Source organism: Colossoma macropomum, unplaced genomic scaffold, assembly GCF_904425465.1.
Source record: "Colossoma macropomum unplaced genomic scaffold, Colossoma_macropomum, whole genome shotgun sequence".
In the NCBI taxonomy this organism is placed as follows: domain Eukaryota; kingdom Metazoa; phylum Chordata; class Actinopteri; order Characiformes; family Serrasalmidae; genus Colossoma; species Colossoma macropomum.
In genome coordinates this window covers 20628601-20682465 of record NW_023494809.1, presented here as the reverse complement: position 1 = coordinate 20682465, position 53865 = coordinate 20628601, and the positions used below count along the sequence as shown (strand labels likewise).

Genomic DNA, 53865 nt, shown 5'->3' with positions numbered 1-53865 from the left:
GTGTCTCAGTAACATCAGGCAGCACATTCATAACCATTTCATGTAATAGCTTCTTTTTTAATTATGCAGAAAATTTTCACGTATTGGAAAAAAATCATAATACAGAATGTGCGACCCAGAAGGATAGGCAGCTTAGACAATGTGTGCGTGTGTGCATTGAAATGTGCAGAAGTATGTTCTCTGTAGAGGATGTATTAACATAATTTTACTTAGAAAATCACCAAAACATGGAAGTTGACAGGGCAACCTAAACTTTTGCATATGACTGTAAGTCTATGGTTACTACGAGAAGTGGATAAAGTAGCTAAAAGCATTTTTTAATAAATATTGTGTTTAGTAAAAGCAACTTTGCAAAAAAACAAAAACACATGAGCAGGACTAATTTCATTGATTTCATTTAATGTATTTCATTATAAACACAAGTATATATCCACATTTTGCGTATGTCATATATGTCCTTTAACACGTATTTGTGGTTAAGCTGTATCTGTGAAAGTCTGTAGAGTATTTATGTAATAGCATGAAAACATGGGCTGACATTTTGATCAGCTTTTTGTTAGTTCAGAAGTCTTTGTTCAAAAGTCTCAGCTCACTTTTTGTCCATTTGTGAAAACAGGGTCCCTCTTTGGCACAGCCTGTGTTAATATGTTAGTGTGGTTTGTTAAGGGAAAATTGAGTTCAGAAGTATTCAATAGGGTCATGGTGGGCTTTAGGCGTCTGCAGGCCGTGCAACTCCAGTTTTTCACCAGCGTGAGGCAGCATCTTATAAACACGCAGGTGCACGAACTCATCACCACCTACATGGACCTGAAACAGGAGAACACATTTGTGAAAACATGCAATGACAACGGTCATAGATACTTTTCAGAAGACTCTGCATTATTTAAAGATTACAGACGCGTGTTCATGTCGTACCTTGATGAAATAGTTCCTCCCTGCTACAACTTGTGACCTGTAAGATTTTGCTACGAAAACGTCAAACGTTTTACCCGCCTTCTCCTCCACATGAGGTTTCATCTTTAAAAAAGAAAGATAATTACTTTTTGAAGCACAATATTCTTGGAGAGCATGGTTTTCTCATTTAACTCATCTGTACACAATTAAAACATAACTCTACAAATTCATATTATATAGAATTACACTAACAACTAAATATATCACAATTTTCTGGTTCCATTATTGTCAGTTTTTCTCCACACTTCCAAAGTTCAGTCTTAGAAGTTGTTGGCATTTTCCACTTGTTACAATCCAAATAATCCCAAACACATTCAGTGATGTTGGAGTCTGGACTCTGGGGTGGTCAGTACATTGTTCTGAGAACACCAGCAGTTTCTTTGTCTGATTTGCAAATGTTCTTCTTTTGTGTCTGTTTCTCAGTAAGGGCTTCTACACATCCTTTCAGACTCACAGTGTTGAGTTGTCTACAGTGGAAGGATGGCTGTGGATTATTTCAGATCTGAGGAAAGAGTGGAGCTTGATTTTCTCCTCTCTCTCAAAGATTTGAGTGCTGTTTATCTGAAGATAAAACTGGGACAGTTTTGGTGGTGTACCACATCTTACACATCTTTTATTTAATGGCCTTTTTCACTGGATACTAAATAAATGAAAGGTGGTCTAACAAGTACTGAACATATTATCATATTAAATTACATTATATTATACTGTAACTTGAGCTTTTATTAGTACAGTGTCAATTAAATGAATAAAATGTTATCAATACAACACAATAATGTCTTTTTGTCAATAATTGTGTAGATGTTGACTTCAGAAAGCTCCACTGCTGTTCTGTAAGGATATTTATTAGCTATTTCATTCTTGCTCTCAGTAGTTTTCATGAATCAGCGTTTTCCTCCTCTTTGCAGGCCCTCATCCAAAACTGACCTCATCACAGATCTTCTGAACGGCATCATCCGCTTCCTTCTCCTCAGAGGTTCCTCCGCGCAGAGGCATAATAACCACCGTGATCAGACTGTACAACTGTAATTTAGTCTCTCTCTCTCTCTCTCTCTCTCTCTCTCTCTCTCTCTCTCTCTCTCTCTCTCTCCGATTCTAGCCACGCTTAAGCACAACAGCCGCGGATTTCTGTCAAAATAAAAGTCCCTTCTAAACGTACAAAACCTTTCAGAATTTTACTTTGTGCCTTCTGAACGGCATCATCCGCTTCCTTCTCCTCAGAGGTTCCTCCGCGCAGAGGCATAATAACCACCGTGATCAGACTGTACAACTGTAATTTAGTCTCTCTCTCTCTCTCTCTCTCTTTCTCTCTCTCTCTCTCTCTCTCTTTCTCTCTCTCTCTCTCTCTCTCCGATTCTAGCCACGCTTAAGCACAACAGCCGCGGATTTCTGTCAAAATAAAAGTCCCTTCTAAACGTACAAAACCTTTCAGAATTTTACTTTGTGCCTTGACACTGTACCTAAAAAATCCACTCTCTATGTTGCAGTAATAGACTTACACTATGGATTCTAGCTAATGTGTCTAATGTGTAAGGAATCATACTGTTTATTAATCGTTATTGTGATATTTGGGTTTTGTGATATCGATATTACAGCTGCTTTATGAGCATAACAGAAATGACTCAATTATGTATCTGCTCAGCCTTAGATTCTTCTGTGAGTGTATTAATGAATCAAGGTGTTCATGTGATCCGATAAACACAAACATAACTAAACACAGTTTTTTTATAAAAAAAAAACGTGATATAATGATAAGTATAAGTGTTTCAACTTCGCTTTAAAAGACTTAAAAAGTTAATAATATATGTAAATAAAAATGTTAATAAAATATTATATTATATAAAAATGATATAAAACGAACTCATTTGGTAGAATGGTCCATATAATGATATGCATGGCCGTTTATGAAATGAGTGGGTCAAATGTACAGATTTCCCAGGCACATCACTGTTATTCATCCCATTTAACAAACCCTACTTGCTGTGGATTTCAGAGCGCTTACAGTTTTCCCTCACCTGACCTATGAATAAATAAATAAATGTCATATTTATTGTTCATTTGCTTAGTGTCATTTTCACTGTGTGGGTGAACTCTTAGTCCATTCATGCAAAATACAGACCTTTACGTTACCAATACATCACGTTTTGTGCAGAAAACTGAATGACTTTAAAAAGAAATTTCCTTTTTTTGGAAATTACTCCTCAGCCAGCTGCAGTTTTTCGAGGTTTTTTTCTATTTGAGCTCATATCACCTTTATTACATGAACTTCAGTCACGTTTGCACTACAGTGGTACCTGACACCCTGCAAACTCTACACTCTTGTTCCCTCGAACCCTGGGGGCCTTCCGTGTATTGCACTCTTCAAATGTTTGGTAATGTGTTTGGTAACGTGTGTTGCGCTTATCTTCAGTCATGTGTGGTAATTATCTGTTATGAGAGCGGCTGTGAATGAGGATGTTATGTGAACACCTGTACACCTGTATTCATCTGTAGCTCCAGTGAAAGGAGGTGAGTAGAAAAAGACTAATGCATTTTCTGTTTTCTGCTCTTTCTACCTTCTAGATTTTCTCCCTTGCCATGTGTGTCATCTGTAGGTTTAAAGGATGGTCACTTTTGTAGCATTTTCTCTCATAAATGTTAAGCTGTAGAAGTGGAACTTAAATTGCTGCAGGCCATGTAACATTAACTCCACTCCTTTTTAAAGTCTTAAATTTCTTCTAAGTATAATTATCCAACAGAAAGGAGCTATAAACTGAATGGAAACTGAGTGTTTTTAGGCATCTGTCCTTTACCTTGAATGCAGTGACGTAATGAGGAGCCATGTGCTTCTTATGGTGTTTGGTAACATGTAAAAAAAAGTGTTTAGTAACACGTGCTGCGCTTATCTTCAGTTATATATGGTAATAAGCTGTATTGCCGTTGGAGTGGAGGTGAACTGGGATGATACGAGTTACCAAAGATGTACACACATATTAGAGTCTAGGTTGACCAGGAATGTGTAAAGTAGATACAACCATCCTCGAGTAAATATCTTGCTCATAGGTGGTTAGAATAGCCTAATCTTGTGATTAATCAAAAGTACCCCCCACCCCCACAAAAAAGCAAACAAAAGTAGAAGATCAAAACCTTCTGCAGTATCGAGTAACTCTTAAAACTGAAGGGGAACTTCTTAGCACCTAGCATTTATCAGTGTAATAACTTAAGTTTATTAGGCTCCTCTCTTCTCCTTTTAATGGTCAAAAATAAAACTGTAAAGCTAGAAAGGCAGAGGCTGTGTAGTCGTGGTCACATGCTGTAAAATGCAGCAGAGTAAAAAGCTGGATACTTTTATTTGTATAAATGTATTATCATTTGAAAGTACAAATCCAATAAATATGTACTTGAGTACAAGTAACTGAGTAAATTTAACTACTTTGGCCAACTACCCACCTCTAATCTTCTTACTTCTCTGAAATAATGACTCAAGTAGCAGTAAAATTAACTTAAAGGTGCAGTGTGTAAGATTTAGGGGAATCTATTAACAGATATGGAATATATTATACCAAACCATGTTTTAATTAGTGTATAATCACCTGTAACTACAAATTGTTGTGTTTAATTAGCTTTGAATGAACGCTTCCTATCTACATAGGGAGCGGTTCCTCTTCAAACAGAAGCCGCAATGTTTCTATAATAGCCCAGAACGGACAAACCACACGCTGGCTTTAGAGAGCGCCTTCCACATTTTTACTCTGAAGCGGCTGCCGGTGCTGGCTAACCATTTTGTGTTGTGAGAAGTTTGAGAATCCAAATTTTGACAAATCGAAGTTATTTAGCACAAGAAAAAGCAAGGGAAGGCGAATCCTCGTCAACAAAGAAATTAAAACATGAATGAGCAAATCAAAATTGGGACAGGCAACAGCAGAAAACCTTACAGCCACTGTAGGTTCTGTTGAAAAGGTAGGGGTGAGGGAGGGGTAATGAGTTTGTTGCAATCTGCAACCTCACCACTAGATGTCACTAAATATTACAAACTGCACCTTTAAGTATAATAAATAAATGTATAAATAAATAAATAAACATATAAAACTCCTAAAGCACTGACTTCATGGTACTGGAAGGGGACATGATAGTATGTCCAGCATCTATCAGCATAGGAAGTGAAATTTGTTTAGGGCTGTAAGTCTCTTCTTTGGACCCAAAAAAGATGAAACAACACAACAGAATGACATTAAACCCAAAAAAACAGGAATTAGGAACTTAATGAACTACAGTGGAACTGGGAAAAAGGTAGATGATATTCTTCACAAATACACCTAAAAAAAAGGTGTAAAAATGTCATTTGAAAGTAGCCATAAAAACACAAATACCTCAAAATTGCACAATTGAAGTACAGTCAGCATTCCACTATTATGTTTTCAAGTAGTCACTGTAACAAAGGTATTTGATCGTGTGGATGCTGATGTATGTCTTATAATACATGTTTTATACAACACTTTTACTTTCAAATGTACAACCACATTTGAAAAACGAGTCCCAGCAGAGTTATCAATATTATTTATTGCACACTCAGAAGTTGTGGTGTTTGTTTATTTCCATAGTCATTTCACTGCAAGTACTGTAATTCTTCTGATTACAAAAATATTTCTACATATTGCAGGTGTCACATTTCCCTATTAACATATTTTAGCATTTTGCGAGTATTTGTTAATAAGAAAGTGTGTTAAGTCTGGTAGAATATTTATGTGGAAAAAAAAAATTATAAGACCAAAAACAGCATGAAAATTTGGACTGTTGTTTATACAGCTCTTTCTGTTGGTTCAAAAGCTGCTGTTCAAATTTCTTTTCCGTTCATAAAACTTGTACAAACACAAAATAAACAACAGCCATTTTGTGATTATATGTGCGGTGGTTACAGTATCACACAGGGCCCCTCTTTGGCACAGCCTGTGTTAATATGTTACTGCGGTTTGTTAAGGGGAAATGAATTCAGAAGTATTCAATAGGGTCATGGTGGGCTTTAGACGTCTGCAGGCCGTGCAACTCCAGTTTTTCACCAGCGTGAGGCAGCATCTTATAAACACGCAGGTGCACGAACTCATCCCCGCCTACATGGACCTGAAACAGAAGAACACATTTGTGACACATGGTTATTTAAAGATTTTTAAATTCCAAGCATATTTTACTAGGATGGAGTTTGTGTTCATGTCATACCTTGATGAAATAGTTCTTCCCTGCTACAAGTTGTGACTTGTAAGATTTGGCAGTGAAAACTTCAAACGTTTTACCTGCCTTCTCCTCCGCGTGAGGCTTCATCTGTAAGTAAAAAAGATTTCTGTTAAAGTTGTGTCTCTTTGTGGATAAAGCACAATATAAATGGAGAACCCAATTAAATCATTTTGAACAGATTTGTATTTAAGAGTTCAGTTCTATTTTACTCCATTTAGTTACCAATTTATTCTGCTTTGCTGTAGCTCACACCTCTTTAAAACAAATGACTGAACAATCCATTTTGTCTCTTCCAAACTAACCATGACTTTACTGAAACTTTATCAAATGTTTCAGTAGTGATGATTTTAGCTGATTTTGAGCAAAACTAGCCAGTGCATGACTAGACTGCACAGCTTTAAACAGCTGTACTCATATAAAATCTAAAGATATTTTTATAAAATGTATTTCAGTAGTGACAATTATTGTTACACACTGATTTTCAGATTTTGGGACACATTTACTTTAAAACAATGGGATCTAACTGCACTCCATGTGACCATGACCATGACAGGGATGCAGTCTGACTTCCTGCAAAAGTACTGTGAAATATTGTGCTTCAATTGATCACAATATGATAAAATACTACACTAATGAATGTAGCATAGCATGTACAGTAAGTGTAGTATAATCGTGGTGTACTATTTTGTACAAAGGGGTCCAGGTGTGTTTCTTTTTGCTAAATGTATTATTATTTGTTCATTTTTTAGGGGGTAAATACTGCTTCAGTAGAGGGTAATAACTGGTGCCAATGTACCATTTAAAATAATTTTGAATGGAGACCTGCCCCGCCCTGCCGCCCCCAGATCTCCAAATAATCAGTTATGGAAAAATAACAGCACATCACACATACAGATCAGATATATGTCACATTTTAAACGTCTCGTGATTTTCTACTCATACTCTTAGTACTTTTAAGATGCATAATTATTTGCACTACTACTACTACTACTAATAATAATAATAACAGTGATCATATGACTTATGCTCTTTATTATTATTATTATTATTATTATTAGTAGTAGTAGTAGTGGTAGTAGTAGTAGTAGTAGTAGTAGTAGTAGTTCCCCTTTAAGAAGTGCCATATTATTTTAATGAACAAGGTACTTGGATATCAATATAAGAATGGGGTAAATATTCAATGTATGTTGTTATAATTCTGATTAGCATGTTATTTAAGGAGAACAAGTCATTACATACGCATTGAACAAGGCCTGTTTTCATTAATGAAGCATAATAATAATAATAACAACAATCATTTGATTAGTTTGTCATTAAATAGAAAGATCTAATCTGTTTCATGGTGGTTGTGCCAATTTTGCCTCTCTGTTTCTTGATGCACAGAAAAAAAATCCCCGCACTGCACATTTCACAGAGCAGTTGTCAACAAGTTCTAACACCATGATGGCTTGGTAAGGAGTTCAGGGGAGTTAAAGTGAGTTACTACAGCTGAGTCACAACAATGTACAGGCAGTAACTTTTTCAGTTCCATTTCAGTCCTTCACATTTAGTTACTAATTCATTTTCTGGGATTAATTTCAGTCTTTTGTGCCGATGCAGTTCACAGACTGCTCACACCTATCAGGAATTTTGAGACCTAAACTTTCCTGTGTTCTGCTGCTGACAGATACTAGATGCACTAACAAGTTCCACTAAAGTTCTATAGAGAACTGTGTACTTTAAAGAGTTTTTGACCTGATAATCTTTCCTTTGTATTCACTGGACTGGGCTGCGGTAGCTCACATCTAGTCTGTGCTTCATTGTTTCATTCGCAGAATCAGCAGCTCTTCTCCAGAGACTACAAGGCTGCACTGTACACACCCTGATCCAAATCTCACCTCATCACAGATTCTCTGAACTTCATCGTTTGCCTCCTGCACCTCCGAGGTCCCTCCGCACAAAGGCCCGCTCATTATTGTGATATATTATTTAACAGAAAAAGTAAGTTAAACTTCTTCTCTTCTGCTGCTTCTCTGTAGTCAGTCCCGCTGAGTGTGCATGCCAGAAAACGGGCTCTGGCATTCACTCTATTTTATTTCATGTCATGTCACATGACTCTGGGAGAGACCAATGCTTGGACAAGTGAGCCTGTGATCTGTGGACAAAGAACAGCAAACTATGTACTGTTTCTGTCTCAAATATGAACACTACTTAGTGTTGTTTTTATGTATACATATGTTAATAAGTTGTTATAGACCTCTGAATTAGTTTAGTCGTGTCTCGATATTTGTAACCTCTCTCTATTAGATGGTTTAATCCTTGCGCGATTTCAGGGAGGCAGATTCGCAGATCTCCAAATAATGACGAAAATGATGAAAAATTAGCTGTACAGCACATTTACAGATCAGATATACACCAGTGTTCAGAAGTTTGTGATGTTTTCAGTAATATGAAACCAATCTCGTGGCAGATTATTTATATATATAGTATATATTAGTCCTGTATAAATTGATTTATATTAGTCCAATGCTGTAGAAAACCTGTAAAATGCTGTAAAAAACTGTAAAAAGTGTTAGTTTTGTCTAGAATGATGAACAAAGTCGTATGAGATTCTAAAATGACCGTATAACGTCATTAAGTAAGTTATAATAAAATCAATATTCAGATTTCATCATATTTCAAAAGAGGTGATCAAATCTCATGGCGGATAACTTGACGAAAAACTTATGTAAATACATATTTACAGGGTACTATTTATTATTTCATTCAGCTCAGAACTACCTATACCTTGTATACCTGGTGAACAGTTTGTAATATTTAGATAACAAACAAAACAAAAAGTGTTAATGAATATTAGTGTATATTAATGTGTACCTTCTGAAGTACTGAGTAACTTATACAACTGCAGGGGAAGTTCTTAGCGTCTAGCATTTATCAGTGTAATAACTTAAGTTTATTAGGCTCTGCTTTTCTCCTTTTAATGGTTTCAAATAAAATTGTAAAGCTAGAACGGCCGAGGCTGTGTAGATGTGGTCACCTGCCATCAACAAAAATGTAACCAAGTAAAAAGCTGTACATTTTCATTTTAATAAATGAAATATCATTTGAAAGTACAAATCCAATAAATATGTGCTTCAGCACAAGTAACTGCAATTTAACTAGTTCGGCCTACTACCCACCTCTTATCTTCTTACTTCTCTGAAATAATGACTCAAGTAGCAGAAAAATTAGCTTCCAAAGGCTAACTTAAAGGTGCAGTGTGTAAGATTTAGGGGGATCTATTAGCAGAGATGGAATATAGTATACCAAACCATTTGTTCATTAGTGCATAATCACCTGTAATTACAAATCACTGTGTTTTTGTTAGCTCTGAATGAACCCTTCATATCTACATAGGAAGCGGTTCCTCATCCAACAGAGGCTGCCATGTTGCACGATCATGTTTCTATCGTAGCCCAGAATGGACAAACCAAACACAGCTCAAGAAAATGCAAGGGAGGGTGAATCCTTGTCACAAAGCAACGAAAACATGAAGAAGCAAATCGAAATTCGGAACAGGTGACAGCAGAAAACCTGACAGCCACCGCAGGTTCTACTGCATGCTTGAAAAGGTAGAGGTGAAGAAGGGGTATTGAGTTGGCTGCAATCTGCAACCTCACCACTAGATGTCACTAAATGCTACACATTGCACCCTTAAATTAATAAATAAATACACTGATCAAGCATAACATTATGACCACCTCCTTGTTTCTACGCTCATTGTCCATTTTATCAGCTCCACTTACCATATAGGTGCACTTTGTAGTTCTACAATCACAGACACCAACCAAAAATATCCAGCCAACAGCGTCCTGTGGGCAGCATCCTGTGACCACTGATTAAGGACTAGAGGATGACTAACACAAACTGTGCAGCAGCAGATGAGCTACTGTCTCTGATTTTACATCTACAAGGTGGACTGACAAGGTAGGAGTGTCTAATAGAGTGGACAGTGAGTGGACACAGTGTTTAAAAACTCCAGCAGCACTAACACACCACCACCAGTGGTGGCTCCTGCCAAGTATCTCAGGGGGGACAATTGTTGTGATGATAGCCAAGGTGACCTGTTCAACGAGTAAATAAAAAAACAGCTAGCTAACCAATCGAAATATAAATATATATAAATATTTCTCTGTACATTATATACTGTGCAGTATTTGTGCACTGATATATCCTGGAGTTCACTGTAAATATCATATTGAATAAAACAGGCTCTACAATGACTGAACAATCAACTGTGGTCATCTCTCAGTTTGCCCTCACAAACAACTTTGAACATGGAGAGAAACCAGATTTACAATTAATCAAATAAATTGAATCTTTCACACTCTTTAATTCAGTCTTCATCAGAGAGCATTTTATTTTAGGTGCTGCAGTTCTAGAATAAAGACTGGCAGTGGCACTAGGGCTGATGTGCAATGAATAAAAACACTAACAATTAAACAACTGGGGAGATACAATAAGTGCAATCACCAATTACATTTGTCACGTGTACTGAAATCTTCCTCATCTCTCTTTAAAAGCAGCAAAGTGATCAACTACCATCTGAAGTCAGGCATGTTCCTGACCAGTTCTCTCTCCATTGAAAGCATGGCCAGTGCATTCAGACGTTCCTGTCCCATTGCATTTCACAGGAATGTCTTTATTCTTTTTAAGGTTGAGAAACACCTTTTAGCTTCAGCCGTTGTCATGGGAGTGGTTATGAGGATGTTCAACAGAGCCACGGTCTCAGAAAAAGTCTCCTGGAAGTTGTACCTCAGTAGAACCTGGTATAGTGCCAGTGCACCACAGCAGCCTTTGAATTCAGGACTCTCACAGATGAGCGACAGCTCTGTCTTGAGCTTTGCCTTATTCAGCATGGGGTATTCCATGACGGTGGTGGTCAGAGCCTCAGCAGGGAATGTATGCCAATGCTGTTCAAACATCTCTCCTTCTAGCAGTGCGGCACTGACAAGGTGGTCAGTGAAGGAGAACCTTTCTTTAGCATGAACCAGGATTGTGTCACAGACCTGTCAAAAAACAACAAAAAACAAAAAAAAAAACACGGTCTCAGTTTGTGATTTACTTTGACAGATTTTCTTCCTCTATCATTGAGAGAATGATGGATCCAGATAGATGTAGTGGAAAACTACCAAATTACTACTACTACCATCCATTCCTGAATGTCACTATGTAAGAACAGGGTGATTTTACAACAGTGGGTTTTGACAGGTAGTACTTGAGTAGGTCTTCTTAAATAGTCAGTAATACATGCCTATACCTCTTTAGTCAGCCTCAGTTTCTCTTCTTCTCCCAAGGACCGCCTTGATCTTGTGGTCCCTTTTGCAACTTGCTGCTTCTCATGAGATGGGTCTTGGTCCCTGAAGGAAGACAGACCAATAGTGTTAATGTAATTGACAACAGCTACAATTCCTATCTGTATTTTGTTTTTGTGCATTTGAAGTGCAAGTGTGTGTGCTGTGAGGACGTGAGAATTAAAAATAGAAGTGCAAAAATACAAAATGAATATGTTTTATGATGTACACGTGCATCTAACTAAGCAAGACAAATATTACACAAAGGTTAATTACACACAAAAGTATGAGATCAAAAATGGTGGCTAGAAAAATAAGTGGCTAGTATAATTTAGAATTTAGGAGAAAAAGTTCATTTCACTGATACATGTAGCCACCCAGCCAGAAAGTAGTAAAGCCGACTGATGGTTTATGAAGATTTTAATACCGTGTGATATCATAAACACACCGTAAGAGCTATATAAAACCTAAAACAGAAAAACATTTTCATTTTCATGAAATACATGAAATACAGTTCAATTTCTCCAGTAAAAATGAGAATATGAACATTTGATACCGTAACAAAGAAACAAGACTATATTTTAGCTTGCTCACGCAGTCTCTTAGCTCATATGCAATAAATGAGTTAAGAACTATACATATAGAAGCGCATTTTACTTATCCATACACAAACTTATGCTTAACCTGCATAATATGCCACAAAACAAAATCAACAATACAGCATTTCACACATATGAGTGATTCTAGACAATCATAACCGAACAGTTTCAGCTTCTACAGCAGTATAAAGCCTAATTCACGTTAGCTAGCACTACTATGGAGCGGAATAGACCAGTTTCAACTAGCTAATTAGCTTTGATCGTAGCTTTGAATGTGAATTAGAATGTATATAGAAAAACACATGCATTATAAAGAAAGAAAAAGAGTTACAAAACCAAACTCGAAACACAAAATACCTTGTTCCCGCTCTAGCTAGGGGCTCAATCTGTCGTTTTTCTCTTCCATTTCACGTCTCCCAAGTTACCTGTGTTGTCCATCAATCGCGCCAGCGCCCGTGACCCGGCCGCGAGTTTCACATCCTTGACAAGACGCACGATACCAAAGTAAGAGTACCCGTTCGTACATTTCACAAAAAGAAAACTAGTGCGGGACAGAAATATTCTGAAGATGACAGAAATATTCTTCTTCTGCAGCTGCTGGTAACCAACACGTCAACATGAGGCATGATTTGATGAAACAGCTGAAGGAAAAATTGGAAGTCATCATTCCTGTAGCATCCTCAAAAAGCCTCCCTCACTGTAGTGCTATCAAATGAGCTGGTTGTCCTGATTGATTCAACACACTGTATGAGGTCATCTGGGTTCTCATAGACAGCGTTCACAATTCTGCTGTTTTAGTTCCACCTTGTGGAAGATGCTCTCGCCAGCTTTCGCTCAACAATCTGGTCAAGAACGCTAGCGCGTTTGGGCGACCGGCTAAAAAGTTTTCCTTCGTCATTTTCAGAAAAAAAGACTGCTTAGTCTTTCTAAAATCGCACTGGCAATCGAACTGGACGTTGGACCCAAGACAGGGATGGATTCAAAGAAACGTTCTTGCACAGCGTGGTTGCCGTGTGGAAACGTCTGCGGTCTCATCTGCTTGGATTGCTACGAATCGAGGTGACTTCACCTCCTCCAGGATGCGTTCCCTGATGACTGATAGCATGAAATCCTACAGCTCATTCTGCACAGTTGTTTTGACGTGGCTTGAAGACTGTGGCAGTTTTCAAGTGCTCCTCAAACACCTCGTCTAGCTGCGCCACTAAATCCACCAGTCCACGAAAAATCCCAGGGTTGCTAGGGGCTTCATCTTCGCCTCGCAGTGCGAACTCCAACACTCCGCAAAACTTCACAGTCAATAAGACGAGCCAGAATGTGGCGGTTCTTGCTCACCTCATCGTTGTGCCGACGAACAGCTATCCGGTAGCTGTCCATATGCATATTCACCTCTCCGAGAGATGATGCATGTCGGTGACACCTGCAGTAGTCCATGCGGTGTCTGTGCCAGTGCCACTATCAGGATGGAACAGAATGCAGGGATAGCAGAACAGGGCGCTAACTACTTCACATCCTGCTAGCCCTGTTTTCCGTTCATACCAACTTCGCGAAAGTCCCCGGTTATATGATTTTGCTCCCGTTGTAGACACTTGCTTGATGTTTAAATGTGGTCTGGGTGGCCCTAATTCCTTAGCTGTTAGTTTATCCTGATTTTTACGACGACTGAATGGCACTAATGACACGATTGAGTTGTTCCGAGTTGAGGGAACGCCAGCTATGTTGACCAGATCGCTAGCTGCACATTTTTTTTTTGCTGGTCTAATTTGGAGATTGTCCTCGCTGCGGAAACAAAAGTCCAGCGGATTCGTCTGGATCTGATCCAACTCCTCCCGCGTCGTGTTTTAACTGGTCTGAACTAGAGTGGAGCTGATAAAATGGACAATGAGTGTAGAAACAAGGTAGAATGAGCTAATAAAGTGGCTTGTCAGGGTATATAAACATTTAATATGTTTTTTAGGCATATTGAGTCATTTTTATTAGACTTATGGAAATGTGTGGCAGTAATACCAAATCCTTTTAAATGTAAAAAAAAAGTCATAATTTTTTTTTATTATGAAATTCCAGGATTTAGTTGATAAAACACAGTTATGTGGGTTATTTTGACCGGTCATATGTGCATTCTAGTGTTTAAAAACGTTCATCGTTTTCAACTAGAACCCGTCTATCGTAAGTACTCTTGAGATGAAGGCCTACAGAACGGACTTCGTACCGGAATGTGAAAAAAGCTTTTCGAGTTTTGACAAATGAGTGTGAACGTGGTGAATCATGAGCGGTTATAAAGGCTGTGTTGTGGCGTTCAGGACGGAGCAACAATCGAGAAAAACACAAAGACACCAGCATCACCTGCGGGTTTCCCACAGATAAAAACGCGACGGGATAGACCAATGAAAGAAGTCGTAGGAGGAAAACGTAAACGTAAGCTCTTTTTTTTTTTTGACCTGAAGAGAAAGATTGGTATCCCCCTCAAAAGCCACTATGTTTTATATCTTTTTGATGACCTTTTGTTTAACCCAAATGAATGTTTTATCATAAACCCGATCATAATAATAGCTAAATTTTATATACATAAGGTGAAATGTGCCAGAAAAATACCTTCATTCATCACGTTTGTACGCACAGATCTGTGTGATTACATTTCTACATTAGTGAATCGGCACCAGCAGCAAAATAAGAAATATTGTAAATCCGTTGCTATGTTAAAGCTTTTCAATTTCATTTAAATCCCAACGGTCCTCTTTTTTGTTTCTGTTTTTCTTTCTTCTCTCCTCTTTATTTTTTTTATTCAGGGATGTGAAGGCTGTAAGGCATCCTATTGTTTTACTTGTTTGTATATATATGGTTATATGCTGGAAATTAACAAACAAAAAAAGAACATTCTAGTTTAAACCAATAGACCAATAGAAATGTGATGATTTTAGACCAATGAAAAGAAGACGTGGGCGGAGTTGGATCAGGTCCGGCTCCACCTCTTTGGACCTGTGGTTCTGCAGCGAGTGATAGTTGTGCCCATTTTCCCTAGGTTACGTGTGACGCAAGCAAGTGCGAGCCCTCCCGGAACCCGTAGAGATTGCGTTGCAGTGCCTACAGTTTAAAAAAAACATCAGTATGAGAGTCTAACAGAGCAATCAGGGCGATTTTAGTCTGACTGAAAAATGGTGGTACTGCAGGGAATACACCTCGACGCTGATTGGACAATGACATTCGGAGGCAAGAGAAACTGTCCAGAACAGTCATAGCTAGTTCTGGTAGAATGTGATAGAAAAAATTCTTCCCTTGCGTCTCCCCTAATTAACAAACCGCCCATGGTCCTGACCACTGAAGAACAGGGTAAAAGGGGGCTAACAACGTATGCAGAGAAACAGATGGACTACAGTCTTTAATTGTAGAACTACAAAGTGCACCTATATAGTAAGTGGAGCTGATAAAATGGACAATGAGCGTAGAAACAAGGAGGTGGTCGTAATGTTATGCCTGATCGGTGTAAATAAAACATATCAAACTCCTGAAGCACTGACTTCATAGTACTGGAGGATATGGTAGTACATCCAGCATCTATCAGCATAGGAAGTAAAATTTGTTTAGGGCTATAAGTCTCTTTGTTTGGACCCAGAAAAGATGAAACAACACAACAGAATGACATTAAACCCAAAAAAACAATTAGGAACTTAACTTAAAGGACTACAGTGGAACTGGGAAAAAGGTAGATGATATTCTTCACAAATACACCTGAAAAAAAGATGTAAAATGTGAATATGCTAATTTGAAAATAGCCATAAAAATACAAATCCATCAAAATTGCACAACTGGAGTACACTCAGCATTCCACTATTTTGTTTTCAAGTAGTAACTATAATGAGGGAATTTTGAAGGTATTTAATAGTGTGAATGCTGGGATATGTTTTATAAAACATTTGTTTTTTACAACACTGTTTTACATTCAAATTTACACTCACATTTGAAAAAACGAGAACCAGCAGTTATCTATGTTATTCATTGCACACTCAGAGGTCGTTTTATTTTTTTTTTATTTCCATAGTAATTTCACTGCAAGTACCGCGATTCTTGTGAGTCCAAATATATTTCTACATATTTCCCTTTTAACATGTTTTAGCATTATGAAAATATTTGTTAATAAGAAAGTGTGTTAGGTTCAACAGAATATTTATGTTGAAATATTTATGTTGAAGGCCAAAAACAGCATGAAAATTTGGACTGTTGTTTATACAGATCTTTCTGTTGGTTCAAAAGCTGCTGTTCAAATTTCTTTTCCGTTCATAAAACTTGTACAAACACAAAATAAACAACAGCCATATTGTGATTATATGTGTGGTGGTTACAGTATCACACAGGGCCCCTCTTTGGCACAGCCTGTGTTAATATGTTACTGCGGTTTGTTAAGGGGAAATGAATTCAGAAGTATTCAATAGGGTCATGGTGGGCTTTAGACGTCTGCAGGCCGTGCAACTCCAGTTTTTCACCAGCGTGAGGCAGCATCTTATAAACACGCAGGTGCACGAACTCATCACCGCCTACATGGACCTGAAACAGAAGAACACATTTGTGACACATGGTTATTTAAAGATTTTTAAATTCCAAGCATATTTTACTAGGATGGAGTTTGTGTTCATGTCATACCTTGATGAAATAGTTCGTCCCTGCTACAAGTTGTGACTTGTAAGATTTGGCAGTGAAAACTTCAAACGTTTTACCTGCCTTCTCCTCCGCGTGAGGCTTCATCTGTAAGTAAAAAAGATTTCTGTTAAAGTTGTGTCTCTTTGTGGATAAAGCACAATATAAATGGAGAACCCAATTAAATCATTTTGAACTGATTTGTATTTAAGAGTTCAGTTCTATTTTACTCCATTTAGTTACCAATTTATTCTGCTTTGCTGTAGCTCACACCTCTTTAAAACAAATGACTGAACAATCCATTTTGTCTCTTCCAAACTAACCATGACTTTACTGAAACTTTATCAAATGTTTCAGTAGTGATGATTTTAGCTGATTTTGAGCAAAACTAGTCAGTACATGACTAGACTGCACAGCTTTAAACAGCTGTACTCATATAAAATCATAATATTTTTATTATACCACAGAAATATGCAGAAAACATGTATTTCAGTTGTGACAATTAATGTTACACACTGATTTTAAGACTTGGGGACACATTTACTTGGGCTCTAACTGCACACCATGTGACCATGAGGGACAGGGATGCAGTCTGACTTCCTGCTCTAAAATGCAGGGGTGTGGCTAAAATAAGGCTCCGCCCATGGACTAAAACTCTGTTTTAGTAGTGACATGAAAACGTGGGACAGCATTATTCTGACAATATTCAGAATATATTATATTCAGAAAAAAAGTATCTTAAAATGTGCTGCAATTGATTACAATATGATGAAATACTACACTAATGAATACAGTAGCATAGCATGTATAGTAAGTGTAGTATAACTGTGGTGTACTATTTTGTACTATATGGCTTTGGATGCAGCCTTTTACTGTGTGCTCAAAGTGGTTAATCCCACAGTACAGTGATCCAGACACACGTGCACAGCAGAGACTTTCCTTTGTGCTTCTGCTGTTTTGCCATATTTTGCATATCAAGCATCAGGTAGCGTTCAAGTCTTATCAAACCTGAACCAGTTCTTGGGCGCTGTACCCCTTCTGATACTTTGCAAGGACAGAGATCATAAATGGCTTGTCTAATGTCCTTTGTAGAAACTATGAACTAGTTCTACATGGTTGATATTTTCACTGTTGATTTGCTGCTGCTCAGTCTGTTTGAACAGATCTGTACTGACCGGCGCAAGAGAGTAAAGAGAAAAACTCCTTTTTTACATCACTGTTTCTTATTGTCATTAAAATGATGCAGTCTTAGATGTTGACACTTTGTTGTAGGCCTATTTAATATTTTGGTTCAACCGATATTTTCTGTCCTTTTTCCTGCAGATTCTAGGGTTGCACCAGAATTGGCCATTTTTATCCGAGACTGAAATTTTGATGCATGCCTTGAATCTGCTTTGTTGTAGCTCCCAGCATATTTTAGGGTTTTCCTACGCTAACACACCCATTTTAACCTCAATGGGGGCTTGTTAAAGCTTTTTGCATCTGTGTAAGTACAGATTACTTAAGGTGTGTCTCTAAAATGTGCAGGCAGGGATAGGCAGAAACAGGCCGGACTGGAAAAAACTACTAGTTTGAATGGACTTGTAGAGTATTTACAAATGAGAACACTTTTACTACTATTCAGTTGAAAGTTAAATTCATGATGAACATGATCTAATTTTCCTCAGCTGTACTTCTAATACTAATTCTTGCTTTTGGTTTAAGTTCATTCTGCTGTGTTGGTTCAGCTCCTGGTCTGCTTTACTGTTGCTCACGCTTCTCATTGTGCAACTTTAGACTTCAGTTCCCCCGCTGATAGATGCTGGATACAAGAGGTTTCACTGCATGACTCTGTACTCGAAGACCTTTTTTCCTTTTACTCCACGTTTTTATATCTACTTTTGAGTCTAATCAAATCTTCATTTGGTTATTTCCATCCTCATGGTCAGCCGTTTTTCTCTCATTTACTTTTAACTGCACTTTACAGACACTGATCCAAAACCCACCTCATCACAGATTTTCTGAACTTCATCGTTTGCGTCCTTCGCCTCTGTGGTCCCTCCGCACAACAAGGGCATTTTAATTACTCCGAGCAACAGAAATGATAGCTTAATCTGCTCTGCAGCTGCTCCTTCTCTGTAACTGCGTTTAGTTCGTATTACACCCTCTTTTTGTTATTTTTTCCTGTCATATGACGCATGACTCAGGGAGAGACCAACGCCATGGTGACTAATCAGGCTTGTGATCTGCGGTTGGAAAAAACACGCCACGCGTTCATTTTCTTCTAAATGTATAACGATTAGTTCGTTTTTCTGGGGGGAAGTACTACTTCGATGGGGGGTAGTAATTCGTGCCAGTGTCTTACTTTAAGTCATTTTGAACGGACACCCCCCCCGTCCATGAAATGGTTTAATCCGCCCGCGTCCACTCAGCACAGATCTCCAAATAATCATTTATGGACAAATAACTGCACATCACGCATACAGATCAGATACATATCACATATCAAACGTCTCGTGATTTTCTGCTCATACTCTTAGTACCTGCATAACATGTAATGATTTTTTTACCACTTTTTTACTACTAATAATAATCATAATAACAACAACAACAGTACATAATAATAATAATAATAACCGTGATAATATTGTTTTTGATTTTGTTATTATTATTAGTAGTAGTAATAGTAGTAGTAGTAGTAGTAATAGTAGTAGTAGTAGTAGTTCCCCTTTAAGAAGTGCCATATTATTTTAATGAACAAGGTACTTGGATATCAATATAAGAATGGGGTAAATATTCAATGTATGTTGTTATAATTCTGATTAGCATGTTATTTAAGGAGAGCAAGTCATTACATACGCATTGAACAAGGCCTGTTTTCATTAATGAATAATAATAATAATAATAATAATAATAATGATGATAATTTGATTAGTTTGTCATTAAATAGAAAGATCTAATCTGTTTCATGGTGGTTATGCCAATTTTGCCTCTCTGTTTCTTGATGCACAGAAAAAAAAATCCCTGCACTGCACATTTCACAGAGCAGTTGTCAACAAGTTCTAACACCATGATGGCTTGGTAAGGAGTTCAGGGGAGTTAAAGTGAGTTACTACAGCTAAGTCACAAAAATGTACAGGCAGGAACTTTTTCAGTTCCATTTCACATTTAGTTACTAATTCATTTTATGGGATTAATTTCAGTCTTTTATGCCGATTCAGTTCACAGACTGCTCACACCTATCTGGAATTTTGAAACCCATCAAACTTCCCTGTGTTCTGCTGCTGACAGATACTAGATGCACTAACAAGTTCGACTAAAGTTCTATAGAGAACTGTGTACTTTAAAGAGTTTTTGACCTGATAATCTTTCCTTTGTATTCACTGGACTGGGCTGCGGTAGCTCACATCTAGTCTGTGCTTCATTGTTTCATTCGCAGAATCAGCAGCTCTTCTCCAGAGACTACAAGGCTGCACTGTACACACCCTGATCCAAATCTCACCTCATCACAGATTCTCTGAACTTCATCGTTTGCCTCCTGCACCTCCGAGGTCCCTCCGCACAAAGGCCCGCTCATTATTGTGATATATTATTTAACAGAAAAAGTAAGTTAAACTTCTGCTCTTCTGCTGCTTCTCTGTAGTCAGTCCCGCTGAGTGTGCATGTCAGAAAACGGGCTCTGGCATTCACTCTTATTTGTTTCATGTCATGTCACATGACTCTGGGAGAGACCAATGCTTGGACAAGTGAGCCTGTGATCTGTGGACAAAGAACAGCAAACTATGTACTGTTTCTGTCTCAAATATGAACACTACTCAGTGTTGTTTTTATGTATATATATGTTAATAAGTTGTTATAGACCTCTGAATTAGTTTAGTTGAGTCTTGATCCTTGTAATTCTCCCCCTCTATTAGATGGTTTCATTGAGGCAGATTCACAGATCTCCAAATAATTACTTATGAAAAAGTAGCTGTATAGCACACTTACAGATCAGATATACACCAGAGTTCACAAGTTTGTGATGTTTTCAGTAATATGAAACCAATCTGGTGGCAGATTATGTAGAATGATGAACAGAGTCGTATGAGATTCTAAAATGACTCTATAACATCATTAAGTAAGTACAGAGCCCTGCTGGTATAAATGAAAATAATGCGTGGCCATGACTTAGTAAAGCGTGGGAATGAGGTAATTAAGTTGTGGCCACTACTTAGTAAGACGTGGGAACGAGATAATTAAGTTGTGGCCACGACTTAGTAAGACGTGGGAATGAGATAATTAAATTGTGGCCACAACTTAGTAAGGCGTGGGAACGAGATCCTAATGCATGGCCCTGATTTAGTAAGGCGTAGGAATGAGATAATTAAACCTTGACCACAGCTTAATAAGGCATGATCTCATTCCTACGAAGCCCTGCTGGGGACATCCCACATAAATAAAAATAAGGTGTGGCCACACCTTATTGACACATGGAAACAAGATCCTAATGCATGGCCATGATGCGGGAATGAGATAATTAAGTTTTTCCCATGCCTTACTAAATTGTGGCCACACATTATTTTTATTTATACACGATGTCACCAGCAGGGCTCCGTACATTCCCATGCCTTACTAAGTTGTGGCTACAACTTAATTATCTCATTCCCTCACCTTACTAAGTTGTGGCCATGCACTAGGATCTCTTTTCCATGCATTATTTTTATTTATACGGGATGTCACCAGCAGGGATCCATAAATAAGTTATAATAAAATTATTGTTCAGATTTCATCATATTTCAGAAGTGGTGATTCAATCTCATGGCAGATAACTTGACCAAAAATTAATGTAAATACATACTTACAGGGTACTATTTAGGATTTTATTCAGTTTAGAGATATTGAATAAAACTACAGATACCTTGTATACCTGGCAAGCAGTTTGTAATATTTAAATAATAAACAAAACAAGATGAATGAACATCCGTGTAAATCACATCACACGTCATAATTTTCCTCACAAATGATTAAGTCTTTTTAAAATACATACTATAACTACTACTACTAATAATAATAATGATAATAATATTTTTTCTTTTTCTTCTTCTTTTTCTTTTTATTATTATTATTATTATTATTGATAATCATAGTTCTTAGTCATCATAAAAGTAATAATACAAATACTAATAACAATGTTAATTGCTGTAGTTAATGTATAATGTAGTTGTATAAGTGTTGTTTGTTGTTACATGTACAAGATTTTTATAACTCTGATAAGCAAGTAGAAAGTCCTTTTCTGTGGCCTGAAAGTGGTTAATTCCATAGTTCAGGTTATTATATATTCATTGTGTAGAGCCTGTTTTCATAACTATTGGCAAAGCCATTGTGCAACAGAACTACATAACAAAGCCATGTGTAATAAAAATGTAGTAGCACTGATACCCACTTCACAGGCCAGAACTCTATGAATGAGTGATAGTAACACTGCACGTGTTGCCATATAACCATTACACAACTCACACTGCTATATAATGCTTAAACTAAAAGCCCCAGTCAGGATTTGTGCTCAGAGAAATCTACATCTGTTCTTCATATCGTTTCTGAAGTCTGTTGGGACGTCAACATAGGAACCGGTTTGTATACAAAATACACATGTTTGATGTAGACTTTAAGCATTTTGTCAGGTGCTGTCTGTGTTCTGAGTTGCCTCTGTGAGTTAATGATGGAGTAAACAAAACAATCAACACAAGATATTTGCTTGCTCTGTTACAGATGACCATGATGGGAGCTCACAGCATTGCACGTATAGCAGTCATAGTGCTGGCCATTGTCGTCTATATAATTGTCATTACATTCAACGCACTTGCAGCACAAGGAACTGGTAAGCTGAGTTAACTGTACATTTATTTGCAGAATAATTTTACCTAAAATTCAAATTCAGTCAAGCTCAATGAAATGTTAAATAATAAATGATAAATGTTGAATCAGTTTTAGAGATAAAAAGAAAAGAACCATCACTATCATTTGCCTCTAAATGTTACAATGCAAAGCTGGACTAAAACTGTAACTTAATCATAATTTATAGTATTTTTATGCTACATTATTTGTTATAGAAATTATATTCTAAAATATAATATGTATTCATATACAACATGTATAATGAATGATGAATTTACAAATGAATTTTGTTTTTTTTTCTGGTCTTAGTCTTGTTTCAGTCTTTAACTGCAGTCTTAGACTTGACTACAGCACTACAGAGAACACAGTTCTGCATATTTATATATATATATATATATATATATATATATATATATACACACACTTTGCAATGAAAAACATTAAAATAGAAATAAAATAGAATGCAAAATAGGAGCGTTTACACTAGTGGTCTCAGACTTTTGGACCCCACTGTATCTACTGTTACTATGTTGTCATTTTACTTCATTTTGCTTTGCTTTATTTTGTTGTATTGTATGGTAAAGCTATGAGACAAGCTCTAATTAGGTTTTTATTTATGTGTGTATAAATATTTATTTATGTTTATCAGACTTAAGAAAAATGGAATCCATTAATATTGTCATATTATACATTGTATATAAATGAAAAAGTGTTTCCTCCCTTTCAGGTCCTTTTCTGAGTAAGACTGCAAACATCTCTGATAAATACGTCACTCAGATCACTCCATCAGGATGGACCTTCTCTATCTGGGGTGTGATCTATTTCTGGCTGACTCTTATGTTGATCTACATTGTGACAACTGTATTCAGAAGGTACTTGTTTGAAACATGTTTGGATAAGAAGTTACAGGTTGGACATGTTCAGTTCTTTGCAGTAAAATATGAAATTGTGTTTTTTCTTCAGGAATGCGTACGGTCCGATGTACTGCAGCCCGTCTGTGCTGCCTTATGGCTTCTTCATCTCCTGGATTGTGAACATGCTGATTAACATTGGCTGGCTCCTACTGTGGGACAGACAGTAAGTTCTTGTGAAAGCATTTCACCTTTAGGGAAGCTGTTTTGGACATAAATCAAGTTTTATCCTGGACTATGTAATGTCCATAGTGCATTATGAGCGTTGTTGATAGAACAATTTTGGCTTGAGTTCAGGTTCAGTTTCAGATTTAAGCCCTTAATTTCATGTGCACAGCAACGACACTGTATAAAGCTAAGAGTGAAATTTTTAGCTAAGAATGAAATGGCTACTTTGTAGTCCTGAGTTTTCATGAATACCCAGAGGTAGAGTATCATAAACAGATGTATTTGCAGTTTTCCAAAGATTACATTTTGATATGTTAAGAAATCCTTCTGTAATATCTGTCAGAATGTAGTTAAGACTAAACATGTAAAATTTTGTGAATGCAGGTATTCTAGAAGCTTCTGAGATTCCAAATGAAGGGAAAAGCTGATTTTGAGAAATACGGTCTTAAGAACTGTATTATGCGAATATTGTTGTCTGTACAAAGGAAATGTACATTTTTGGATACAGGAAACAAGCTTTTCAGTGATACATGACATGATATGGTTGTGCCAAGTGTGGGCAGAGCCAGGCCTTCATTAATGATAGTATCATTTGAACTATACAGTTAAATGAGAGGGGACGCAAATTGGCAAAAGATATTGAAATAAACACATTTCTGTTAAGTTTTGACATTTTATGATTACAGTTTAGTTTAAGAGAAGATATGTTATAAGTATGTATACATGTAATATATGATTTATCCAAAAATCTGACAAATGATTGACGGGACCAAAATCGTCAACAATCACATTCACACAATTTTCCTCTTATCCCAAATGTAGCCAAGAAGGTTTGGTATCTGAAGTTTGCTTCTTAAGATTTGCACTGGCTTCTTACACTGTATTTCATCATGTTATGTATGAAAAAAGGACAAAAGTACAGACAAAATTCTGAGTTATGCAGCGTACCTTTGTCCATGTTTATATATAACAGCGTGTCATACAGTTTCATAAAGTGACATACAGTCTATTTGAGATTGCTTAGCAAGCCGACACAGTTTGAGGCAAGTGTGCCGATTTCGGCGTGCAGTTTACATCATCTTTGCTTCTTTAGTTTTGCACTGGAGCTACAAGTCTAATGTAGATAACAAGTAGTGAAAGCTTATATGCCAACAACTGGCATAAACCATGAGTTGTTAAGCAATCTTAACTCCTTAAAATCCCAGGCTTGTTACATCCTAAGGCTTATTATTCAGTAACTACAGGGACTTCAGTGCAAACTGTTTGAGCTAATCTTAGGTTATACAAGTGTGTAATAAAACTTTGGGCCTGCCGGCAGGTCCTGGCCATTTAAGGGGTTAAATGGTTTCTGACCCTCTATGATGTGTTATCTATAAGAATGGACAAACGTTTAGGCAAAATTCAGGCTTTAAAGTGAGTGCTGCTGTTTTTAGCTATAACATACAGATGTTCATTTTTATGCTAACAGTATGTCATACAGTGTCAGAGCCCACATAAATGGGGCAGTCGTGGGCTGGAGGTTAGGGAACCAGCCCTGTGACTGGAAGGTTGCCAGTTCGTGACTGAAGTGCCCTTGACCAAAGCACCTAACCCCTAATTGCTCTCCGGGCACTGTGGATAGGGCTGCCCACCGCTCTGGGCAAATGTGCTCACTGCCCCCTAGTGTGTGTGTTCACTAGTGTGCATGTATGTGGGTGTTTCACTACACAGATGGGTTAAATGCGGAGGTCTAATTCCTCTGTGTGCAAGCACAGTAGGCTAATGGTTCTGAATGAATAAACTAGTCTACTTATATGGCTTAACACAACATAGTTTGAGGCGAGTGATGATTAAAGCATGCCTCTTTAGCTTTTAACTTCTTTAGTTTTGTATGGAGCTACAAAGCTAACAAGTAATGGAAGCCAATTAGCCTCGTAGCTCCAAAAACTAAAGAAGCAAACTTCAGACAGCAAACGTGTCTTGGCTGATCATGTACATTTAACATAAGGAGAACATTGTATAAATTTGATTTGGCCTTTTCTCTTCTTTAAAGGGTGATGATTGCAGCACTGATCATGCTGGCCTTGATTGCCTTCACAAACTACTTGGCGATATTCTTCTCCTGTTACGGACTCAAAGAGTACGGAGCCTGGCTAAACAAGTATCACACAAAAGATCTCTGGTGCATTCATATACTGGTAAGTGTGAAAAGAGTTTGAAACATGATGCCAGAAGTGATGGTAAAGGTTGGAGAATCCTGTTTATTGAGAATAAGCAACTTTTACAAGAGATAAGAAGATACTCTTAATTTTTTTTTATGTAAATGTTTCAATTTTTATGAGTTCACACTTATCCATCTAGTCCTAATTCCACTCAGCCCTGTCTGTCATAATGACTCTTGGTGAGGAGAGAAAGCCAAAAAAAAAAACAGGGGCACAAAACAAAACAAAGCAAAAAAATCCTTAGGTACAAACTGCAGAGCTAATCATGGGGTGAAAAAAGCAAAGTCAAAGGTTTATAAGGAGTGTTTGGAATGTGAAAAGTGTTTGACTTGACAAAAGAAGAAGAAGAAGGAGGTTAGAGTGTGAACATGTTTTAATGTGTATGATTTAGTGTATGTAATGGACATAATTGAATGATTTTTCAATTATTTAGATGTAAACAAAGTCAGTCAAAAGTGAAATGATTCATTGTAGAGAAACTTAGACTCTGATTTCTTTATAGTGGTGGTGATGGGAACCAGGGGTCCTAATGTCTACAACACAAATATAAACATTTTATTTACTATCCAAATTGACTAGTGAACCTACACGTGTCCTACGTTTTCTTTGGGGATTTTGACTTACAAAGCCCTCTCTAATATGCACAGACTTTAAAAACACATTTAAGGCCAAAATCTTCTTGAAATGATCATAAAACAATGTCTCAAACAGAGTTTTTAGAGACATTAACTCTTCAGATGTCTGGTTCCTATCACCACCACTGTGAACAATTCTGACTTGTTCAGTTTCACTAAAATGGAGCATTTCACATCAAACCACTCTAAATGACTTTGTTTAGATCTTAACCACTTAATTAAGCATACATTTTAAAAATTCTGTGGAATTTCCCTTTAAACAGTGAATGTACTTCTTTCAGATACAGGAATATCCCTATAAAAGCTGTGCTTTGTTAGTGAAAACTGTTTTAAAGACTTATCCTTTGATGCAGGTTCAGAATGGACTGGCTGTGTATGCAACATGGACCTCCATTGCTACTCTGATCAACTTAACCATTGTAGTGAGTTACGAGGCTGGAATGAGCCAGTCAGACGCAGCAACACTGTCACTGTCGTTGCTTTTGGTGGAGGTGGCTGTTTGGTAAGGTGCTGCACTACATTACATGATTGATGAGTGAGTGTGCAAGAGAGAGAAAGAGTGATGTTACAAGCAATCTATTATCTTGTCCACAGGTTTATTCTGGAAAACTTTGTGATTGACAAACATGTGCGTTACATCCTGACCATCTACCCTGTGATCATTGTGGCCTTATCTGGAAACATGACGAAAAACTTTGACCCTTCAGCTCCCAGCCGCAACGCCATATTCATTGGTGAGTGTGAATGGACTTTTGCACTCCCCTTAGTCAAACTGCAGCCAATCAATCAAGACATTTTTGCTGCCTGAAGATTGCTATGAAGCTAATGGCGCTAACAAATAATTAAACTATACACTGCCAATTAGCATTGTGCAAATTACATGTCTTGTGTGGGGCCAAATGTGATCTTACAAGTATAACACAGGAAAAACAAGCTAACTAGCAAAACACTATCATTAGCTAATGGAACAGATATTGTTTTTTACAGCATGTAATGTGTTCTCTGCACATGCGGCACATATCTACATGCTCAATTGGAGTTTTTGAAGGACGTTTTAGCCATGCTAACTTACATTATACCAGAGAATGTCTGTCGATAATAACTGCCACTTAATAAAGTCTTCCTGGTTTGTCAGACGCTAGAGGGCGCTCTCAAGTCAGTCCAAAATGCATGGGTTCCTATGGGGCTTTGAAAACATGATAGTTTGTAAATGCTTAATTATTTACGTCATATTTTTGAGCAATTTTGAACAGTTATAGGACTTTTATGTACATGTGAACTGCTTTACTCAGCCAATGAGATAATCAGGTCTCCAACCAATCAGCACTCAGTAGCAGTAATGCCAACTGAACAGCACTCTAGCTGTGTTGCTGTTGTGTTTTTGAATGAAACAAACAGTAACTGGGAGAATCAATAACTGTCTCCTTTTAAACTGTCTGTTGATGGACAATGTTGAGGAACGTACCATTGCCCCCTACTAGACCCAGTGCAAGAGAAGCCTGGCCACTTCCTATTTTTTATGTCAAAAACATGACTACCAAACGCTACAGGGTGTCTGTGAGCGAGTCCTCAAAGAACGGGGGTGAATGGAGTTAAACGGCTAAAACATAACATTATGCTATTCTTAAAAAATATAACAGTAGTGTTGAAATATGTTATGCTGTTTGATGTGTGAGAAAATGTGTGAATTTTTCTGTATAAAAATTATTAAGCATTTGCAAACTATGATTTTGTACAAAAAACTCCTTTGGATAAACCAGATAAGGGGAAAATGGTGTAAATTTGATTTATTTTTTTGCCAAACTATCTCTTTCAAACTATTTTTTTTGTCCCTCTGTGATTCATGTAAATTTGTTGTCCTGAATTCCTCAGCTGTCCTGCTGGCACTGACCTGTGTGCTGTTAGTATTGCGGGTGTGTCTGGTGGTCTGGAGGCACCTGAGACAGCCCTTCTACAGCGGCAGCCACACGGAGGAAATTGTGTCACCTATGGAAGCAGCTGAAAGACAGAAAAAGTTCTTCATGTGAAAATGCCCTGGACATGTGCTGAGCTACTCAGTCTCCTGAGAGATACTGTAATGTAATATAATATAACTTGTATTAAGTAATCTGTTTATGTATCCATCTTTCTGCTTGACTATCTTTTATTGATTTGATATATTTTGATATAATTTATGTATGGTGGTACTTGAAGAAATTTTCACAATACATGATATGTATCACAACATTTCTTTTTGTGATGAAGCATTTGGTCGGTTAGTGTTCTTTAAGTACTGACGATATCCATCATATGTTCAGAAAAGTGTATTATGGCGTAATGTGTCACGATAACAATAAAATATCATCATACCCCCCCCCTACATATAGAGGGTACTCTATATGTAGATCTAGCATCTCTTAGCAAAGTATCTTTCATTAACACTATTTATTTTTTGAATGACAAGAGGCTCCATAGCTTAAAGGAATGGTTTCATTAAAAAAATTACATTTACACAGATTTCCCAGCCCAGATGTAGACGATCAGCCAGATGTAGCCAGTCAGTCCTATTTGGTGTACAAATTTTGCTTCTTTAGTTTAGCTCTGGCGTTACAAGACTTATGTTGCAAACAAACACTAGAAGTCACAGTGTGATGTGGTTTAGGACACAGTGTGACTTACTGTGAGGTAAAAAATTAATACAATGTCACCGTGTATCTGAACACTGCGGGAAGCCCATTGACTAAAACCAAGGTCATGCTGTATCCTAAACCACATCAACAAGTCTGCATAACCTTAATGAGACTTGCATGTGGTTTTAGGGGGTTGAGAGAGGTTTTGATTTCTAGTGTTTGTTAGCAACGCAAAATTTGGACATCAAGTCTTGGTTGGTCAACTACATCTGGGGCAAATTGTGGGAAATTGTGTAAATTAGATTTTTTGCATAAATGCTGGTTTAAGCTTTATAAACATATGACAATATGATGATCTTTTTATTTTTGTTTTATTAAAACTAAGAGCACTCAAAACAGGACCAAAGTGACAGTTAACTTAATAAGACTGAGAACACTTGCTCTCCCCCCAGCCCAGCCCCCATTCCAGCCCCCACCCCCCAGCCAAGACCCCACCCCCCAATCTGTGAATGTTGTACTGCTTCAGATCTAGTTCTCAAGCAATAAAGCCATAAAGTCTAATGTGTAACTGGGTTATTTTCCTGGGAATTCCACTTCATACCAATAGCTCCTCTCTTGGTGTATTTACAATGTTTCCCTGGTAGTTTTGTACTGATCTCAATAGCACTGAAGGTTTGACATGTGCATTTATGAACATATTGTTTCTGAACACACTCCACCTGCCTTCTGTGACCGAAATACTTCTTCTAATGAAATCATTTCACCCTCTGCAAGTCACCCACCTTACCCGAGAGATCCAAATTTATTATGACAATAAAAATATGGGGTTTTGCAAATCCTGTGAATCCTGGTGTGCTGATGTCTGTTAATGGTTTGCTGAAAATAATTTCTGTAATTTAATCTGTGACCTTCTCAAAATAAATTAAACTATGACAAATTTAGTCAGGGAAGGCATGACAAGTGTATGACCCACTTCTTCATTTAATCCTGATACTTAAATACTTAAGTGATTGTACTTTGTTACTATATTTCAGTAGTATTACTTTTGAAGGTTTGTACTGAGAGAAAGTATAGGTCTTTTCACATTTGCTTTCTTCTATGCTCTAACCTATGTTGTCTTTTTGTTGTGTCAGCTGTATTGTCTTACAGTTGTGTGCCTTTTGGTGTTTTATCTGTATTGTTCCCCCTGAGATGAGAACAACCTCACCTTACCCCTGGGGTCTCCCTGACCCCAGACCCCCTTCCCCTTCTTCCCTAACCTTTTGATTGTCACCTACTTCCCCTCCCTCTTTGCTTCCTCCCCCGACCCCCAGTATCTCTACTTAAACTATGTCAGACCATGTATTCAGCAGACTGGACTGCAGACTGGACTAGACTAGGCTGGTGACCAGACCAGGCTGGTGACCAGACCAGACTGGTGACACACTGATGACCAAGCTGTGCCCGTGCATGATTGTCTGCATGCACGTGAATAAGACTAGACTCCTGATCCTGCTGATTGACTGCTGATCGACCACGCTGTACCCATACTCTGTATGTGGAAATAAACTCCAGTCAACGCCGAAGCTCCAGTCTCCTGACTCTTCTTGCCGAATTTCTAACAGTACTTTACTTGACTTTTATTGAGACCTCCTTGAAGTCTTCCGTATACTATGCAATCTTCCAAAATAGGTAAGAAAACTGTAAAAATCAGCTGTAAACGAAAGCTGCTGCTGTTAACCGTGTTCAACAGCGGTAGCAACAGGCTAATAACAACAAAAGCACGTTAGCTTGCGCGCATTGATCTCAGTTGAGAATGCGGTTTTGGCAGGAAACACGGAAGTAACCCTGGAGTAATACTTTATACTAAAAATACGTTTTATGCCAAAACTTATAATAAACTTATAATAAAACTATCACAAAGTGATGTCTCATGTATCAAGCAATGCATTCAGAACCATTTTGTGCAATAACTTAACGGGATGTAGCTTTTAGAGCCATTAAGTGCCTCGGTCGTCTGGTTCCTACTACTATAATGGTAACATTTCTGACTCAGTAAATTTCTCTAGAAACGCGCGTTTCAAACCGAACCACTGTGAATGATTTTGTTCACATCTATACGAGTGAATGATTGAGTAATTTTGCAAAATCGGTGGCGTTCCCCTTTAACTGCTTTTCTAAAAGACATTTTCATTTCGACCTTTAAAGCACTCTTTACAAACTATCCTATGAAGTTCCTCTGCTTTTAACTGTATTATTTTTTATTATTAAAACATCCAACCAAATTCATATCAATGCAAAAATGAAACTATGTACAGCTATGCTAATTTGTTTTTGTGGGAAAACATTCACTTTTAAATCCTTGAAGACTGTAATTCATGGGTGTGGTTTTTAATTTTTCCTTAAAGGGAAATTCCACCGAATTTTTCAAATTCTTTGCAGAAATCTGTCGTTGCAACATAAACAAAGTCATTCAGAGTAGTTTGATGTGAAATGGTTTATTGTAGAGAAACTTACAGACACCTAATTCTTTACAGTGGTAGTGATAGGTACCAGGGGTCACAATGTCTACAACACACATATGACCATTTTATTTACTATCCAAAACCACTGGTGACTCTACATGTGTCCTCTGAGTTTTTATATGTAATTTTGATGATGGTAAAATAGTGATAAATCTGAAAAAAGTTTTTTTGTGGACTATGTAGCCTTAGAACACCTTGCATGTCTCCCTCGGCCATGAATGGATTAAAATAAATCGCTTAACTTAAGTTTGAGACCAAAACTTTATCACAAAACTATTGATGTAGCGATGTCTCAGGTATCAGGCAGCGTATTCATAACCATTTCATGCAATAACTTGCTTTGAGGGAGTTGTTAGAGGCATTAAACTCTTTGGACGTCTGGTTCCTGTCACCACCACTGTGAACAACTCTGATTCAGTAAGTTTCTCTAAAACGGAACATTTTACATCAAACCAGATGATCAAACCAAACTCTGAATAACACTGTTTACATGTTAACTGTTTAATTATGTGGAACTTTGGAAAAATGGGTGGAATTCCCCTTTGAATTACTTTTTCCTCACCCTGATTTTGTTTGATTTTTTCGTTTCGTCTTTCAGTTTCATTGCCTGGTTATACTGCTCGTATTATTATTATTATTATTATTATTATTAGAGTTATAATAGTAGTAATAATGGAAGTATTGTTACTTCAGCAGAGTTAAAATGGTCAATGATCCAACGAGTTTCTATTGTCGTCCAGTAGATGGCGATGGTCACCAATAATCAAATCGAAACCATCAGCGCGGTAAAGAAGAACTCTCTGATGGGCGGGAGAATTTGTTTTGTTTTTGTTTTGGGGCTCGACAGAAATGTATTTAATGTAAATGGAACCAAATAATTTGTGAAACGCCGCTACATTTTTATCAATAGGAAAATGGTCACGTTTTCTGTTTCTTGCTAATGAAACGTTAACACTTAGTTGTTAAGAATTTCCGAAATTAAAAAGTGGCGGACTCTCCGGCTAATGCTAGCTCAGTCACCAACCCCGAATGAACACTTAGCTAGGTTAGCTTAGCTGGCTAACAGCTCGGCTGTTTTTTTTCTTTTCGCTTTTTCTCACGAAATGGACCGCAAGATGATGAACTTGGTGAGCAGCTTTTAACTGAGTGTCTTTAGGTTGATGTCTGAGAAATTTAATTTAGCAGTTTCAGCTTGACGCGAACGAAACGGTAGCTAGTTAGCATCCTGGCTAATGCTAGCTTGCGCACCCTGTGTGAAGAACTCGGCTAAACTAAATAAGCTAACAGTTACTGTCGAGTTTGTTTTGACGGAGCTTAAGTCAGCTTCTTATTCGCCAGCTCGTTCGAATTTCCCGTTCCGTCTTAAATGGTGCAGAAATTACAGTCTGGCGCCTGAGGCATACAGGCTGCTGCTGCACCGTTTAAGATGTAACGGGGGAAATTCGAAAGAATAGAAAGACAACCTAAGCCTCGTTTTGTCTTGGACCTACAGGCTGCAGATAAGCGTCGCTAATTGTTATGTCCAAAAGTATCCAGACACCCCTTCTAATTAGTAAATTCAGTAACTTCACAAAGCTCACAGTAAGGCATTGACAATTGAATGGGACGCACGAGAGCAGCACATGAGCAAGGCGCCGGGGAGAGGTTTATACAGCCCTCCAACATCCGCAGCAGCGGGCTGTGAAGCAGTGGAACTGCATTCTCTGGAGAGATGGGGCTCCATCCAGGAGTGTTGGGATTAGTTAGAGTGGCGTTTGTGGCTAAATGCAATCAGATCATCGCAGCAGCGTTCCAACACCTAGTGTAAAGCTTTTCCAGAAGAGTAGAGGTTGTTACTGCAGCAAAGGGGGAACAAATGCCCTATCAATACCTATGATTTTAGGAGACATGCAAGATAAACGGGTGTCTAAAAAAATTTGGACATAGTGCATGTGTTGCTTGTTGACAGCTTGAGGATTTCTATTCAAACTTTGAAACAAGGGCATTTAGTATGTGCGACCAGTTCCGATATGATCAAAATGTCACTGACTCTATTAATTTCTTTAGGGGAGAGCAAAGAAGCAACTTCGTTACTTCCAAACGGAGGAAAAGTGAGTAATATAAACGTACAGAGGCATCTGTTGTATGTACCTTGAGGTCTTTTAATATAACTCAATGTCAACAGAATTGTTTAACTACGTTAATTCATTTTGTTTATTGAACCTTCTCTGGCCTGAGGAGTAGAGTGGGTCTTGTGTGGTGGGACTCTAAGGGGCACACATGTCACAGGCCCTTAATGATAAACCCAATTAGCCACTAAAGATCAGTTTTGTAATTAAACCATTTATATTATTTCCTTGTGCTCATTTAGAAAGAATTTGTTAAATTTATTACTTGATGGCCCATAATACCACACCTCCCTCACACCCTTGTTAGCTAAAAAATTTTGACTTTTTTGTTTCTGTTTTGACATTTTGGCTCTTTTTATTCCAGGACTTCATGTTCACTGAAGATCAAAGAAGTCTTCTCGCTGAATGACCTTGACAACATTTTTGATGATTTAGGTAAGCTGTTTATTTGTTTGTATTTGCTCCTGTAACTTCTGTTGCGGGTCTTTGTATGCTAGGTGCAAAAGTCAGAGACCACCCTTAATCCATTTCCTGTCAACCATTAGGTGTTTATTTTCAGATATTTCTGAGGAGAATAGACAAAATAATTCATTTGTATCAGGAATGGGAAGGTCAAAAGGGAAAAAAGGACTTTCCAAAAATTTCTTTTCAAAAAATCAAGTAAAGATGCAGAGAAAATAGAACTACAACTGTCTAAGACCTGGTAGACCACCAGCACTGTCCCCATCTTTCTGTCCATCTTTCCAATGTGAGAAGACAACTCAACACTAGGGGTCTGAAAGGATGTCTAGCTGTCAAGAAGCCTGAAAAATTGGATGTTAGGTTTAGTTGTTAAGGACTTTGTGTTATTTTGTGTTAAAAATGTGTTGATCTCTGATGCTGAAAAATGAATAATTTGTGCTTCATGGCCGTTTTGACTGAAAATTAAATAAATGAAGGGTGGTCTCTAATTGTTTGTACTTTATGTATTTACTCTTTAATAGTGATTTAATAGTAATGTTGTTCCTTAGATTCTGGGTCTGACTCAGCAATGCCTCAGCTCTCACTGTTGCCCAGGAGTGATGAGATTGTGGAACAGGGGAAAGAAGACAATTCGCTAGATCTCAAGATATCCTCTCCCTTTGGTGCAGAGGTCAGACTCTTGAAGCAGTTCATATTATTTGTTAAATCTTTAGCTTGTTCCTCTGGCTTGCACAGTTCATCATGATAAATAATAAGCAAGGGTTAGTGTTATGAACAGTCATCAGATGTCTTTTCTGGTCTGAATCTATGACATTTTTATTTAAGAATTGATTGTGTGTATCTCTCCTGTCAAAAACGATCTAAATGTTTCCACCATTTTGCCCGCCTTTATAAATTTTGTGTATTTGTGGTTCTGTATTGTGTGAACAAACACATTCTCTCAATTAATTTTCTAATTTTTATCCTTAGGAGCCAGAGGTTTTGGCACCAGAAAATCCAGTTCAGGAAGACCATTTAATTGGCAAAGGTATAGTGTGCTAGTCAGAATGTATTGGCAGCAGAGCAGTTTTGTGCTGCTGTACTCACGGTCAGATACTTTGCTTTTTACATTGTGACTTGCTTATGTATGCTTATGCACTTGCTTATGCATCTGTCTTGCTTTAGAGAGCCCTTTTAAGGAGATTGCTCCTATTAGGACCTCCAGCCCTATTGACCTGCTACCAGCTGGGAATGGAGCAGAAGATGCAGAAAGGCCAGAAACCTCTCCAATACTCTTCGGTGTTGAGGATGAAGAGCCAGTTAGGCGTGACTTGAGCAAACCTCTGACGAATCAGAGATCCCCACAGGAGTTTCTTCAAGAGTAAGAATTTCAGAAATGTCTACATTAAAATCACTATAGATTATTAATAATGTAATGTATTGTTAAGGTCATGTCTGTCATTTTCTTGTTTTAAAGGGACAGTGAATCACTCGTGTCTCCACCGGCACGGTTGGAGTTTGGAAAGCCGGCTACACAGGATGTTGTTTCTGTAACAGGGTTAGCTAATCGGCTTATGGTATACATTTATTTATTGATGTGTAACACACATGCATATATTTAGTTCATAAGACCTCGTTTCTTTTTTTCTAAGATGTATGCCTGTACAGTCTCCCGATGCAACATCCCGAGGGTGCCAAACCTCAGCACCAGAAGCAAAAGAAGAGTCACGAAAGTAAGAACTTTTTTGAACAATTGCCAGAACTTGTTGACAGATAGATCTGTTAATAACCTATTTAATACATCATCTTTAAAACTTTTTGCTTACTTTTCTTTTTTTGTCTATTTTTAGAGATGGGAGCCCAAGTCTGTTGCCTCCTGTTTTGGCTCAGAACAGTCGTCCTGCACCTCTTCCAAAGGAGCAGCCTAAGAACCAGGTCCCAGAAGTGAAATTAGACGTGGAGGTCAAGGAATCATCTTTCCAGCAGAAGCTAAGACATGCTTTTAAGCCCAAAACCTTATGGTGAGTTTGTTTGAACTGAAATTTTTGTAAATATTTAAGGTGAGGTCTAAACACTGCCCAATGGGATTTGTTACTTCATTATCCAGGTATTATTTAACCAACAAAAGTTAATGGAGATGTTTCAGTAATGTGAAGCAAATATGAACTGAATGCTTGTAGGTCCAAATTAATATTACAGGAATTGCATTGGAGGCTCATATTTTTCCTTTCTGAGATTAATTTAGTGTTGCAAGAATAGTTCCAAGGCCATGAAAATACTAATGTTGAGTTTAACGCATCAGTGGTTTTGTCTTTTGAAAATTCCCATGTGATATGGATGCCGTGAGACAGTTTGATATACAGCACTCACTTAAAATAGTAGTGAAGTAGATTTCTGATAGACTGGGTCCCTGGAGAGAGTAGACACCTAAGAAGGACTGTGGACTAGTTCTGTAAAAGCATTTGCAACCTCAAGCGGAGGCTGTTTTCGCACATGCTAGGGTGTGGATTTTTGTGGCATTCTGTTTCATTTTGTTGGTTTCACATTGCGGTGGCTGAAGCACCAGTGCTTTGTTGTTTTCATTTTTGTGTTCATTAGTGCCAGAAAGTATGTTGTATTTTAACTTTCCCCTTACCTATTACGTTTGAAAATTGAGATGATTAATATCTAGATCAGCAGTCTCCAACCCTGGTCCTGGAGAGCTACGTTCCTGCAATGTTTAGTTCCAACCTGCATGTAACATGCTGTCCCTCTTCTTACCTAATATGCATTTGATCCAGCCAATCAGGAACTGAAGACGTTGAGCTGGAGCAGGTGTGGCAGACAGTGGTTGGAACTAGACACTACAGGAAGGTAGCTCTCCAGGACCAGAGTGAAAGACCACTGGTCTAGATGTATCACAGAGTGATAAAAACGAACGGTTTAATTATGCTTGGATTTAACCAGTCAGATTGCCGATCCAGCCTATCAAAATATGTGGTCCATGTGCCAAAATTATGGTTCACTATTGCTTATTTGAGCCTACCGTTTTTAGCAGCAGCCCGTGCTGCCGAAACGATACAAACATTCACAGATTATGCAGACAGTACAGCTCTGACATGCACTTAGAAAGGCATGCTCTTATCTTGAATTTCATTGCAAAATTGCAGTCTGACCAGCACTGGGCTGATCAGGGTTCACTTGGAAGCGGACTGAGGCCTGCTGTTTCTGGCATTCCAAAGTTCAGTTGTTTGAGTGTTCACACTTGTCAAAATGACCCTTACTAAAGAAAAAGTTTGATTGTTCTGCACCAAACGAGGTAGGTGCCAAAGCACCCAGAAAGTTATATTGCAATGCAGTGGTCCCATTAGAATTTGATGATTGACCCTATGTATCTTATTAGGAAGTTTAACTTCTGTTTTAATTTCTTTTCCTTATTTGTGATGGCTTAAACTGCAAGATGCAACGTTAGTGGGGTAGTGTTGCTAACGGGAGGAGATGTGTGGTTAGTGAACGTGTTGCCAAGGAATGTTGAGCTATTTAACATAGCTGTGGTCTTGCTTGAAAAACTCAATCTCTTAATACCATATAAGTGACTTATAAGTGGCATATAAAACAATTAAGCACTTCTATTTATTAATTTCAGGAAACAAGAAGCATGGAAACCACAAACTCATGCTCTTTCACCTCTTGAACTCGAGGATGACTTTATGATACTGGAAGATGATGCTCCAATTTTATTTACCATTCCAAGGAAGGCTAACAGTAGTCAGAAAGAAAAACATGCACCAGAGGGTGTGTCTGCAAAGCCAGATGATAAGAAAACAGCATCTCAGGCTGAATCAGCTGCTCCAAAGCTGGGAGATGAACCTGATGCTGCAAAAACAAAGAAATCGAAGGCCAAGCGTGGAAACACTTACAATAAGGGTGATAAAGACACCATGACTCAAGCAACTGTAGAGGAGAGGAATGACCCTTTAACTGAAGTGGAAGAAGTAGTGGAAGTTTGTGAGCCCTCTTCTGTTCCAGAGGCCAACCAAGATGCTGATTTACCTGGTAAGTCCTTGTTTACTCTTTTGTAAATGATACTTAGTTATAATATTCAATATAGCAGTGTTTCTTTAACTCATTAAATTTGGCATCTTGAGTTGTGTGAATGTATCTATGCGTGGTACAGTTTCACTGTAGAACTGAGTAGTTGGCAAATCAGATAAGTTTTTGAAGTGTCATTTACCTTGTCTACTTGTAGTAGTCCAGTGTTCGTTTGAAAATTTAACAATGCTAAGTTTGTAACCAAGTATGCCCATTTTCTTTTTTGAAGTAAGAATAGTGTCTGGCATGTTGTCCCATGGCATTTAAACAAATTCTATGGATTTGACTTAGACTTGAAAGGAGCTGGCAGCTGTTCCTTGTGAAGGTGTTTTGTGAAAGGTCATTTGTTGTTTCTTTTGCAGATACAGGTAAACAGAGAAGAAACAGCAAAACATCTATTAGGTTTGGCAAGAAAGATGGAAAAAATAATAATCAGGCCAAAATCCCAGTTGAAAAGCCTGCATCTAAAAGGAAGAAACCTGCCAAAGTAACTGGTGATACCAATAATGGGCAAGAAGAACATACATCAAATGAAAAAAAGAAACCCAACAAAGCAAAATCTACTGTAAAAGGTTCAGCAAAATCAGACCAGCAGATTAATGACAATGCTACCTTGACAGATAAACAAGTGCCTAAAGTACAAGAGCAGGTGGATAAGCTCCACAAGACCACCGAACCACATCTAGAGCCTACAGAGCAACCTGATGTGCAAATCACGGTTCCAGGTACATTTTTATCAGTGATAATTTATCTGTGGTTGCAGATATACTGTGAATGTTAAAAACTCTGCAGGAATTTACTTAATGCTCAAACATTTAAGCAGTAAATGGCTTGTAACAGTACTATGTTGGCTGAAACTATTCATTGTTTAGAAGCTGCCTCTGCCCATTTTGTTACTGAAAAATAAAATTGGATCCTTATTGTTGTGAACAACATTGATAGTCTTTATGTACTTGAAGTCTTAAGTCTTTTTGTACATATGAACTCCACAGAAACATCTTTTTACCATTAGTACAACAGTTTTGTTCTTTGCTGCACGTTCTTAAAATACTACGTCCTTTTTTCTTGTTCCAGTTAAGAAAGCAGCCAAACAGCCTGCAACGAAGCAAGGTACTTCAAAAAGGGTCAAGAAGGTGCAGAAGACAAAAGAAGACGCAAAAGTAAAGGAGCTTCCTGTGCCTGAGTCTGATATTTCTGCAGAGGGGTCTGTGACTGGCAAGAGGAAGAGGAAACCACCTGGAGAATGGTGGCTAACCTCTGACATCCAAAATGAAGGCAACACACAGGTGCAAGAGGTGGCAGGTCAGGAGTCTTTGCAAGAGCTAAAATCCAATAAGAAAATGAAAAGAAAAGAAGCACCAGCAATATCAACACAGAGGACTGAGGAGCAGGAGAGCCAGAGTATGCCAATCAAACATGTGACTGTTCAGAAAGTGGGGAAAAAAGTCAAGAAATCTAATTCTACAAGTGACCAGAGAAATCCCAAGGTAGCAGGTGACACACAGAAAACAAAATCCGCAGCTCCAACCCAACGTCAAATTCAGTCGAAGACACCAGCTCCTTTGGTTGGAGAAGAGGCGGCAGTTCATGAGGATGTTGAACAAGTCAGCTCAAAGGCATGTAGTCCCCCTAGACGGCAGACTCTTACTCCAGGTATAGTCACTGAGTCATTTTGTTATTGAAGTTTGTGGATTTAATTAGGTTAATTTGATTTAGCTCAAGAGATCTACTTTTTTAAGTTATATGAGCTTACAGCAACAAAAAATCATCATCATCCTTTCAGGATATACTACCAGTCAAGTTAAACACCTAACCCAATATAAATTTTTTATATTGATCAACATTTTGATCTATTCTCAAGTGCAAATTAAATTTGTTTCTAAAGCCCCATTCAAGCTGAATTAATATTCCAGAGTTCTGAACATTCACGTCACATCAAAATTAAATGGGTCCAAGCATACAAATGACAAAAAACAGCTTCCAGATAACGCCACATAGAATAGCATTAGGCTAGTAAAGTAGGTTATACACAAATTGCACTGGCCTGTTAGGTACTTTCAAGGTATTTCAGTTTCCTTATTCTGTCCAAAATGTTGTAGATTACAGTAATTCTGTTTTGAACTTGAGGATAAAGGAACTTAGTGATCTTGTCTACCAGGTACAAAAAAACAGAGGTGCTGTTGTCTATTACTAGGTTTTGTTATTACATGACTGTGAGAACAATTTGAGCAGGACAGTGATTATTGAGGGAGCTCAGGGTTTGGTGAATTATAGATGATAATTTGCACTGAAATTATTATTTAGCAGCCTTGTCAAAACTACAGACATTGCGAGTTTGTACTATATTTACATTTTCACAGATCTTGTTGGTAATCACACACATGACAGCAAAAAAAAGCCCCCCAGCAAATGGTTTTCAGCAATAGCAGCATCTCAGCATGTGTGTGTTATCAGTAATTTTGGGAAAGCACCTCATTAAAGTTTCCTCATTAAGTAGCTTAAGAGAACAAATACAAATATAAAAACATATATAAAGCTGCATCAAGGCAAAGGATGACTAATTTCTTATATATAACATTTCATATACTAAACAGAACGAAACAGCTCAGATGTGACATGACAAAATGATTTGATAAGAGTAAGTAGTAGGCATTATCATTATCCCCAGCCCTCAATACCTCCCTCAAGAGAGAATGGCAGCATTAAATAAATGTAACAGAGACAGGCTGGGCCGATTTAGGAAACGCTTGTATTAAGGAAGATGACAGCGTAGATCCAATCTGAGCTAAGTTGGGGTCCCAGACTTTGTAGAAGGTGGCCACTGAGGAGTGAAGCAGACATGAAATATTTTCATTGGGGACACACTCCATTATAAGATTGTGCAATGATTTTTTTGTTGGACCAACATCCTTTATCCAAAAGTGCAAAATGTTCTTCCTAGCGGCAAAAGTCAATAGATTTTATAGTCTCCAGTGTTTGCTGTTTACAGTATGACCATTTGGAGGACCAAGATGGTGACACATAGCATCCAGCTCTATTGGAGCATCAAAAATTAAACACAGGCCAATAGCTTTGTAGCTTCATGCATGACCAGAAACAGTAAAGGTTGGCTAATTTCTAAAATAATCTAAGCTAGCTTGTTGGTCTCTGCTTAATTCAGTATGCGTTATTTCTTCATTTTGATGTCTTCATTATTGTTTAAAAATGTGGAGAGTAGTAAAATTAAGGCAGACTGTTCTATGATCAGATGTGTCTAAACTTTCGACCGGTAAAGTATGTATACATATCCGTAATACATATTCGATGTCTTTTAACAGGAGAAAAAAGAGTGTTTGACAAGATCTACACACGGGACGGTCAGTGTGGATCTGCCCAGAAACATCCTCCATCTGCACTCCATCGACCAGAGAGTCTTACAGTGAAACGGCAGAGAAAACCCCCCAGCAACTGGTGGGAGGTGCCTCAGTCTCAGGGATCTGTTGAAAGCTCTCTGTCACCACCGAACTGTTCTCCAAAAGCACAGACGGCCCTTCCCCGTAGTGCATTTGATAAAGCAGCCAATGTAGTCAGTTCACGAAAGACAATGGTTCGTGCTCAGAAAAAGAATAAAATAAACATGATCCATACACCAAAATCTGCCAAAAGGTCTTTGGCTACATTTGAAGCCATATTGGCCTCTGGAAAACCTGAGTCTTCGACAGTGAGGGGTTTTGAAAGCAGACAAAAGGGCCGCAGAAACTTGCTCCACTCTCTTGAAGATCAGTCAGAGCAGTCAAGTGAGAACATCCACAGTGATCACCAGCATGGAAGCAGCCATGCTACCTTTGATGTTTGTCCAAATGGTGCTACCATGGATTCTTTTGCTGCCAGAAAGAAAGCTGATGCTAGATTATCAGCTGGATCCAACAGAGCTTCTAGGTAGTGAATTGTCCTAATTCCAATTCTTTTCAAATACAGTAATTCTTTTAAAGAATAATTCCTAAAAGGGATGCAGAGTGATATATGAATCGTATTGATATTGGCACATATTTGGTTTAAAAAAAAATAAATAAATAAAAAGAAACTATCTGCATTGGACGCATGTTAAGATTTGATTTAAAACCAATATTTTATGATGTATTTGTGTGGGTGCAGGTTTTCTTTCCAAACAAGAAGAGCACACCTGATTTCACTCGTTTAATCAGTCAGTCTGAGTCTTTTAACAGCTGAGCATGTGTGCTCCTGCTTTGTTGCAGTGAAAACCTGCAGCCACACCGTCCATTTGCGGATAAGGTTGGACACCACTGCTATACAAACAAGTGGTAATTTTCTCTCTAATGATAATCTAGGTGGGTCTAGTTCCAGTGTCTATATTTTATAAATGTTTATGTATCCGCATTGTTCTTGACTTTGCCAGATATGTAAAATATCAGATATTGGCATTGGCCCACAATCCCCGTATCAGTGCATTCCTGATTCTAACAGTATTTCATGTGGAAATCTTAATCAGACGGTAGTGTAATGAATTTATTTTTCTATTTTTTAATAGTGGCATTGGTTTCAAAAGTGGCCCTTCATCAATGATTGAGCTTGAGCGATTTGAAGAGACTGAGGATTCTGGTAAGCAGTGATTATTTACTGTGGTATCCGGTAAATGTTTGAGTATGTGAGGATTTGCTTACTTTCAAATTGTATTTGTGCTCTGATTTCAGTCTTGCCATCATCAAGGATGGTCCCTTGCATTCGTCACGTACCTCGCGTGTTGTCGGACTGCGATCTGTGTGGCCCTCCACTGCGGCCCATAGTCCTAGAAGCTGAAGACTGGGACAACCTCTGTGTTTGGTTTGCTCACTTATGGCCTTCCTCTTCAAAAGGTAAACACATAGGGTTATTAATTAGCAATAGATTAGTATATTAAATGATTTCTTTTCCAGTCTTATGTCCCAGTGTCCCCATTTGGTACACAGACCTATGAATTTTTAATTTACTCATTACCTAACATTCTGCATGCTAATATTGATCCTACTTTTTCCTACTAGAAGGCAATGTGTTTAGCGTGATTAGCCCAGACGATTTCCACTGGCACTCTCATGGTGGAAGAGCTATGGGTCATATGGTTGACCTTCAGAACAACACATTCTCAAATGGCAAGATTTTGTTGGGCTCATATATGAAGAAACCTCCACAGGCAGATCTTCATGCAGTAACAGTAAGTACTGTTTTCTTCTTCACACTTTTTTTCAGTCCGTACCTATGTAAGATTAAAGTCAAGCTGGCAACATGAGCTCTGTGGCTGTTCTGAGGTTTGGACTGTAAAACTAAGTTCATGAAAAGGTCTTGTGTAGATTGTTCTCTCCATCAGGATTGCTGTCATGCTTTCCATCTGATGCTACCCCATGCTGACCTTTTTAGTAAATTATTAATCTTGTGATCATGTTATTTGTCAGTTTAGAAGTTCTATAAATTCAGCCATTTATTCTGACAGTGCACCAGTATGAGAATTGTAGGCCAGTGCCGATGTCCAATATTTTCATGTATATATTTGTAGATGCTGATACGTAAACATTTATTAAATCTGGATGTGGGGACTAGATTGTCATTCAAAAAAGAGAACATTTATTTCTTGAGATTATTTGCAAAAGCAGTGCTGTGAATAAACTGCAGATATTTTAGTGTAGCACTTCGGTGTCCCTCCAGAGTACAATAAATATGCCCCTAAACATCAGCTTGAAATATTGGTCAATTCTGAACATCTGTCTGATACCAGTGGATTTTTTCTTAAGCAAATACATGCCAGTGTCAATATGAATTCCATAGCATTGTGCAGCCACAATACATTGTTGAATTAATAAAATTTTTATATTTATGTTTCATCAAGGTATTTAATGTGTTGTCAAGTTGCGTGAGGGTGGAAATTGACGGCGTCAAGACAGTCTACAACTCGGGGCAAACATTTATGACGCCTTGTGGTAAGAAACGTAAACTAATGTTAAAATAACAGTAACTGACACATTGAGATGAGCTTAGTATGTTTTATTGTTGATCATTTTTTTCTAATTCGTTATTTTTTGTTTTGTAGGGAAATCTTACAGCATTCACAACATCTGCCGTGAACCTGCTGTACTGTGGTACCACAGGATGTTAACAAATGATACATGAAACTGGCGGAACAAACAAGTGGATGGGAGGCACTGATTATGCCCTTTGGTACATGTGTTTATAGATAATTAAAAAAAGAAAAAAAAATGAACTGATACTGATGTTCTGTCATCAGCATGTAGATATACTTCTGTTTTTAAAGACATACGGACATAGTAGTGCCTAAAAAGGACTGCCATTGCCTTTGGAAAATTTTGCTTGTAGTTTTATGTAAATAGTATTGTGGAAAAATGTAAAAGACTGAATCTCGTTGACTGTGTTTTTGGAAAAAAAAAAATGCAATTTTTATAAGCTTGTTATTTAAAGTAATGTGTACTGTTGAGTCTTTGATATGTGACAGATATCAGCGTAAAATTAGATCCCATGTCCCTTATAAATGTATTTAAAATAAACTACAAGTTGTCAGTAGGGGGCATCATATCATTGTGTATACGTCTGCCTCTGTCCTTGCTTTAAAAAAAAAAGCCAGTGCTTATCTGAAGATGTAAGATGCTGGAAGTTTGTCAGCCAGCCGTTCTGTCTTTATACACAGCAGTGCACAAACCACAATAAACTGACAGCATCATCCTGTGAAGCGTGGGCCATTTGGCCAAGTTTATAAGCACCTGTAGCGCATAGACAGCATGTTAGTAGTATTCATGTTTTTACCAATGGTGAATGAAAGCAGATTCTGCATTGACAGACTTTCAAATTTAGGACTGAGTTTGTCTTAACAGCTCTTTGAAAAGGTCTGCTTGAGGCACCGCTTAAAACAGTCTCATTTATTACCCTGTGGCGTGGACTCTGACTGAGTCTTCTTTCTTTTTAAAACACTTTTTGTGTGGACCAATGGGACCTTTGTCCTTTAATTATACAGCATGCTTTTAACTTCAAATGTGCAGTGCAAACACATTTGAATAAATGAAAGAGGCGGAATGCTCCTTTTAAAGTGGGTCTCTTACATCACCAACTTCAGCAATTTCTTGGTGCATTCAGTGAAAAAGACAAATCCTGGTTTGTGGTTAGTAAAGGTGGCCCCACTGGCAAATTCAGCAATAATACAATGGAGCATGAACATTCACTGATGGTATGTTTATGTGCAGCACAGTTATGCATTTATGGTATTGAGGACATCCCTTGTTCATCGATGGTCCTTCCCACTATGTTATGTTTACTCAGTGAACATATCTGTGTCTTCAAGTGTTAAGTCGATGGATCCATAACATTCCAAAAAGGACTTAAGAGTCTTAGAGGAAATAAATACAGCGTCTCATAATGAACGTTGGCTTGTCAGTTCTGTGACGGCCCTTCCTCTGTCCTTGTGTCCTTAATCTAGAAGTACAATATAAAAGTGCTGACCAAGTTTGTATATCAACTTCACACTAAAGTGCTGTTACTGAGTTGTCCAGATTTGCCTTTAATGGATAAACAGTCGCATTCTGCTTTATCTCTATCTGCTTTGATAATGAACTTAACATCCACTGTATGTCCAAAAGTATCCGGTCACTCCTACTAATTAGTCAATTCTGATGTGCACACAGCTTATATAATGTCTGTAGAAATACGCTGACCAGTAGAACGAGACGCTCTGAATCTGTCGCACATGAACTAAGGTCGCCATGCCCAGTGCCAAGATTTGGCCAGAGGGGCATAACACACCAACACTGGACTGTGAAGCAGTGGTTTCATTAGTATAATGCTGGGTCTTTCCACACCAGCTCACCTAGGGCCTGTGCAGACATATCATGGATTTCTATAAAAAAGTGTAAGCAAAAACTTTCAGTTTAACTCGTGCAACCAAACTAAATTTCAAAACTGCACCACGGTTTTTGTGAGTTTTTAAAAGTTCGTCCCATCAGGCTGTTGGTTGCATCTTAAATATTGAGTTTAACTGCTTACAGAATAATTGAAGTGTAAGTACAACACTAAGAATACTGTTTTGCTTTAAATCATCTAGGTTCATGTTAATGATCCCCCACGACAGGTTAATATGTTGGAGCATGTACTTTCCTTGCCATGGTGTGCAGTATTTCATCTTTGAAATGTGATCTTTTAGTCAGTTTTTTAATTTCTTTTCTGTTTTTCCAAAATTTAGGTTTTAGGTTTCCATCAAATTTATGAAGTTGAAGTATTGCACACTTCAACATATAAAATACATACACTAAAAATGAACCTGTTGTGGGCATTCATTCATTCATTCAACCTCAAACCAGTTGATTAAAGCGAGATATTATTATTAGTGGGTGTTATTATACCCGCTTGACGTTTCAGCTCAGTTAAGTCATTCTGTAAGTGGCAAATTAAAACTTGTTTTTGTATAAGTGAAAGTGTTCGCTTACTTTTTTTAACGTATATCTTTTAGTAATTTTGAGATGTGTGTGATGCTTTTAGGATGTGTTTAACAGGACTACTGAATGCTACTTGACTTAGGTGGCTTGTATTGTCATAAGCTATTATTACATAACTCGCCATTCTGCTGTGTTGTGTATTGAGTGATGAATTGCATACCCATTGTATAACATAAGCAAGAGGCAGCACACTAGTGTTTGTTGAATGAAAAAAGATTTAAAAGCCAATATAACTCGATCATTTATGAAAGCATATTGTTAATATAAACATATAATGAATTTCCCCTTAAATGTGAGTCAACATTCTTGCTTGAAAAGCAGCTGAAGCAGTTCAACCTCATTGCCCTTTGTGGTTCATCTAATAGGGATTAGACAGATAAGTGCAGCCCCGGCCATCGATAACTCATTCTCTTTATCACGCAGCCTGCCTGGGTCTTAGACACGGAGCACTGAGAAAAGATTTGGGCAGCCAAATCAGATAAAACCTTTTCTCTAAACTGACTGACAGCTGCATGCCTTTGGATGTCTATTAACCTAGGAGTGCCTTAAACTGATTTTCTAACAGAGTGAATTTCCATTTTCTTTCTGTTGATCTTTCTTCAGTGTGCTTAAGAGGATGCCAGTAAAAAAAAAAAATATCCTACCAAATCTTGAGCTTCTTTGTATCTCCTTTGCTCACTGTGACCGCAGACTGCTCCAAAGGTTATGTTTAAAATGCTGCTGTAAAAGGTGACCTTACTGGGCCCACACAGAGGACAAGCACTTGCAGCTGCTCTTTTATTTCGTCTCTTTTGCTGCTGCCCTTTTGAGTTAGCTGGTGTGGACGTGCATAGCACTTCTGTGTACAGGGTGCTGATTCACCACCCAGCCAGTGGCGTTTCTGAACTTTTGGGCGTTCTTTAAAACAGCAGTTCTCAAAGTGTTTAGTCTAAGTCTTGAGGCCCCCTTTGTGGGAAGTAAGTGCCAATGCATCTCCCCTCACTCCCTTCCTCAGACCCTCGCCTCCCCTTGTCATCAATTTCACTTCCTCAACAAACGATTGAAACACCCAGCACTTACCCACCCTGGAGAATGGAAATTGCTTGGAGTTGGTATCAGCTTCGAGACTTGGGGAAGATGATGTGCTCTCTGGCGATGCTTGAGAGGTGCTATGTGTTTGACGTGAATCACATAAGACTGGTTCTTTTTAAAAAATTTTTTTTTTTAAGAAAGCCTTTTTCTCCTCACTTTCTCATAATTTCTTGCACTTTGCGGCACCAATTGCATATTCAGTTTGTTTACATATACACTACTATTTAACTATTAACTATTACTAATAATTCTAAGCTCAGAATCACATATTAATAATCTGTCATTTCACACACAACAATAACTTGTACAGTGTAGATTTAATATCATAAACTAGATACCAGAAAGTATTTTTAGATGTTTTATTCAATATTTCATGTTGGGATCAACAAAAAGTTATTAAATTACAAATAATACACTGTCAATTGTCAAATTATCTGTCTCAGGATTTGACTGCTGCTTGTGATACAAGACATTCTGGATATTCATTTAATAATAAAATTTAATAGTTATATTTAATTTAATTATAACTACATTGTAGATGTTATACAGCACTCCCAATCTTTTTAGAATCGTACATACATACTGTACAGCTCTGTTCATCCTTCTGGACACTTCTAAAATGTATATTCTTTCTACGCTGTCAGAAAAAAGAGTACTGTCCAGGTACAGTTGAGCCAAGGTACAAACATTGTGAATGTACCGTCAGAGGTACAGCATCGTCCTTAAGGTCCAATTGTGTAACTTAATTGAGTTTTAGAGGTGTACTACATTCACTTTCTCAGAAAAAAGGGGCATATTTGCACCTTTTCATAACTTTTTCAAAATAGACATGAAATAAGAGGCCTGGAGAGAAGACAGGGTGTACAGAGACAATACATCACAGAAACATATTTGTGATGAAATATGGTATTATTATGTTCCATAGCTAAAGGTACTGAAGACGCGTCCTTGAGGGGATCACTCTTGTGACAGCTTTTGTACCCTGAAAAGTGCAGTGTACCCATCTATTAATTATTTAAAACCTGTGAACTTGAGCAGAAGTAGCACATAACAGTCCTTCATACATGTTTCTACAGCACAATTGCTTTTATATTATCTAAAAAACTTTTGAATGGTAGCATAAGCTAAGAAATAAAATGTTAGCTTCACATCAGTGCTGGCACATACAGGTATACTGTTGTTGGTCAACTCTGCATGTTGGAGAAGGAGTGGGATCAGACTGAAAGCCAAAACACTGACCAGACATTCTCATGCTGGCAGTCAGATTTCTACAGTTGCATAAATGCTGCTGTCAGAACAAAACCTTGCATCTGAAATGTATATAAAATGTTGACTTTACAGGAGAAGGAAAAAACATACTTTACTTTTTACGTAAGTCAATGGAACCAGAATGCGCTGTGACATTACCACCGTCATAGACCTGTATCAGCATCAATGAGCTTATTTACACTTTTCTAACCTTATTACACCTTGTTTCTGTTTTGCTTCCAATCACGAGCAGCAGATATAAAAAAATTTGCACTGGCCACTTGGGCCAACAAGCCAATGAATATTGTGGCCAGAATAATAGAAACATGTTTATCATGCATACATTGTATTTACAATTATGAGTATGCTTCAGTACCAAAAACAAGTCAGGTGTTGCTTTGAAAAGGAAAAAACCTTTACATTAATAAGAACTTTGGTGTTCTGGTGATCATGGTGGTTCCTCCTGCCGAGCTGGTCCACGCTGGCATCGTCCAGTCTAGGTTATGTGTTTAGCTACTGCAGTTAAAGCCTGTTGGTGTAATTCCAGCTTATTTAACACCTCTTTTTATTTATGCCCTTATTTCATAGAGTGATCTTAGAAAACTTTAGCCAATGGAAAAGCATCAGTGACACGAGGTGGACCATTTCAGCAAGAGGGACCACCATGGGTCACCACAGCTTCAAATTAGCTATTGCAGTGGTTACAGTCAGTGAATGTCATTAAAAGAGAAAAGGGCCTCTTGGGCCACAGGCTCGGCATTTTTAGTAGCCAAAATGTTCTGTCCAGGGGCATTGGGCAATAAGTAAGGTCTACTCTTTCTTTTGGTAACCTCACCTGTCACTAGCGATGTTTTGTCCTCTGTCAAATATTGGAAAAAAACATTCAGGTAGAAACATGTAATGAATTGTCTGCATCGGTGGAGAAGAAAGCTGTTTCTTGCAGCTGCTTTTCTGTTGTGGTCAGTGCCACTACTGTCCGGAGGACCTTTTTGGCACAAGATTGAAGTTAAGACTTACATAATTGTATGCTGATACAGAAAACACATTCTGTTTATACTTGTATTGAAAATGCTTTGAGAGATCTGAATCCGATTACTGGGTGTGTCACCTGCAGTCAAGTACAATCCGAACGTGATCTGATCACGGAAAACACGTGTTGATGCAAGGTGTAAACAGCCTTCATCCAACAATAAAGCCAACACAAATAAACTGTGGACAAACTTTTTAGCTTGACATCCACCCCCCCCAAGCAATTGACCGGCTTGCTTGCCCTCTTATTTGGCCTCCACACCCAGCTACACAAACCGTCTACCACAAATAGCAGCTGCTTAATCTACTGGTCAAAAACTCTGTAGGCCGCCTCCAAGACCTCATGATTCAGGTGAATTTTGGAGTCCAGTCGAGTGTGCTGGAGCACGTCTTGAACAAAAAGCCTACAAGCTGGTGGCTCTCCAGAAGCATTAGAGGCGAGGGTGCCCAGCTAAATGCATTTAAACTCTGGCCTCTCCGCCCTCCTGGTTAGGGTGATTAGTGCGCTCTCGTGTTTGCGGCGGCTGCTGAGTGAACATGAGAGTGGAGAGAGTGATGAGATGTGGCTCAGGGGGAGAGCAGAGCTTAAAGTGCCTTAGTGAGGCTGGCGAAAGCGCCATAAACCCTGCGAGTGAATAATGCATATGGAGTGGTCCATCATGTACAAATCACTGCTCTCAAAAGAAGGAGCACAGCTTTATCTTCTGTATACGCCAGCATCAACCTCAAGTCTTTTCGAGAGAAAAATCACTGCTCTGTTGGAATGGCTCCTCTCAGTGGTTCTTCCTTATACTCTTTGGGAGTTTTGGTTCCTCTCAGTGGCTCTTCCTCGTGCTTATAGCAGTCTCTCCTTTTGAGTCTTGGTTCCTCTTATTGGTGCTTCTTTGTGCTGTAAAGGAGAAGAGGTGTGCAGTCCAGAGCAATCAGTTTACTCTGAGCTTTTGTGTGCACTGGCTCTTTACTGCAGTGACGTTTTGGCATCTCAGAGTGTATCAGTATGTTATCATGGCAAACCAGCCTCGTCAGAAGTGTGTTTCATGATTTCCCTTAATTGTTCACGTTTGCCTTTAACTCTCCGCTCTCAGCAACTACCATCTGTCAGCCTGGACTGAACTCATTAAAAGGATGTTAGCAATATAAGGAGCTTTTTACTTTGTTAAGAGTTGAGCTTATACATCAAATGCAAACAATGCAGCCACGAACAAAAAAAGGAAACAGTCAGTGCCAGAAGTGGAACTGGGCTGATTTGTTAAGCAGATTAAAAGTCTCCTCTAATGTTTTTTTTCCTTTAATGTCTTTTTTTTTCTTTTTTTGGAAGGAAAAAGGATCATTAATGCCTACAGTCAACCATTTGGCTCAATTCTCTCTCTCTCTCTCTCTCTCTCTCTCTCTCTCTATATATATATATATATATATACATTTATGTGTATATATATATATATATATACGCACATAAATGTATATATACATATATATATACATATATACATATATATACATATATACATATATATATACACACACATGTATATATGTATACACACATATATACATATATACATATACTAGTGCATGATTTCTATTTTTTTCCATTTTATTCTAATTTTAGATTTAAACATATTGAAAAAAATTATATATAAACTGTGCCATAACTTTTGCACTGGCCACATTTTATGTTTTCTCTGTAGAGATTGTGTTAACTTGCTTTCACTTAGAAAAATCAACAAAGCATGTTATTTTGCAGCTTTTGTACATGACTGTGTATATAAATCATGTATATTAAATCATCAAGAGTTTTAGCGAAGGCATTCAGAGTGGTTAGATGTGAATTTTTTTAAAGAAACTTACTGAATCAGAACAGTGGTGGTGATAGGAACCAGACATCTGAAGAGTGTAATGCCTCACAGAAAGTTATTACATGGTTATGAATGCACTGCCTGATGTCTGAGACATTGCATTACGATAGTTTTGAGATAAAGTTTTCAAATTTGGTATTTTTAAAAAATATATTAATGGTGGAGAGATAAAGGCCAACACTTTTTTTCAGTTTTCCACTATTTTATCATCATCAACATTGCATATAAAACAAGTAGATCAATTTGTGTAAGGAAATCTGAGTCGGTAAGTTTATCTACAGTTATTCACTCTGAATGACTTCTTTCAATGACTGGATTCTGCAGAAATGTAAAAAAAAACCAGGGGAATTCCCCTTTTAATGTAATTTAAATTCCAAAATGATAAACATCAATTTAGATGTTACCAAACTAACAAACTACAAAATGACATGTCTGGAAATGGCCTCATGTTATGTTAGGGCAGAACTACACATGCTGGTTATAAAGCACAAACCATGTCAGTGAGGTGCTCCACAGTCAGCATATTCTCTTTTTATTGCTCTTTTATAACCAAATTCATTTGAAAGCCTTTCATTTCCAAGACTCTTTAAGCTTAATTAGGGAAAAGTACATGCAGTGTGCTGAACACGTCTGTTTTTATTGTTGACTCATTAAAGCCAGCGTATTAGTCTGCGCCTGTGGTTCAGTTTCACATTTACAGATATTAGCCTTAAGTTATGACTATGACATGCTATTTCTTATCACTTAATATATAAAGAGTTGGAATTATGAAAATTGAGACATTTAGCAATGTCATTATGGAGCAAAGCCTAGAAAAACGTAAAAGGCCTCCTGTGTCCCAAGGCACCGCAGCCTATTAAAATTGCAAGCCACAGTGAGTGAGGGTGAAAATCCCCTGGGTTATTTGGTCTGGATGATTTTTTCCATAGCACTTCAATGAGATATTTCGAGAGGGGTTGGATGAGCACTAGGCCTGTTCGTTAACCCATGATATACAGTCATATGAAAGTAACTTTCATTTATTTTTAGGTAGAAATATTTTACTTTTTTATTTGCTGAATTTATTAGATATATATATATATATATATATATATATATATGCACTTATTTCCAATGTGCACTTAAATTTGGAGGAAAATGCCATATTTAAGCGTGTTGTCTGTAGATGATGCATTAACTTATTTCAATTAGACAATCAACAAAACAGTTTGGCTGGGGGTTTTGCATAGATCATATACAGTCTGTACAGTGGGGTCCAAAAGTCTGAGACCACATTGAAAATCTGGGATTTTTTTTTTTATTAAATGTGGTAATAAACAATGCAAATGTAAGGATTTTTAAAAATCTAAAACAATGAAAATGTATGGCAAGTAAAATGAAGAAGAAATAGTCAAGATTCTGCAGTATTTCTGGCTCTCTATTCAAATTTAAGCAAATTTGTGACATTGATCATGTTAAGGCCTTTGCACAAAAGGGACAGATTTGGTTTTTGAGTCTTATCACTTCCACTGAAGCTCTTGTTCAGATGACCTTCAGGTGGATTTGATTTGGGCTGTGACACTAGTCATCAGAGGATGTTACAAACTTAATTCATTGCAGCTCAAGTGTATGCTGTTATTAAAGCATGGATCATATACACTATTAAAATGAGAGGTTAGCTCAACTGACAATGATATAGTAACTGATTCTATGGCTTTTCTTGAGTTGACTCAACTTGAAGACACAAGAGTTCACACAACTCAAAGTTCTTAATTGAGTTCAGCATCTCAGTTAGGTAAATAATAATTAACTTTTTTTTTATACTCAAATTCCCTACTAGCCAGGACTCTTTCCATCACACAATTCTGCTAGACACTTTTCCTCTTGAATATGCACTTATTTATGGCTATGGCATTGCTAGGGGTCAAACTCACAACCTCCTGTTGGGGTGATGGCTTTGTTCACTGCACCACTCAGGAACACATGAAGCAACTCAGATTTTGTGTCTACAAATGTT

General features: G+C 37.8%; 5 protein-coding genes across 7 annotated transcripts; 2 read left to right on the top strand and 3 right to left on the bottom strand.

Moving 5' to 3' along the window:
• Nucleotides 1-382: 382 nt before the first annotated feature.
• Nucleotides 383-2062, bottom strand: LOC118798708 (cystatin-B-like). The gene is made up of 3 exons (XM_036558214.1): nt 1882-2062; nt 916-1017; nt 383-807 (listed from the first exon to the last, which is right to left on the bottom strand). Exons 1-3 carry the CDS (start codon nt 1948-1950, stop codon nt 679-681), a joined length of 300 nt encoding a protein of 99 aa, XP_036414107.1. The 5' UTR covers nt 1951-2062; the 3' UTR covers nt 383-678.
• Nucleotides 2063-5473: 3411 nt separating this feature from the next.
• Nucleotides 5474-8201, bottom strand: LOC118798707 (cystatin-B-like). Its single transcript, XM_036558213.1, has 3 exons — nt 8040-8201; nt 6148-6249; nt 5474-6051 (listed from the first exon to the last, which is right to left on the bottom strand). Exons 1-3 carry the CDS (start codon nt 8112-8114, stop codon nt 5923-5925), a joined length of 306 nt encoding a protein of 101 aa, XP_036414106.1. The 5' UTR covers nt 8115-8201; the 3' UTR covers nt 5474-5922.
• Nucleotides 8202-16052: 7851 nt separating this feature from the next.
• LOC118798706 (cystatin-B-like) lies at nt 16053-20354 on the bottom strand. 2 transcript variants are annotated; one of them, XM_036558211.1, is made up of 3 exons: nt 20181-20354; nt 16706-16807; nt 16053-16609 (listed from the first exon to the last, which is right to left on the bottom strand). In XM_036558211.1, exons 1-3 carry the CDS (start codon nt 20253-20255, stop codon nt 16481-16483), a joined length of 306 nt encoding a protein of 101 aa, XP_036414104.1. In that variant the 5' UTR covers nt 20256-20354; the 3' UTR covers nt 16053-16480. The 2 variants fall into 2 exon arrangements, with proteins under 2 accessions (XP_036414104.1, XP_036414105.1); XM_036558212.1 differs by lacking the exon at nt 20181-20354 and adding an exon at nt 18685-18866.
• Nucleotides 20170-28939, top strand: si:ch211-161h7.5. Of its 2 annotated transcripts, none has more exons than XM_036558209.1 (8): nt 20170-20283; nt 22427-22535; nt 23280-23424; nt 23516-23629; nt 25664-25808; nt 26821-26969; nt 27062-27201; nt 28340-28939. In XM_036558209.1, the coding sequence occupies exons 2-8, from the start codon at nt 22427-22429 to the stop codon at nt 28492-28494; spliced, it is 957 nt and encodes a 318-aa protein (XP_036414102.1). In that variant the 5' UTR covers nt 20170-20283; the 3' UTR covers nt 28495-28939. The 2 variants fall into 2 exon arrangements, with proteins under 2 accessions (XP_036414102.1, XP_036414101.1); XM_036558208.1 differs by lacking the exon at nt 20170-20283 and adding an exon at nt 22176-22287.
• A 3436-nt stretch (nt 28940-32375) lies between these two features.
• On the top strand, nt 32376-44904 carry si:ch211-161h7.4 (microtubule-associated protein futsch). The gene is made up of 18 exons (XM_036558704.1): nt 32376-32707; nt 33627-33670; nt 34053-34123; nt 34699-34820; nt 35120-35177; nt 35315-35510; nt 35607-35687; nt 35782-35862; nt 35980-36150; nt 37755-38164; nt 38563-38925; nt 39275-39853; nt 41518-42118; nt 42729-42799; nt 42892-43053; nt 43219-43388; nt 44058-44148; nt 44259-44904. Exons 1-18 carry the CDS (start codon nt 32684-32686, stop codon nt 44336-44338), a joined length of 3375 nt encoding a protein of 1124 aa, XP_036414597.1. The 5' UTR covers nt 32376-32683; the 3' UTR covers nt 44339-44904.
• The last annotated feature ends 8961 nt before the right edge of the window (nt 44905-53865 follow it).

What these genes read in the sequence shown, in the direction of transcription:
- LOC118798708 (XM_036558214.1), bottom strand. Translation starts at nt 1,950, where the DNA reads ATGCCTCTGCGCGGAGGAACCTCTGAGGAGAAGGAAGCGGATGATGCC. An exon ending in TTCAGAAGATCTGTGATGAG is followed by an intron (nt 1,018 to 1,881) that starts GTCAGTTTTGGA and finishes TCTTTTTTAAAG; the next exon opens with ATGAAACCTCATGTGGAGGA. An exon ending in GGAGGAACTATTTCATCAAG is followed by an intron (nt 808 to 915) that starts GTACGACATGAA and finishes CTCCTGTTTCAG; the next exon opens with GTCCATGTAGGTGGTGATGA.
- si:ch211-161h7.5 (XM_036558209.1), top strand. Translation starts at nt 22,427, where the DNA reads ATGACCATGATGGGAGCTCACAGCATTGCACGTATAGCAGTCATAGTG. An exon ending in TCTGGTGCATTCATATACTG is followed by an intron (nt 25,809 to 26,820) that starts GTAAGTGTGAAA and finishes CCTTTGATGCAG; the next exon opens with GTTCAGAATGGACTGGCTGT. An exon ending in CCGCAACGCCATATTCATTG is followed by an intron (nt 27,202 to 28,339) that starts GTGAGTGTGAAT and finishes TGAATTCCTCAG; the next exon opens with CTGTCCTGCTGGCACTGACC.
- si:ch211-161h7.4 (XM_036558704.1), top strand. Translation starts at nt 32,684, where the DNA reads ATGGACCGCAAGATGATGAACTTG. An exon ending in CCAAGATGCTGATTTACCTG is followed by an intron (nt 38,165 to 38,562) that starts GTAAGTCCTTGT and finishes TTTCTTTTGCAG; the next exon opens with ATACAGGTAAACAGAGAAGA. An exon ending in AACATTTATGACGCCTTGTG is followed by an intron (nt 44,149 to 44,258) that starts GTAAGAAACGTA and finishes TTTGTTTTGTAG; the next exon opens with GGAAATCTTACAGCATTCAC.
- LOC118798707 (XM_036558213.1), bottom strand. Translation starts at nt 8,114, where the DNA reads ATGAGCGGGCCTTTGTGCGGAGGGACCTCGGAGGTGCAGGAGGCAAAC. An exon ending in TTCAGAGAATCTGTGATGAG is followed by an intron (nt 6,250 to 8,039) that starts GTGAGATTTGGA and finishes TTTTACTTACAG; the next exon opens with ATGAAGCCTCACGCGGAGGA. An exon ending in GGAAGAACTATTTCATCAAG is followed by an intron (nt 6,052 to 6,147) that starts GTATGACATGAA and finishes CTTCTGTTTCAG; the next exon opens with GTCCATGTAGGCGGGGATGA.
- LOC118798706 (XM_036558211.1), bottom strand. Translation starts at nt 20,255, where the DNA reads ATGAGCGGGCCTTTGTGCGGAGGGACCTCGGAGGTGCAGGAGGCAAAC. An exon ending in TTCAGAGAATCTGTGATGAG is followed by an intron (nt 16,808 to 20,180) that starts GTGAGATTTGGA and finishes TTTTACTTACAG; the next exon opens with ATGAAGCCTCACGCGGAGGA. An exon ending in GGACGAACTATTTCATCAAG is followed by an intron (nt 16,610 to 16,705) that starts GTATGACATGAA and finishes CTTCTGTTTCAG; the next exon opens with GTCCATGTAGGCGGTGATGA.